Source organism: Vigna angularis, chromosome 8, assembly GCF_016808095.1.
Source record: "Vigna angularis cultivar LongXiaoDou No.4 chromosome 8, ASM1680809v1, whole genome shotgun sequence".
Classification (NCBI taxonomy): domain Eukaryota; kingdom Viridiplantae; phylum Streptophyta; class Magnoliopsida; order Fabales; family Fabaceae; genus Vigna; species Vigna angularis.
Genome location: NC_068977.1, coordinates 29,078,076 through 29,150,164, shown reverse-complemented (window position 1 = coordinate 29,150,164; position 72,089 = coordinate 29,078,076). Strand labels below are relative to the sequence as shown.

Genomic DNA, 72,089 nt, shown 5'->3' with positions numbered 1-72,089 from the left:
TTAGTTTTGTCACGTTCTCTGGTATAATTTTTTCCTTTTCAAATTTGGTCGTCTTGCCAACTAATTTTATAAAATATTATGCATTCTGAATAATATTAGTGCTTTCACAAAAAGTAACTAAAAAATTTTACTCTTTTGTTATGGAATGTGTAGTTGGATGATGTGTCACTAGCTAAAACTTTGGTTCTTTGAAAGTTGTTGTATGATTGTTTGACTATAGATTTGGAAGTTCAAAAAAGAGTAGTTTTATGCTTTATATGTTTTTTTTGGGAAAATAATTTGGAATTTTTCTCATTTATTATTTCATTGATTGATTGTTATGCTATTGTGGAAATTAATGGTTGACACTAGTGCAGAAAGGGCTATAGACGTCCGTTCTGTGGGCCTTTTGACGTCCGACGTTCCCCCGACGTCTATGCGGGTGACGTCTATGTAGACGTCCGTTGTGTCAGCCCGGACGTTTATATAGACGTCCGTTGTGTCTGAGCAGACGTCTATATAGACGTCCGTTGTGTCAGGCTGGACATTTATATAGACGTCCGCTATATCAGACCGGACGTCTATATAGACGTCCACTGTGAACCCTCGGACGTTCATATAGACGTCGGGCGCCTCTCTCCCCAGACGTCTACTTGGCTGAATTGTTAGTGGTAGGGGCTGGGGGGTTGGACGTCCGTTTGTGCACTGCCGGATGTCTATAGATGTCCGACTGTGCACTAACAGACGTCTATTGGGCATTTTTTTTTTAAAATTGATTTATTTTTTCAATAAAACCACACCTGAAAAGCAGAAAAATGTCCCAGAACAATTTTGCAAAAATATAAATGTGTTTCATATAAACAAAGTTCTACTTAATGTGGAGTTCAATCCACTACCAAAACTATCAACATAAAACTTAAACTAAAACTAAACAATGTTCAACAAGAAATAAAACTATTCCTAACTCCATCTTTGCAGAAGATAAGCGGTCCACTCCTGCCTTATCTGTTTAATTGTGTCCTCTGAAATAGGCGATGTACTCTTTAAGCGCTGCAAAATTCAAGAAAGATTCATTATGGTTTCATATATGTTGAAGATGAATTTGATTTGTAACGTATTGAAGGTATACATCATTACCTCATTCTAGTCATCTGTAATGATAGCTCGAATGATGGTCTTAATCCAACACATCATTACGAGGAAGAAATTTTCGATGTCTTGTATATACTGTCTTCTGACCATGCTTCAATTGAAGGTAACTAGTGTTTTCTTCACATATGGGACATGCAAACTGACCTTTAACACTATAACCGCTCAAGTTTCCATACACTGGGAAATCATTTATAGTGCAAAACAACATTGCACGCAAACGGAACTGTTCCTGAACATGTGAATCAAACACGTCGATGCCTTCTTCCCACAACAATTTCAAATCATCAATTAAAGGTGCTAAGTAAACATCAATGTCATTTCTAGGTTGTCTAGGACCCAATATCATCATGGACAACATCACATATTTTCTCTTCATGCACAACGAAGGAGAAAGATTGTAAATCATCAACATAACTGGCCACGAACTGTGTTTGCTACTTAAGTTTCCATAAGGATTCATACCATCAGTTGCAAGTGCAAGCCTTAAGTTTCTTGGATCTGCACCAAATTCAGGGAATTTGTCATCAATCTTTTTCCATTGTGGAGAATCAGCAGGGTGTCGAAGAAGATTATTGCACTTTCTTTCGTCAGAGTGTCATTTAAGGTTCTTTGCATCTTCTTTAACAGAGAACATACGTTTGAACCTAGGTATTATAGGCAAATACCACATCACCTTAACAGGTGCACCATCATTACCTTCATTACCAGTGACTCTGTCAGATTTCTTTTTAAAACGGGATAAACCACATGTTGGACAATACTTTAACGAAGCAAACTCCTTTGTGTACAAAACACAATCATTAGGACAAGCATGTATCTTTTGATATTCAAGACCCATTGGACATAAAAAAAATTTGGCCTCGTAATTACGAATAGGTAGAGTATTATTTTCTGGAAGCATCTCCTTCAACAACTCCAACAACTCGGTGAAACTTTTATCCGTCCATCCATTCCTTGCTTTTAAACTAAACAACTTTAAAGTTGAAGACAAACGTGTAAAGTTCGAGCATCCTGGGAACAACGGTTGCTCTGAATCATTAATAAGAGAATCATACAAATTAGCCCTTCCAAAATTATCTTCCCCGACATCACGTATCATGTCCTCTAAATGGTCACTCATCCATTCTTCCACATAATATGTTCCTCGTGACGTGGTAAGCTGCTCTAGTACTTCTCCATGCCAAGTCCAAACGGTATAAGTCCTCATTATGCCGTACATGAATAGATGGTCACGCACATTGCCTAAGTCTTGCCGTATTTGATTAAGACAACGCACACAAGGACAAAAATATGTCCCGTTGATAGACTTAGCATTTTGTTCAACGTATTGCAAGAACTTCGAAACACCCTTCTCATATTCTTCACTGATGCGACGTTCGTTCATCCAGCTTCGATCCATGCTATGTTCGTAAAATCATCAGTTCAAGTGTTTTAACTCTCACAAGGTTAGGCCCTACCCATTCAAAAATAATAATTTTCATAATTTTCTCAGCCACGTGCATTGAAGTCTACATCATAAAATTGATAAGATTTCGGTAGCATTTCGCATTGGTCTCCGAAATACACGAAATGAGAGTAGTCAACGATGACCACAATCAAATATGCATCCGGAGAACAACACAAGTACTGAACCGAAATTTTATCAATCTTATCCATAAACTCCAATTGACATGTTATTGCAAATTATGAAAATTAATTTTCTCAAACTGTCCAATCGGACAATTCAAAATTTAACACAAACGATTAAATAATTAATTGTCTTAAATTTCAAACGGGAACTAAGTGTCACTCAATGATTTGATACTTATAATAACACAACTAATACACATATATTCAAAAGCCAATAACACAGTCACATTTTAGAGTAAAAAACGTGCATACACAAAACCCAATTACATGCATACAAAAAATTTTCAACCAACAAGCTAACCTGAAAAGTAGATTCGAAATGAAAGGGAGGGAAATCGAGGAGGTAACGGCCTAAAACGCAGCCCAAAAACAGTCAAAGAAGCCGCCCAAGAACACGCAAGAGACTGCAAAAAAACGGACCGAAAACGATTTTTAATCAGTTCAAATCAAAGGTATTTCATCACAGAGCAATGTAATCGGATTGAAAGTCAATTTAAACGGTCCAAAAGAGAGAAAACGCACCTGGAAAATCAATGGCGCAGCAGCGTTCGCGGGGGAAGACGATGAATAGTGTTTCGCGTTTCCAATTTTAACTGGTCACGGGTTCGCGTAAGCAATATTAATACAGTTAGACGTCCGGTACTCTGGGGCACGGGCGTCTATAATATTATAGACGTCCGGTTCGTCACTAATATGACGTCTTTGGGGATTTAAAAATGATATTCGCGGGTGGTTTTAGACGTCCGTCCTGGGTCGAGCCGGACGTTTATAATATTATAAACGTCCATTTGAGGGGGGCGGACGTCTACTACACTGAACAATTGAACGTTTCAACTCCCCATGTCAGCCCTTAAACGTCCGTCCTGGGGGCCCGGACGTCTATAATATTATAAACGTCCGTGTGAGGGGGACGGATGTCTACTAGGCTGAAAAACTGAACGTTTTAATTCCCCATGTCATTCTTAAAAGTCCGTCCTCGGAGGGCCCAGACGTTTATAATATTATAAACGTCCGGCCCCCCATATCGAACGTTTAAGGGGCTGAAGACAATTAAATCTCCAACCACCCTGTCAGCACCTTAAATGTCCGATATGGGGGGCCGGGCCTTTAAGGGCTGACATGGGGACTGAAACGTTCAGTTGTTCAGCCTAGTAAACGTCTGTCCCCCTCACACGGACGTTCATAATATTATAGACGTCCGTCTTGACCCTGGACGGACGTTTAAGGGCTGACATGGGGACTGAAACGTTCAGTTGTTCAGCCTAGTATACGTCCGTCTCGACCAAGGACGGACGTTTAAGGGCTGACATGGGTACTTGAAAACGTTCACTTGTTCAGCCTATTAAACGTCTGTCTCCCTCACACGGACGTTCATAACATTATATACGTTCGTCTCGACCAAGGACGGACGTTTAAGGGCTGACATGGGTACTTGAAAACGTTCACTTGTTCAGCCTATTAAACGTCCGTCCCCCTCACACGGACGTTCATAACATTATATACGTCCGTCTCGACCAAGGACGGACGTTTAAGGGCTGACATGGTACTTGAAAACGTTCACTTGTTCAACCTATTAAACGTTCGTCCCCCTCACACGGACGTTCATAACATTATAGACGTCCGTCTCAACCAAGGACAGACATTTAAGGGCTGACATGGGTACTTGAAAACGTTCACTTGTTCAGCCTATTAAACATCCGTCCCCCTCACACGGACGTTCATAACATTATAGACGTCCGTCTCGACCAAGGACGGACGTCTCGAGTTTCACTTATTTACGAATATGCCACCGGTCAATTATATACGTTGGGGCTTTTGTGGACGGACGTCTATTGGGGGACGTTAAAAGCCAATTCTGCACTAGTGTTAAAGAAGCTTTTTAGGATTTGGAGTTTTCTTACTTGAATTTGGTTGTTTAGTTTTTAAAGTTTCTAGTCATTTGTTTAAAGTGGTTAAAGTGGTTTTCATTATTGCTATTATCTAGAGGCTTTGGAGATGAGAAACAATAGTATATTTTAGGATCTAATTGTTTATCTTTATGCTACTTTTTAAATTAAGAAGTCAGTGCACTGGGATTAAATATAAGAAACATTGAGGAATAATATCTCTGATTTTTTTTGTGTTGGAATTTTTCAATATTCAAAGTAGGGAAGGTAAGGTGGCTTCATTTTTAGACATAATATATCAATTTCTATCTACTAATTGGTTCAAGGTAAATATTGAAGGCACATTTAAGGGTTGTCCTGATTTGACTTTACGTGGTATTTTTGGAGAAGTTGGTGTGAATATATGTGGATATTTGTTCAATTTTTATAAGGTTGCAAATTTTTATTTATGTTGACTCTATACGAATCATTTATGTTTTGGAAACATCCTTCGAGGGAGAGCTTTCAGAGGCTTTGGTTGGAGAATGAAAATTCTTTAGTCTAACATGATTTTTTAGATTATTGAGTAGTTTCTTGGAGTCTTAAAGGGAGATGACGTGAGTGCTTGCATTTTTTGTAAGCATATCCAATTCAAAGTTTTTTATGTTTTTTTTTTGTGAGGAAAATCATTGTAATGATAAGTTAGTTAATTTATATTTGATTCATAGAAAACAATATAAATTGTTTAATATTTTACCTTCATGTATTTATTTAGATTTTTTCATAGTAAGTATTTGTATAAAAGTGTAATTTTTTATATAGAATTATGGTTAGTCTCTATGTTTTGTATTCTTTTATTTTATTTTATTCTTAATAATTTTTTATATAATGACAAATGATTAATGAAGTTTGAAATATATGTTTTGTATTCTTTTATTTTATTTTATTTTTAACAATTTTTTATATAATCACAAATAATTAATGAATTTTGAAGTGTAAACATAGTTGAAATATCAAGATTCATATAGTTTGACTTGGTTTAGAGTTCTGATTCATCTTCCCTTCCTTTGAAAACAAATACAAATAAACAAATAAATAATTAGAAGCCACCAAACCAACTAAAAATACTAGATCAAGTAAAAACCTTAGAGAATAATCACATACCAGATAGCTATCATTTTTAAAACCTTTCAAATGGATAAGTTCAGTTCAATTAATCAGATTGGGAAGATTATCCGATACACCACAACTACACAATAATTATATGAAAAAACTTTCATCCATCTACATCTCTATAAAAGCATAAATATAGTTTTTATCTAAAAATATTTGATTGTTTTTAAAATGGTTCCTGTTTATATTTGGTTTCTTAAAAAAAATAATTTGAATTTAGTCTTTGATCAGGAGTTAAAAAGGCATAATTTTTTTTATTAAACCTGTTAAAAAATATAACTAAAATTTAAATAGAGACTTAAGTAACAATGTTTCATTTTTAAGTTTAAAAGTCATTTATTGGGAAGAAGAAAAAAAGGCCTTGTTGAAATTTATAATATGAAATCAGATTATTATCATAAGATGATCCTACGCTGGACGGCAGTGAAAGTTCATGCATAGCATATCCAAAGTTCAAACAATACAAAATGATAAAGTGAAGAAGTTTGCAAGAAGTAACACATATATTTCATTTACACATGGTTGATGGCTCGTACTATTGTTTTCTACTCTTAAGATAAAATTTAGTATCATCTGATTTTGGTACATCAATTCTAGAAAAGTCTAGGTTCCAACTTTTGGGGGTTTTTGAACCAAATGAGACAAAAATAGAGTTCTAATTGAAGAGCATTTTAATATCTAGAACCTTGATGAATTTTCTAATCCTAATCTCTAAATATTATGGAACACAAGTACTGCATGCGTGCTGTCATTGGAAACAAAATCTAGAGACGTAATCTTCGTACATATACTTTCATAATCACCACATATTCAGATACAAATTAATAATGAAAACACGTGTTAAAATATAAGTGTACAAAATTAGGATAGCATGTCATTCTTCTTTACGTTACTTTCTTTCTGTCTTTCTTTTTTTTTGGCAAATTGATAAGCACTGTTACTCAACAAAATTTAAAAAGTTTTCAATAATATTATAATAAATGAGAGAATGAAAAATTGATGAGTAAGAATCTTTCCCATGTATTTAAAAACGTTGATTAATGTTAAACACCATCATATATTTAATCTTGAAGCATATAATTTTACTTATACAATATTCTTGAGAATCCAGTATGAGAAATATCCCACATGAACTTCAATTTTAATTTATTTCATGTCCTAAGAGAAAATTAGGTCGTTTAGGTAGCATATTAATCATCCCTGGATTCAACAATAAGAAATTGCATGCATGTTGAGCTAGCGTGTCTAAATAATGAAACGTATACATATTTTTCTCAAATACACGTATTTTATTAATTTTTGATGACTTGCGACGCTTATAAATACCTCTTTCTCTGCATTGCTTATTAGACATCAAATTAAAGAAAGCACAGTACACAATGTCAACTTCTCTGCATGAAAACTCTTCAATCTGGTTTTTCCTTCCAATCGCTACCTTAATCATCTTCTTTTTACGGACTGTCATCAAATGCAGTCATAATTTCAATTCTGCAATGGCCAGAAAAACCTTACCACCATCTCCTCCAAAGCTTCCAATAATAGGAAATCTCCACCAACTTGGCACTCTCACTCACCGCACTCTCCATTCCTTTGCCCAAACCTATGGCCCTTTAATGTTACTTCACTTTGGAAAGGTGCCAGTTCTTGTTGTCTCAACGGCCGAGGCAGCTCGTGAGGTTATGAAAACCCATGACCTTGTTTTCTCCAATAGACCACATCGTAAGATGTTTGATATCTTCCTTTACGATTCCAAAGATGTGGCATCTGCTCCATATGGCAACTACTGGAGGCAGATAAGGAGTATCTCTGTCTTGCATCTTCTCAGTGCAAAAAAGGTTCAATCCTTCGGTGCAGTGAGAGAAGAGGAAATCTCCATAATGATGGATAAGATTAAGCAGTGTTGTTGTTCTGTGACGCCTGTGAATTTAACTGATTTATTTTCTACCGTCTCAAATGACATAGTGTGCAGAGCTGCTCTCGGAAGGAGATACAGCAGAGGAGAAGGGAGTAAGTTTTGGGAGCCAATGAATGAGATGATGAAACTGTTGGGTGCTCCAGTTATAGGGGATTGTATACCTTGGCTTGATTGGGTGGGAAGAGTTAATGGAATGTATGGTAGGGCAAAGAGATTGGCTAAACAGCTTGATGAATTTTTTGATGAAGTTGTTGATGAGCATGAAAGTAGAAGAGGGCATGATGTGCATGGTGATGATGATGACGACGAACATAATGATTTGGTGGACATTTTGCTGAGGATCCAAAAGACAAACGCCTTGGGATTCCAGATTGATAAAACAATCATAAAGGCTATAATCCTGGTACGTAAGATTAATACAATGTGATATCTATCTGCATACAACCACTCTATACTTCTAACTTCATAAAATCTTTACTTTTCTTAAACATCATTTAGTTCAATCCTTAATATCAAAGATGATCTGAGAAAAGACTAAAAGTAAGAGAGATTTCACAAATCAAATAAGGACTAAAGCAAAGGATTGGTGAAAGTCTTAAGATAAGCTGTGGGAAGTTTACCTATCTTAAAAATCAATCCAGAGGTTTATTCATTAATTTTGTATTTCCAACATTCATACAATATTAGAAATAACCTCTTTAATTGATATACTGATTAATTCATTTTGCTGGATATCTCCTGCATGAAATTTGAAGGTAGACAATGAAATTGACAGTTGATGGTATTTGTTTCAGGATATGTTTGTCGCAGGCACTGAAACTAGCTCCACAATCCTAGGATGGATAATGACAGAACTCTTGAGGCACCCAAATGTGATGCAGAAGCTAAAAGATGAGATAAGGAATGTGGTTAATGGTAGAACTCGCATAACTGAGGAAGATTTAAACAGCATGCCTTATTTGAAAGCAGTGATTAAAGAAAGTTTTCGATTACATCCCCCAGTTCCCCTGTTGCTTCCAAGGGAATCCATGGAAGATGCCAAAGTGATGGACTATGACATTGCAGCAGGCACAGAAATAATAGTTAATGCTTGGGCAATAGCAAGAGATCCTTGTTATTGGGAGAAAGCTGAAGAGTTTGAAGCAGAAAGATTCTTAAAGAGTTCAATAGATGTGAAAGGACATGATTTTGAAGTGATACCATTTGGAGCAGGAAGAAGGGGTTGTCCAGGAATAATGTTTGCCATGAATGTGATTGAGTTGGTCATAGCAAACCTTGTTCATCAGTTTAATTGGGAAGTGCCAAGTGGAGTAGTGGGAGATCAGACACTCGACGTGACTGAAACTGCAGGGTTGACCAGTCATAGAAAATTTCCTATCATAGCATTTGCGTCCTACCATGCATAAGTTGATGTTAAAGATAAACATAGTAACTTGAAAGAAAAATAAGGGACTATATTCTCAACATTCATAGCAAAATCTAGGGTTATAATAGGTCGGTTTATCTAGTTATTGTTATTTTGTTATTGCAACTATTTGTTGTCGTCAATTTTTACGTGTAAATCATATGTACGTAATGTTTGATTAAGTGATCTTTCTAATTCTATTTTCCAAAATTGGGTGAAATCTCTCTCAAGGGAAGTTTTCTTTTCTGCACAAAGGATGACTTAGCTTCCTTCACTTCAATAATTTTACAACCCTCCTGATTCTACAAGTCGATAAAGACAAATTTTCCACCAGGAAAAATACCAAGCATGACATTTCTGAAACTTTAGGTTTAGATATTACATTGTATATCAAAGGTCTGTTTCTTCATGCACCCATCAAATTTGTGCACTGCACCCCATCATTCTATATTTATTTTCTGTAACACACTAAATCATCAATTTTGAAAATATTTTTCTGGAAGGCACTGGTCCACTTTTCAGGAAAACATTCACCCACTCTTATTCTGAAAAACATTTTCTGGAAGCTCTGATGAGCTGCAGAAAAAAAAATTGATAAAATTGATAAGGTGTGGGAAGCAAATGAGAAGTGACACCAGCATTACAAACCAAAGACAAAATTTGTTTCCATAGTGTAATAGGAATTTTGGTGTTGTATTCTGCTATAGAATTTTTCTAGAAAGTACATATAGTGTAAAGGGTAAGTTAATCATGTTTTATATCTAGAAGAGATAAATTAGTGTAGAGAAAGGGTTAATAAGTAAATACAGAGATTGGTTTCATTCTCAAAGTCGTCTGATAGAAAAAAAAAATGTTGTGGTTGCAAGAAATTTTATTATTGTATGAAAAATGAGCAGACATATTATAATGATGGTTCATATAATTCAATCATTAGAGTTGATTGAATACTAGCATGGGAAAAAGATTCACCATGTTGATAAGAATGGTTGTATGATAGGGGTTGCCCATGCTCTAATATAAAAAATAAAAAATAAAAAATCATTAAGTAACAATAAATATATGCATTAGTCATGTATAATATGTTAAATATGTTATGGCATATAGTAGTGTCATCCAAATAGTTAGTTTGCTCGAACCCAATTTCTTGAATTGGAGAATTATGTTAAACATTTCACATCAACATTTCCTATTTATGGTATTGTTGAAACCTAAATTATCGCAAAAGTTTTGGTTAGTTTGATTGTAGCAAAACAAATGAGAGAGAACCATCTGACTTATAAGAGAAATGTAAACATTAATCAAGCGTCTAACGTAATATAAACAATAAAGAGTTCAGAAAAACTAACACAAACGAAAGTGTTGTTAGTAAGTGATCAAACATGTTACACATTAGATTAACTACACTAATAAGTGTGTTTGTCCTTTGGGTTGTTCGAGACCTAGCATAAACAATAGTTATATACAATACAAAAGTGAAAATGGAATTGAAACTTAAAGTTTGTACTTGATTGTATAGATAATATAGAAGACAATCTTTTGGCTAGTGAAAAATCTAGACATGCAACAATGTCTTCCGTAGTTAATTAATAGTGAGAGAAATGCATGTAATATGATCTAAGTCCATGATTGCAAAACTAATATGCAACATCCGATGTAGTCTTGATTGAAGTCTATACTTTGTGATTTAGAGTACAATAAATAGATGCTAGTACAACTAAGTCTCAACTAAATTGATATGTAAATCAAGTCAATTAATAATAATATATACATAACATAAATTTTTACAAGCTGATTCATCTTGTGTATTTGGTATCAATAAACTTCTAGTCAATATTAAAATACATGCTCATGCAAAGAGAGTGGCTAAACAACTTGATGAATTTAGTGTAAAATGAGAAGTGGCGCTAGTATTAGAGACCAAAGACATGAAATTTGTCTCCGGTGTAATAGGAACTTTGGTGTTGTATTTTTGCTATAGAAATTTTATAGAAAGTATATATAATGTAAAGGGTAAGTTAATGATGTCTTATATGTAGTAGAAGAGATAGATCAGGTAGGGAAAGGGTTAATAAGTAAATGTAGAGATTGATTTAATTGTGAAATGAAAAAATGTTATAGGCGCAAGAAATTTGTTAGTATGAAAATTGAGCATACATATTATAACGATGGTTCATATTTTGGGTTGATACTAGCAAAAACATTTCTAAAATAATAATAAGTTCTAACCCATGTCAAATGTGTACGAAAATAATAGCAAAGCACATGAAGTATATCTAAAAGTAAACCAACTCCTTAAACTATTACGAAAAACACCATCTAATTTTAAAGTAGTATGGTCTAATTCAGAGTAGCAGAATTACTATAACTTTATTAAGCTCACCACCATATAATTCAATAGTTACACCTGCATGTGTTAGGATATCAAGAAAAAGATTCAATTAGTTGTTTTTTTTATGATGTGCAAGTGCTATGAGAAGTGTTTGTTTAAATAGATCAACACTAGTCTTAGTATGTGTTTTAACATATGTTTGCAAAGCCAAGAAAAACCCTCTTAATAAATCTTAATAAGATAATAATTGATTAATCTAAATCTAGGCATGCTCTTAATCAAATTCAAAAGATAAATGTAAAACCTGACAATTTAAATCGATTAAGTCACTTATATAATCGATTAATCTGGTAAGTTTTAAAAATGTGATTAATGCATACTAATCGATTAAGTCATTAATATAATCGATTAATCTTGACAGTTATTTAATTTTTCTTTAAATATTTCATCTTCTCTCTTTTTATTTTAACACTTTGAAATCCTATAAGATCAACCGGAAGTGTATGAGAGAGTTTTAAGCATTTCATCTTTGTAAACAACGTTTTTATTCAAGCAGATTCAAAGATTGAAGTAGTTTTCTCTTAGCTATAGGTTTTGATTATAATATTTTCATACAAGTGATATATTTCTTGTATCTTTATTCTATAATTTCATTCCTTATATTGTTATTCACTTTTGTGTAGAAGGTTGTGGTGATTATGTGAAGCATCACCTATTCTTTGTAAGGTTATAGTGATTGTGTAAAGCATCACTAATCTTTTGTTTTTTTGAAAGGTTTCTTCAAGGTTTTGCTTAGATATTGATTTTAGGATTTTGTAGGTATGTTTGTAATTTGAAACTTTTGATCTTTAGTGGAATTTTTATCTAAGATTACTAAACAAACTAGATATAATTAAGTTCATTAGAATAGAATCTATATAAAAATTCTTATGTCTTCTCTTTTTCTTTTTATAAATCTCCAAATATCTAATAACCCAAAGTACACGTCGTTAAAGACATATATATTAATTATTCATTGCATTACCATATAAGCTTAGCCACATGTTTATATTGGAGATTCAATGATATCACACGTAAGTTGTTGATTAAGTATCACTTTAAAAAAATCTACAACATATGTAAAAAATTACAAACATCTTACGAGTCAAAAATAAAATTTTAGAGAGATACAAACTCATTATAACTTACAACACACCTAATGGGAACTTGTTGAGAAGGAACTAGACACAAACTTGGGAGACAATAGTCAAGCATAGATAATTGAAAGAAAAAGTTTCGATTGATATTAAGATAAACTAGTAAAGGTCTCTTAGACACAAAAGCTAAGTGTATAATTAAAAATGTGCTCAAAGCTTTAAATTCATCCACTTATATATTCTACCATTTATACTTTCTAAAACTTTGAACTCGAATTTAGTAATAATCAATGTAAGGAAATCACCTATTGAATAAAATAAAAAATACTCAAAAACACGTGAATGGTTTTAGCTTGCAGTGAAGTTGCACCATGTTGAAAATTTTATTTCAATATAAGTTGTGCATCACATCTATGACTTTTATTATATAGAAGTCATATAAGACATGAATGACCCTATATAGAAGTCATCAACCACAGTCGTGACTCTAACTTTTTCATTACACTCATTATTTGCACGGAAGTCATGGACTTAGGCCATGATTTTTCCTTTTTAATTTATTTTTGGTTTAATAGGTTCGGAGATTCCTATATTTGTGGGTTGGTTTCAATTGAATCCTCCAATTTTGGAAATGATCAATTGGATCTCTAATTTGGTTAATTTGATTCAATAATAGCATTTTCATTAAATACAGTTAACGACGTTAACTTTTTTAAGCTGAGACATCCAGGTGGCACCGTATAGGTACATTTTTAACATTTTTAATTGTTAAATATATTAATTGTTAAATATTAATTGTTTAACATAATTTAATATGTTTAATAATTTCTCTACCCAGATTCCTCTTGAATATGGCACCTGACAGCACTTACAGTATCTCGCCGTCTCCAGCAACGAGCTCACGGGAAACATCCCTCCGGAGCTTGGAAACCTCCCCACACTTCACAAGTTCTACTGTGGAAACCTCACTCTTCTTCTTCCAAATCCCCTTCTGACTTCAAACCTTCCTCACCTTCTTCTTCTTTTCCATTCTAATCATATTATTTTTATTTTTCTCAAACCACGGTCAGACATTCCAACAAAACAACACCAACAGTAGTCGTCACCTAGTCCGCGGCGGGCGTCGCTTTCTCTTGGGAGGAGGTTGTCCAGCGGTCTCAAGGTATCGCTGGTGGTGGTGGACTCCGCCGCAAAGAAAAAGATGGCCACCATTGTCGCCGGGATCTCGAAGGTCTCCGATGCGCTGGTTGGGTCCAAAAGTGCGAGAAAGAATTGGGATGAGCAACCCCCGGCCACGCCGATTGAAACTGAACATAAAGAAAAGGGTGGTTCTAATTTTGCAGAGAAATCCAATTTTGCAGCTATGGGTATCACCATTCATGAAAATGGTGGTTCTAATTTTGCAGAGAAATCCACCCTCACACATCTCAGTCGCTTCCTATGCCCTCACTGCAAGAAAAACTCTGGAACCTTGAGCCCTTGCACCCTTTCTGGTTCCTCTCTTCGGCCTCCATACCTACACCACACAGAACAACAAAACCGCTCATCAAGCTTTAGTTTTTCACCATACAGAAAAAGGGGGTTTGTGTTCTCGGACTCCATGCAATGTTGACCACTCAAACCCTTCTCTACACAAGAGAACACGATTTTGACAATCTTGGAGCACAAAGAGAAACCAAAAACGTCAGTCAGTTCCAACAACGAGATTGGAGTTGGGTGTGGGAGGATGAAAAGAAATTTTCCCAAAGAGAGAAGGTGAGGAAGAGGAAGGGGAAGTGGAGAAGGTGGTTTCCACACAACGAGATATTTCTAATTATATATTATTAATTGTTTAACATAATTTAATAGATTTAATAATTTCTAATTATATTTTCATTTATTAATATATTTAATAATTAAAAAATCGGTGCCACCTGAATGCCTCAGCTTAAAAAAGTTAACGTCGTTAACTGTATTTAACGAAAATGTTATTATTGAATTAAATTGACCAAATTAGGGACTCAATTGATCACTTCCAAAATTAGAAGACCCAATTAAAACGAACCCGCAAATACAGAGACATTCGAACCTATTAAACCTTTATTATTTTACTAAAAACAGTATACTAATTGATGAGTACTTGGGATATTCTCATCCGTATATACAAACATAAAAAAACTATATACTAGAAAGGTAAAATATCATGTGATGAAAAGGACAACAAAGTCATCCCAAGTTATCAAACATATTTGGTGATATTTCACATGAAATGACCAATGCAAACATTAACATATATAGTTATATTTTCCAACCTACTTTTCCTACTTTTTTTTGCACAAATTTACGCAATAATATGGATTTATGCTAATTTATGCACACATACACCTACAAGTTATAAGCCAAAGATGGACGTATCTAAATTTCCTCCCTAATTAATTTTTTTAACATTTACCAATGACACGTGTCGGGTGGAACAAGAAATCCTAATATTAAAGGGTATTTTGACATTAAATATTTAGGATTAATTACATTAAAAGTGTTACATAAATGTCATAAATGAATTTATATTGGACATATGATAAAGTTCCATATAAAATTCCATTTTTCTGGTTTTTTTCTCTTCATTTATATATTTTTTTTGTTCTCAATGACTCAATTAGATGATCAAAAAAGTATGATTGTTGTAGTATATTTTCAAATGGTGAAGTAGTAACTTCTTATGTTGTCTGACATATAACCTCTATCTAATATTTTATTATATTTTATCAATATTTATTAATGAAATATCTAATTTATAAAACAATAATATTTTTATGATGAAAATAATTTATAATTTATTATGTTTACAATTTTAATATATATTATTTTAATTTGGATTTATACAATAATAATTATATATTTATTGTCAGACCTCATTAAAAACGCACCCAAAATCCTTCTGAACAGACGCTAGGTGTCAAGCTACAGAATCCGAAAATCAGATAGTGGAATGCAGGTGTCAACAGATGAGCGAATGTTCGTTTTAAGCAAAACTGAGTTTTGAAAGTTTGCGTCACACTCTATCTGCTCGCACCTTCTTCTCCAAAACTCTGATCTTTCATTTCTCCTTCTTCTCTCTAAAAAGCTCTCCCTTCTCTCTCTACCGAAACTCACCATTTCTCTACTCTGATCTCCGTTCAGGCACCGTAGAAGCACTCCCGACATCCCAAGCTTCAGTTTGAACCGATCAGTTTCGAGTTCTGATTTGGTAAGTCTTCTTTTCCTTTAGTCGTTCGTTCCCTGGCACATGCAAACCAACTTCTGGTTGCATGGGTTCATAGTCTTCTTCTGAACCAGTTGGTTTGTTGTTTGTTTTGGTTTGAAGAGTTGATTGAACGTTGAGGGTAGAAGAATTGTAGTCAGACAAACCGCATTTTATCTCTAGGACGATCGTTCACGCTAGAGGTAAGGGAAGCTTATTTAATTTAATTTGTATGATTATGTGATGTATGAGCGTTTGTTGGATTAACTGAATGAATATGTTGAATAATGGTTGATATGTTTGGATTATATGAAATATGAAAAATTGATTATGCTATGAATGTGTAAAGTTATGAAGTTATATGTTAAGAAATGGATTTGATTATATATGAATTCTGAATATGAAATTCCCCTAAGATAGTGTATGTTCGTTACTGAACAGTCTTCGACGTTCGATTTTCTGAGTGAACTTGGATAGAATTGGATTCTTTCATTTGGGAAGAATCCTAGTTGAGGACGAGCGTCTACATTTCGAAATACCATGCTTGAGCGTTCGCCCAAGTATAGTTCTGTCTTGTATTCCTTTATAAATTTAAGTATATATATATATATATATATATATATATATATATATATATATATATATATATATATATATATATATGTATATTGTAGTTGTTCTTAAACCTTATCCCAATAGTATCTAAGTATAATTATCAAGTCTATTCTCTTTAAGGTTTAGTAGCACTAGGTATTACACCAAGTGTTCGTTCTAAGCAAGTTTTGGTCTTACACTAGGTACTCGTTCTAGCTCCTTAAGCTAAATTTCATAATAAGAGCGTTCGTTCAAACCCACTAGGGTTCGCTCACTATAGTGTTCAGTCTTTGACTAGCATTTGGATTTCTTGATATTAAACTCAATTAAACTAAGTATTCACCAGTGTTCGGTTTCTTCATGTGAATCATTCTAAGTATTTGTTTCGAATGCCTTGAAATATCCTTATTCATTGGTCTCATTCTGGAGTCTTCGTTCTTGGTCGGGTCTTTTTGATGTTCAATTGGAGTTATCAAGAGTCAGTTCATCTAATTGGCTCAATGTTGTAATTGACGTTCGTTCCATTAGTTCTAGTGATTTATGATTGTAATCGTTATCTTTCTCAACCCGATATCAACCCTCTAGCCTTAATCTATTCTTAAAGTTGAGATCTCTCGGTCTCGCTCTACGTTTTCAGTCTAGTTCTGCGTTCGGGTTGAACGTTCGTTATTTGGAATTCTCAAGAATCTTTGTACGAGGTGGTTAAATGAGATGTTTATTAATGAAAGATGAAGAAAATGCGATATGGAAATGTTGTGGATTATGGACGAGCGTTCCGGGGAGGAACGACTCATGTGTGAATATTGGAATTTGTAAAGTATGACTGTGGGCATGCTAAGCTGGTTGTTCATCCTGATGTTCTGTGAATACTCGTCTTCACGTAGAGGAGGGTAGGTCATGTGTGGGAATGGCAGGAGGTCCTAGTCCTTAGGGTTACTTTGGAAAGATAGGGCTAACCTCGGGTGGCAATTGTTGAGGGCATCCCAGTTACTACATCACCCGGGTGCACGAACGCCTATAGCTACGCAGATTTCATACAGTCCGGACAATCAGTCTAGTAATAGGCTTTGTGTGAACGAACTATGAATTATCTTGTTTGAATGATTTTGTGAAATGTATGTTTATGCATGAATTAAATTATATAAGTCTACCTTGTGTTTTTCTTGTGTTGTCTTGTTTTGTATGTTCGTCTTGTCGTTGCAATGATCATCCGTGTGGATGTGAGCAGAAGGGGACGCGCTGTTGGAAGAGACGCTGGAAGAAGAAAATTTGGTAGAAGTTGAAGTTAAGACCGAACAGTAGGACGTTCGGTCAGTAGTCGAGTTATAGTAAGGTGGTCGTTTGATCACCTTCTCTTTTGATTTTATTTGACCGTTCGGTATAAACTTTTGTAAACCGTTCGGTCAGTTTTGCTTATCCTATATAGTTTTAGTGGTAACTTTTCTGTAAGGTCGTTCGGCCGAGACCGTACGTTCTTGTATAGTGGAAGACTGATCTTAATTATTGGTAAATGTAATTATTCTATTATATAGTTTATTGCTGTATTTTTGGAATGTTACATTTATCATGTTTTTAAGAATTATTATATATTTTTTAATATGTATTACATTATCATATCTAATTAATTTCAACATAAACGTAATTGTGCGTCATGATATGTTAGTGACCTTGTTGATGACTCTCTTTAGTGAAGAGAGGTGAAAACGGTGTCATCTTGTGTTTGTAAGCCTCCAACCTAACTCATAAAACTCATACATGATGTCAGTTTCAATTATACAACAGAAATATAGAAAAGTTACATCAATGACATGCTTGGATTTATAAATACTTTAATAGAATTAGGGATGATAAGGTCGGGTCGGACACGGATAGTGTCTATATACAATCTAACCCATGAAAAAAAAATTGACCTGCAATCCGTCTGTTACTTATACGAGTATCTGCTTAGAATATGCTCACAGATATTTTAAAACCCGTTGTTACTCGTAGAAATATGCTCACAGATATTTTAAAACTCGTTGTTACTCGTAGATATTCACAAAAAATTAAAAAATATATTTTATATATTTTTTAAATAAAATTTAAATAAAATTATAAAAAATATATAATATAATATAAATTAAATTAAATATAAATTAAATTTTAATTTTAATTAAATTTAATTAACCTAATAAAATATTAAATTTAATTAACCTAATAAAATATAAATTAATTTTATTTTTAATTAAATTTAATTTAAAAAATAAAAATTAATATTCTTTTATTATTTTTTACAGATAATAAATATCTGCAGATAATAACTGTTTGTCGTAGATTTTATCCGCAAATATCCATATCCGCAGATTTTTTTTCCCTAAATATAATATAAAAAAATATTCATCTTCACAAAACACCCATTGATTCAGATTGAAAAAATTACCTTTTAAACTTACTCAAACACAAAAATCTTTGTCGATCAAGAAAATGAAAAGGAAGTGAATCACGCCTTAAAAGTGTGAGGAAGAAGAAACACACTGTCCTAATACAAAAATATTTATATAGGACACTTAAGTCCAACATAAAACTTGATATTTACATAAGAGTGTATATGATTTTAACCTAAATATTGAATCTTATACAAGACTTTAATGTCTCCAATGCAAAATAATTATACTTATTTACAAAAGTATTACAACGCATTTTTTTTTATTGTTCTTCTTTTTGTGATTTGATGTAAAATGTATGAAGTGGAAAGTGAATTTTGGACTAATGAATATAATTTCATAGGTCAAGTTTAAATAAATTTAATGAGAAAAAAATCTATAAATTAATTTTAAATTATAAAAAAATGTATTCTTTTCTTATAAGTCCAAAATGCTATATATCTTATTTTGATATATGCATAATAATGAGTATCTCATACAACTTGGGAGGGTTTCATCTAAATTTGGAGAGTAACTTCGATCCACCCAATGTTTCATGACTAACTAAATTTATAAATGTTTCCTATTACTTCCTACATATCAAAATTTTCACAACTATATCTCAAGTAATTAAAAATACTTGTATAATTTTATATATTTATCAATGCAGTTTAATATTAACTGCCCACAACACAATTAATCAGTGTTAAACATTTCAATAATCTCATAATTCTACTAATCATATTATACATAATTGTATTTATATACAATTATAAATTGGGGGCATAATTAACCATATTTTCATATGTAATTTAACCACATGCAAGTTACAAAAATTCAATATGATCAATACTCGTTTTCCAAATCTGATATAGATTTATAAATTGGAGCATAAATCTCCCACACAAGCTGCAACAAAAACACAGAAATAAGAAATGCAATATTGTTAACTTTGAGATATATCCTCCCTTTCACAATCCAACTTCAATTACTCATAAAAACCAGGACCAAATTCATCGAAAATGCTAAAGCACAAACCAAGTACAAAAAGTGTAAACGGAGCATAATAAACAAGGTCAACAAAGAAACTATTTACATACAATGATACAAGAATACAGTGGAATCATCTAGCTTTATCTCCACCCACAAAATAAACTAACGAAAAGACAGGGTTTTATTTGTGGATAACTGTCTAAGAACCATTGGCTGGAGGCGTTGAAGACTTCTTTCCCTTAATCTCCATCTCTTTAACACTATCACTCAGTGAAGAAGATTCACATTTCTCCGCCTTACAACGTTCAGAATTATTATCTTCATCACTTTCATCCTCAAGAGAACCCTTCTGTCGCAGCTCTCTCACTTTAAGAAATTCATCATAGTGGGCCTTTCTGTGTTCTTTAAAACTCATGCTTCTATCTGTTTCAGAATCTAACAGTATAGCCAACCCAGGAAAAGTCAAGTTAGGTTACTAGAAGAATAATACACTACAGCAAATCAACTCACTAAATTACTCGGAGAAAAAAGGGAAAAAAACTTTCATGTTCATCAAAATGGAATAAACTCCCTTCATGATAGAAACAAATGACAAGATTCCAATACCTTTTGCAGTTTTTACTATAAATAGATCCTAACTCATGACCACACAATTTACTGAAATTTAAAAGAGTATAATGATTGGATACTATAGCAACCATCACTAAGTCCAACATTTTGGCCAGGCCAACGTATCAGAAGTAGTTATCAAGTTTGGGCAGAACATGTTAGCTAGTTAGTCATCATCAATGAAGATAAAAAACCTTCAAGATCCGACAGTGAGAATGGTATGCATAAGAAATAATTAATCCTGCCATGTTCAACCCAGAAATGACTCATTCATATAAAAGCATTTGTAAAAGTTGGCTTCCATAAAATGTAGAATTAACCAATTGAAGTTATTATTATATATATGGTCCATGAAAGTAACAACTTGTAATCTTGTATTGGTTTGGTTCCTGAAAGACGTGTTATATGAATTAGTGTCATTGTAAGATGAAACTGTTTGCTCACAGTGAATATAAAACTTAATAGAAAGTTAAAACTTTTGGAGAACAAGTTAAGAAAACATACACTTCTACAGACCCAAGTTACAACACAATTTGCCACTTTTCCAGGACAAAATGACATTATGTCACCCATTTTCTAATAATATTAAGTTTACATACGTATAGTTTCTGATTTAGAAATATTAGAAAAAAGTATAGCAGTAATAAGCGACTTTATATACATATTTATGATATTAAAACAAAACAGCACAAAATAGAAACACAAGCAGCATCAACCAAATTCATTTATAGCTCTATTCCACAATGTCTGTCAGAACCCTTGGTTCCAATATTATCTAGACAGGAATAAAATAATAAACGTCAGATCTAAAGGAAACCTGAAATCTCAACTTCATAATCCTTACATGTTAAAATACGCAAATCAAGATAACACTACATAATTATTCAAAGATTTCAATTGTTTGAATTAGAAATCAATCATTGAAACTAAATTTCTCATAAAGGAGAAGCACAAGCACCCATCAAGAGTAACAATCAATATAATAAAAAAATTAAAAAAGAAAAAAACATGATACCATAAAACAACAAATGAAAGTCAAATAATGGTACCATACCATCATCATCTTGCTCCATTGCCTCAGACTCGTCCTCAGATGACGTCCAACCACCAGATTGACCAGTGCCTCTTCTACTACTGGAGGCTACATCATTCAGAGCAGTCCATATTGCTTCAGCATGCATTGTGCGATTTTTATCATCGATACATGCATCAAAGCTTCCTTGTACAGGTGATAAAGAACCTAAAAAAAGTAGGTTCTTTCAGAAGAAAAGTTGCTGCACATGTATTGGCTTTTAAACTAAGGCACAAGGGCAAGCCTGAGAATAAAATTTCAAAATGACCATAACCACGTACTCTATCAACAAAATTGGATTACTGTATGTTTTATATTTACAACCCAGACCTTGTTGAGGTCCAGATAGATGTTTGAATTTAGCTATGAAATGAAACCGTTTTAAAATACTGAATATCCAATACAAGAAGAGTAAAAGCAAGATCATAGTTAGAAATCATATATACATCTTAAAATAAAATCAATAAATTATTTGTATAAAAGGCCTAACATGCAGCCATAAAAATAGAAACATGAAGTTTAAGTGATCTTTACATACTGTCATCATCAATCATAGGATGATATGGAGTCTTGGGCTCAGTAATTTTTTGCCTCACGGGTTTGTTTGCCTCAATTTCTCCAATATTAGCCTCATCCCACCTTACACGTCCTCTACAACAAGATATCAAAAGCAAGATTCATAGCAATAAGAATGGGTAAGATCATGAGATTGAAAGCGGGACTGTGTACAGACAAGAAGATCTTTGGAATAGTTATTAGAAAATATTGTGAGTAGATAAAGGGTGGATGTACAAATACTCCATCAAATATTTTCATCTTTCAATCAATAAAGCACACATTCACTCAACAGGCATGCAATATCTATTTAAACTTCAAGTCTGATCGAGAAGATTTCTTAGACAATAAAAAAGAAATGTCAGTCCCTTTTTTTTCTTTAATTTGATGTTAGTTCGATGCAAACAATGTTTATCTACCATCCCATTAATTTTGCCTTTGAATAGGCTTTATCGGTAAAGTATAAAAATAAATAAATAAATAAATAAAACAGACTCGAGAGTCATTGGAAAATTATTTCCATTTGTTAGAGATCTAATCATAAGCCTCTGTTGGAAGTCTCACATCGACTAGAGATAAGGCCAAATTATAATACATAAGTAAGGTGCAAACCTCACACTACAAGCCAGTTTTGTGGGGTTGAGTTAGGCTTAAAACCTACTTCTTAATATGGTATCAGAGCCAAGTTAGAGCCTATCCTAGCGAATTCTAAGTGGGCATTCTATTCTTCTATTCCACCCGCAATCGGGTAGTTATCGAACCACCCAATTTCTACTATCACACACGAGATGTCTATACTTCGGCGTGAAGGAGGTGTGTTGGAAGTCCCACATCGACTAGAGATAAGGCCAAATTATAATACATAAGTGAGGTGCAAACCTCACCCTACAAGCCGGTTTTGTGGGATTGAGTTAGGCTTAAAACCCACTTCTTAATAGCCTCCACCTAATATTGTTGCTTAAACAATAACATTCCCAAGAATATGAAATTAAACATAAAGAATCTGTAGCTGGTACAGAATGTCATTTAGCATAATCTCTCCTTTGCAAGGGTTATAATACCATTACTTTTCTATAGTTGGTGATTCTGTTACTGCGTGTAAATAACACTGGACCAGGGGTAAAGTTCAATCTCAATCTACTGATTTAATTCCGAAACACATAAAGAAGAACCTGAAGGTAAAAGGAGGTTTGCAATGTTTAGAATAGTATGGTAACAAATTCAAGATCACTTAAGATAGGTTGTTTTTATTTTTCATCTACATTCCTACTAATGCATTTTCCATTCAAACTGTCTACATGACACTGAAAAATATTGAAAAATGGTAGGAAAGATTGTCTTGTTGTCTCCTATTCACATTTCCATCCTTCTCTATGAATGTCAACAATGGCTAACTTCTCCTGGCCTTTCACGGTATTTCCTTCACCATCAAATTATCCTAAATAGAACGTTTTCCAATTGAGCAGTTGCATCTACCACAACAGTATAATTCAACACTGATTATTATGATCCGCCTGAAGCCATCTTGGTTGCCACATTATACCAACAATCTGGTGAAATACTTAAATAGAAATAGATTTCTTTTATAAGTCTCAAGATAGTACACTCCAGGAACCCAAAGCTCTCCCATGTAATGAATTCCTAAAATACAAGGTTCCATTTTCTCTTGGTTTCCCTTGGTTTCTCTTCTTTTCAATAACAACTTACCCTCTAACTTACCTAAATACAGTTAATATTCTGTAAAACATTGAATAAGGCCCATTCATTCCCTGTGGTCCAATCTTCTCCTCCTCCTATAACATTATTTATTGGAGGTACTATCACCATCATACCAAACATAAAAAATGACACGATTAATTAATCATCTGAACTGAAGCACTGATAGAAAAAAGCACTTTTTACCTTGAAAATAATTTGCATAAAAATAGGCTTAGGGCACCACAGGAACAACTATTAACTACCCAATCACAAACTTATAATACCCAAAGTGACTTCTAAACAACTCTAAAACCAGGGGAGCAACCCTATCAGTCCAGTCCAGGCTTCACAATCAACACAACATGTTAGGGAACTAATTGTATCTAGTAGAAAGAGAAACATTACCCAGTCTAACTGCCAAGGCAGTTAGGTAAGTCAGTATAAAAGGGGTGGGTTGGTTGGTGAGAGGGTAGTTTTGGAGTGTTATTGTTTGGCGGGAACTCTTGTAGTTCTTTGGAGAGAGGTTAAGCTCTCGGGTTACTTTGTATCACCATTCTTGTTGATTCTTTTCATTCTTTTCAATAAAAGGAGGCTGTATAATTCAGATAAATTTCCTTTGTGTGTATTCGAGTGTTTTTCCATAGGTTCTTGATCCCAAGAACCTATCATTTGGTCCGACCTGCCGGATCCGATAGGAGGAGAACCAGTGATGGGTAGCGAGACGGAGGGAAGACTGGATAACTTGGAGATCACAGTGGAGGGAATTAAAGAGGAGACCGCGGCAATCAGACGCGATTTGCAACAAATGATGAGGTTGATGAGTGGGGGTGCAAACCATCAAGGGGGTGGTTCTGAGGGAAGCAGCAGTTCAGTGAATGATAATCAGGGGAGAGGCGATACTGGGGGAATATCGCACAACTGGAGGAAGAAAGTGGAATTGCCATCCTTTGAAGGCGGAGACCCATACATCTGGATTAATCGAGCCGAAAGATTTTTCGAAATCCAGAAAGTGGCTGAGGAGGACAAAGTGGAACTCGCTTACATTAGCATGGAGGGGAGCGCGAGTTATTGGTTCAAGTATTGGCGGGAGAAAGCCAAAAACCGGACATGGATGGGTTTGAAGACGGGGTTGATTAATCGCTTCGGTGGTGGGTCCAGGGGGACGGTCTACGAACAAATGGCCACTATGAGACAGGAGGGAACGCTTGAAGAGTTTGTAAGGAGTTTCGAGATGTTACTGGGTTAGACCCAGGGCCTGTCGAAGGAGTTGATTCTGGGTTTCTTCTTGGCGGGGTTGCGGGAAGACATTAAGGGCCAAGTCAGAATCCAGGGTCCCCCAGACTTGATGGTTGCGATTAGGGTGGCGAGAGACGTGGAGGACGCCATAAACCGTGGAGGCGGAGGAGCGTGGAATGGGATCAAGGTGACTCACGCGGGTACTCGAACCTCGGCGTCGATCGTAAGGGCTGAGGGAGATCGCAGTTTTGCGACAAGGATCGGCAGGACAGACGGAGTGGGCCCGGCCAGAAGAGACGGTTCATCAATGGCGAGTAACGCCCATGCGATAGGTAATACCACATCGGGAGGCGATAACAGGGAAAGAATGATCAGAAACTTACCTTATCCAGAGTTTCTGAAGAGGCGGGAAGAAGGAAGGTGTTTCCGATGCGGCGGACCATTCGCTACGGGTCATCGATGTGCGGAGAAAAGCTTAAGGGTCCTGTTACTAGCGGAGGACGAGGAGGAGGAATGGGAGGAAAACTTTAACCTGGAAGCAAAAACCCTGGAGCTGTCGGCATGTTCGGCGGAGGGGCTGACGCCTTCCAAGACCCTGAAGTTGACCGGGTTGATAGAGGAGAGAAGAGTGGTAGTCCTGATCGACAGTGGGGCCAGTCACAATTTCATTAGCCGGAGCGTGGTGGAGGAACTAGGTCTACGGGGCGGGGAAACACCTACCTACGTCGTGAGTTTAGGTGACGGTCGGAAGAAGTGGACAAGTGGACGCTGCGATAAGGTGGGATTGAAGCTGGGAGACGTTGAGGTGGAGGAAGACATGTATGTGTTTGAACTGGGGGAAGTCGATCTGATATTGGGCGTGGCTTGGTTGGCGAAATTGGGGGAAGTGGTTATTAATTGGAAAGATATGTCCATGCAATACGTCGTGGCGGGTGAGAAGATGGTGATCAAAGGCGATCCAGCGCTGTCAAGACAGCTGGTTGACACAGACGCACTTACAAAAATAATGGACGCTGAGTCAGGGTTTCGGGTTTGGGAAATGTGCGTAGTGGAGCAGGGGACAGGAGGTGACGTGTTGGGTGAATTGACTGAAGCTCCTTGCACGGCTACAGCAGGTGGGGAAAGTAGATTTTCATTTACAATTAACCGAGGCAGCAAGAATACATTCAATATTTCACGTTCCCCAACTAAAGAAGGCTGTGGGTGAGAAGAGGGTGCCTCCTTTGGAAGATGGGGTGAAAAAAAAAAAAAAAAAAGAGAGAGAGAGAGCAGTTTTTCAACCTTGGGGACAAGGTTGTTGGGGAAAGGGGAGTATTGTTAGGGAACTAATTGTATCTAGTAGAAAGAGAAACATTACCCAGTCTAACTGCCAAGGCAGTTAGGTAAGTTAGTATAAAAGGGGTGGGTTGGTTGGTGAGAGGGTAGTTTTGGAGTGTTATTGTTTGGCGGGAACTCTTGTAGTTCTTTGGAGGGAGGTTAAGCTCTCGGGTTACGTTGTATCACCATTCTTGTTGATTCTTTTCATTCTTTTCAATAAAAGGAGGCTGTATAATTCAGATAAATTGCCTTTGTGTGTATTCGAGTGTTTTTCCATAGGTTCTTGATCCCAAGAACCTATCACAACATTATTTCCATGGACCTTGAACTTTCTGTTTATCAAAAATTCAAGACCAAAAAACTAATGATTTTGAAACGTTATACAACCTCATTCTAAGTTAACATAGGCTGTGTCTGGTTACCCATTGGGTAGTCACTGCATGTATTACGAAAAAGAAAAGATGAAAGGAAAATATTTGCTTTGGGATAAATATCCATTAGGCTGTATTCTAATAAAAATGAAACATACACAGTCTATAAATAATATTGAACCAAAAAGTGTCTCTTTTCCTCCAACTTCATAAATAAATGTCCCAGGGAAATTAAGCCACCTCCCTAGTACTTTAGGCCTAAGAAAAGGACAGGTGCCCACAACTTGTGCTACAGCTTAACATAGTCTACCTTCTTATTTTTTTATTTATGATGTGTTCCCTTTAATATATCTAGGCTTCTTTTCTAATCAACCAAAAAATAAAGTAGGAAGCACAAAAATACACGAACTGAGTATTTGACTCTGTTTTAACAATATCACATTTTGAAACATGGGTTTAACTGCTTCCAAAAGTTCATATTGATAGGAAAGAAATAAAACTATCTGAATACTGTGTTTTATTATTAGTATCTGTAAAGAAAAGAAACATGAGAAAGGAATAATTTGCCCCAAGCCAGAGAGACTCTCTCAATCCACAACTGTTAAGGAATTATTAGCCCTGAATAACTGTCACACATTCATCAATTGAGTCTAAAAATTTTACCACATCAGAAAGTATTATTATCCTCGTAAAACATCCATGTTCAGGTTACATTATCCCAGGAGAAGAGATTCTTCATTTTATCTTTCCATGATATATAATATGCAATAAGCAGGACAATTCAATTTCAGTGAGATTAAGAATTTTCTTGTCACAAACTATATAAGCAAATTAACATATATATTTTTGCTTGCATTACTTCATGGTGGTAGACGGATGAGCTCTTCAAACACCAGATGTATGCAAGGAATCCTCAAGTCGCGTGATCAACTGGGAAAAACATACGAGGTTATTACAGTAGGTTATTGAACTTCAAAGACCACAAACAATAAATACCAAAGCATGGAAAATCACATAGAAACACCCTCCTAAACAAGTCAAAGAATATGCCAAAACAACTAGAAAATAGACAAAACAGTGCGAGTTCGCCGAAGGACGGCAATTTCATTTACAATCAAAATGTTCAAAACCCTGACTCTGGCCAATTTCACAACCAAATTGAAAATCCACAAATTAATGCGAAAAGACTTTGTCATCAAATGTAAACAGTTCACCGTTCACAGCTGATTAACAGTTTTAATTGTGAGGAATAATTTGAATAAAGGGAAACAAAAAGGAATCCCTACCAAACATAACCTTGGAAAACTCTTTTTGGAAAACTCTTTTTGAAAACTGTGCATTGAAATGAATGAAGTTGCGAGTTACTAAAGGAGTTCAACCCATCCAACAAAAGAAAAACGAAAAGAAAACTAACAAAGAAAATTCATTTTATAGGGAAACAGATAGCAGGTGAAAGTGTGGTACCTTGGAGAAGAGAAGAGAGGAGAACAACGAGAGCTTTAAGCTGTGAGAAGTTACAAAAAAAAGTGCTTTTTAACAAAACCGTGTCTTCTATCAAGGAATCTAATTTTTTTCGCTTTTTCCATGTTGAAATTATCTCAACTCCGAGATTGTCCCTTTTTTCTGTTTTTTTTTTTTATTTTTTCTAGTTTTCAAATTTTATAAAATTACAAATTCACATACATTATTTAATTTATAATAACCTTTAATAAAAAATATATTCACAAAAAATAATTATTATTTTATTATAAATAATTTTTATTCTTAAAAAGTATTTATAAAAGTATAAAATATAAAATAACAAAGTAAATTATATTAGTAAAAGTAAAATTAATAGTATACTTTTTTTGTTAGGAATTAATGGTTGTCCAATTATTTGTTACATTTATTAGTAAAAGTTACTGATTTATTACAATTATTTATATAATTTAATTACTTTTATTAGTAAAATTGACTGATTTGTTACAACTATTTATATAATTTAATTACTTTTATGATCATATATATATAATTAAAACTAATATATATATAATATAATTAAATTTTAATAAACTTAATAACTTCAACTTATTATTGGTATTACTAAACTTAATCAAGCAAGTTATATATTATCATATAATATCAAATAAAGTTAAGTATAAAACATCGTCTTCGAAAATCTTTTAACCTTTACATACGTATAATATAACAAAATTTAAAATCACAAATTCATATCAAAATCATATTTCACATTCATACACATGATATGTATATTTTAATATATCATTAACTTAAATATTCATTTGTAACATATATATTATGTATAATATTGGTATTTAAATATCTCCATTTATACTTTATAACAATTACTATATAAGATCTATATAATAATAAATGTTCGTTGTACCCTCAGTTTACATATACATCTTGTAATACAAAATAAAAAAGTTGATTCTTATACCTATACTTAATACCAATGTTAGATATACATATTTTAAACCAATATATAGTAAAAGTACCATTAAAAAATTCACCTTAAATTAAATTATAATGAAAATAAATTAAAATATTCATCACTAAAAGGTTTCTCTATCATTATATATATATATATATATATATATATATATATATATATATATATATATATTAACACCAATATCAAGATGAGAAATAGTTGAGGTTAATAAGTCCATTAAAATTTAATTATATGTATGGTATATAATAACTTTGTATAGACTATTAGATTGTGTTTTGTTGATAATGCAACAACTCGTATTATTTTCAATAGTAAGCATTATTATTATGATATTACAAATATATTTGAAGACTCTAAAAGAGCTATTATACTTCTAAAAAAAAGTATAATAGGAACTTGTTAACTTTCAAGGATATTCGTCTAAATAGATATCATATTGAGGCAAACAATGAATGAGATATGAAATATCTTTATATCAATACAATTGAGTTAAATAAAAAATGTGTATTGGAGAAATTATCAGTCTTCTCTTATGGTTTGTACTAGACATATAATAGTACAATTGAAATGCATGGCATTGTAAGCCAAAAGCTTACGAATTAAAATGAATTTCTTGTTTAGCATGATTGTTTGGGTCATCCTACATCTACAATGATGCAAAAAAATAGTCGGAAACTCATATTGACACCCACTTAAAAGTCAAAATTTTCTTCAATCCAATGATTTCTCATGTATTGCAAGTTCATAAGGAAAGTTGTTAACAAGACCATCGCTAGAAAAAAACTAGAAATGAGTCAATCTCATTTTTAGAACAAATACAGGGTGATATTTGCGGTCCAATACACCCATCATGTGGATTGTTAGATATATTATTTTTATCTTATCTTTATCTTTTATCTTTAGTTAGTTTGTTATTTTTTTCTTATTTGTATTTTGGATTTAGCATATATTTCTTCTATTATAAATAGAGTACCTTATGTGTATATTCAACATAAGAGAAATTAATTTCATACATAGTTTTTACTATATTCAACATGGATCATTTAGATATTTCATTATTTTAATTGATGCATCAACTAGATGGTCACATTTGTTTATTATCAATTTACAGTCAAGCAATTACAAAGTTATTATCACAATTAATTAAGTTAAGAGCCCATTCCCAAATGATCCGATTAAGAAAATCCATCTTGATAACGCTAGTGAATTTTCATCTCATGATTTTCATGAATATTGTATGTCAATTGAAATTGAAGTTGAACATCCAGTAGCACATATTTATACTTAAAATAGACTTGCAGAATAATTAATAAAACATTTAAAATTGGTTGCAAGACCATTACTTAGGAGAGCTAATCTTCTAATGACTTACTGGGATTGGGATATGTAATTTTACATGCTACAATAGTAATTCGCATCAAGTCAACACATTATCACAAATACTTTATTATGCAAATGGTTTTTTATTAATAACATAATATTTCTCATTTAATAATTTTTAGGTGTGTTACATAGGTTCCAATTCCCCCACCAAAAGAGAATATGATGAGTCCTTAGAGAAGATTGAGAATATACGTTGGATTTGATTCTCCATCAATAATAAAATATCTTCAACCCTTAATAGGAGGCTTATTTACAGTTTTATTTGTTGACTGTCATTTTGATGAGTAAGGTTTTTCAACATTAGGGGGAAAAAATAATTGGAAAAAGATATTGATTGGAATGGATTATCATTATCTCGTCTTATCATTACGACTTACCTAGCGTAGGACACCATCATGTTTTCTTATTATGAGTCATCTTGGAAAAATTAAGATTCTCGAAAGTAGAGTCAAATGACAGTGTTGTATGAGCCATTTTGGATATGATTCATGGACATTTGATTGATAATTGATTTGAAGAGAAATGAATTTGACTATATCATACTTTAATTTGAATAATATGAATTGTTATAATTATACTAGCTTACCCTAGTTTACGTTGTGTTGTGATTTGTTCACTTGCAATGTAGTATGTTATACGTGAACAAATAATAGTGTATGTAAGAAAGATATAAAACGATTAGATTACAAATGATCTTTCTAAAGGATAATTGTTATTTAAGTATATGTTTTTTTATTATACAAATCCTTATAATTAATAAAGTATTATTTATCTTTCAACAATTTTGTTTTGTTTTCATGAAGAATTTATAAATATATTTTATATATTTATATCTTGATTTATGTTATTTTATAAACTATGTAATATCTTAAATTAGTAAAGTGAATCCTCTTAAATTTAGGTGTTTCAACTTAGATAAAAAAATTTCATCGATATTTTAAATATGTTCTTATTATTATGCATGTTACTATATATAGATTAATACGTTAATATTTATATATAAAATATTACTACTGTCAAAAATAGGTTGTAACTCGCGAGTCAATCCGGCTCATCATGGGTTTGAGTCGGGTTGGGTTTGAAAAAGATGTAATTTTTTTATGCGGGTTAATTTTCAACTCGGCTCACCGGGTTGAACCCGTAGTGAGCCAGGTTGGATCACCAACCCACCTAATTTAATTTAATTATTTATTATTTGTTGTTTCAATATTGTTAGTTAGCATTTTTTTTATTATATTGTAGATAGTAATAAAGAAGAAGATGTTTCAATTGAGAAAAATATTATAAATTTATTTATTCAAGACTCTAATATTATAAATGGACAAGTGATACAAAAATTATCAATTTGTTTGTCTTTTGTACATGTTTTTGATTAAGATACTTTTTTTATTTTGAATTGTTTTTGGAGTTTAAGATCAAAAAAACTTATAATTAAATGAGCTAGTGAGCCAACCCGTTTAGAGTGTTACTCCCTTCACCACCCCATCTTCTCCCTCCACCTCCCTAATTTTTTCTAAATTCCAATCTTATTCTTTTTACTTTTACCTTTATCTATTTTACTTTTTATTTTTTAAAACCGTAATCCCCTTTCAATTTGGCTCTTTCTCTCAAATGCAAGCCTCCACCCCCCACCCCTTCTTTCACTTTCTCTCTTTCATTTCAATTTCTACATTCGATAACACCTAATCTAATTAATCCCCACAATCTTCTTCGCTAACAGTGTCACGAGTCCTCTTTACCTTCTCTACGTCACCATTATATATACCCTGTGACTTTGAATATCAGAATTAGTTTATTGAATCTACACCACATTGAGAAATCCTTACATCCACATATGTTGATGAACTACCACATGAAATTTATTATTCAAACTGTCAACTTCTTTCCATTACTTTTTAAAAAATATGACAAAAGTGATCAAACCATATATAATATAATGTAACTAAGCTTTCGAGAATAAAGAATAAAGAAAAGGCAGAAATGGAGAATGATGTTAACCCGTTTAACTCACCAAATCGTGATGAGTCGGACCGGGTTCGAATTTTTTCAGCTTGCTAATAAGTGAGTCGGGTTAGGTTAGCTCAGTAAGTGACCAACCCGTGGTGAGCTGGACTGAATTGAACCAGGTTACCTATTTTAACAACTCCTCAAAACTATTTAATATATATATATATATATATATATATATATATATATATGAAATTGATATTATATATATATATATTTATAATAAGAATTTATTTAAAATTTTTATTCAAAATTAAAAATAAGAATATATTTATAATTTTTATTTATTTATTGTTATGTTCATTCAAATCAAATGAAAAAGAAAGTACATTTCTAGTTATTCCAAAAAAAAGCTTTTATTCTATATTAGATTTAGTCCCATATAATTTGTTAACAGAATAATACAAGTACTAATAATAATTTTTTAATATAATTTTTACATTCATTCTCTTTCATACTTTTTTTTTTGTTCTCTAAAAATAACTTATACTTTTCATTTATCTCATTTCTTTTTTCCTTTTTTTCTTCTCTTTTACTACCCTTTTTTTTTCTTTTTACGATAATAATAAATATTTTACTTTTAATTTTGTACTTATTTATTTATTCAAACCTTTTTTTTATTAATGTTTTTGTCTCATGTGTTTTTCCCTCTCTTAATAAAATACAAAGAACAAAAAATCCTGTCTAAACAAAAATATCTACATCGTACACGCGCACCCTCTCATGGCAAAGATATCGCGCCACACATTCTTCTATCGATTCAGAACCCAAAGAAAAACGCTTTTAGGATTTAAGGCGAAACTTGAAGTGCCAGGGAAAGTTGCAGTTTGAATGATCGAATCCCCAATCACTGCCTAAGGTATTTATATTCCCTGCTTCCTCAATAATTTGGGATAGTATTTATTCAATCATTCTTAAAGGGTCAAACCCAAACCTTCATATCTTATTGGAAATTGAAAGTGGAAAAAATTTTGTACTTGACTTCAAAAAGGTTTTCTTTCATTAGATCCAATCCTAGTATTGGCATTTGACAGTTATTTTTTTTTTGTTGACAATTTTTTGGTGTAATTGTGAGAAGTGAATTTATGATATGTTTGAATTTCTTAGATCAGGTGTGGTTGAAGGAAAAGGGACAACAGTGGAAATTGAAGTTGAAGACGGAAAAATGCAGAGTGATGGAGATAAAAAAGAGGACATGGACAGGCTCAGTGACATGCCTAACTTTGTCTTACTTCATATAATGAAATTTATGAGCATGAAACAGGCTGTTCAGACTTGTGTCCTGTCTTCAAGATGGAAGGAACATTGGAAACACCTAACTGATTTGGCTTTGAATTCCTCAGATTTTACCAATCTTACACATTTCAGCAAATTTGTTTCTTGGGTTATTTCGAATCGAGACAACTCTATTTCACTGCATAGTCTAGATTTGAGGCGTAAAGGCTGCATTGATCATGAACTTCTGGATAGGATTATGGGGTATGCTGTGTCACACGATGTCCAGCAGTTGACAATTGAAGTTAATTTAAGTGTTATACTTGGTTTTAGGTTGCACCCTTGTGTCTTTTCTTGTAAAACATTGACATATCTCAAGCTTTCGATTTGGGCTGTACCTTGGATGACCCAACTTCCGAGTTCCTTGCATTTGCCAGCATTGAAAAGCTTGCATCTTGAGCACGTCACTTTTACTGCAAGTGAAAGTGATTATGCTGAGCCCTTTTCAACTTGTCACATGTTAGATACTTTGGTTCTTGATCGTTTTAACTTGCACCAAGGTGTGAAATTCCTCTGTATATGTAATTCCAACCTTTCTAGTTTGACCATTGGTAGTACCATTCAAGAAGCGCCTTACAAATTTGTGCTTTCTACTCCAAACCTTAGATATCTTACTGTGATGCGTGATCCTCTTTACCAACTCTCTGCATGCAAACTTTGTTTTCTTGAACAAGTAAGCATTGACTGTGAAGCCTATTTTCATACTCATTTTGAACGGACTTATTCAGCCCTTATAAGTCTGCTGCAAGTGCTTGCTGATTATGTAAAGATAATGATACTCTCTTCAAGTACCCTTAAGATTCTACATGTAAGTTTTATTTTGTTTTTCCTTTGTATTTTACTTTTGATACTGCCCATAATATGTTCCATGTGCCAAATTTCTATCCATTAGTCAATCTTGCTTTTCAAATTATCTTTCAAAGTGTGTCTTCAATCAACTCTCGTTGTGCAGGGTCTCTCAACTTCTGGTTCAATGATAACTCAAATTCCTTGTTTTGTTCAATTGAAGTCATTGAAATTGAAAGTGAAATCTTCGACAAACATATCCGATGATGGAGTTGGCAGGATAGTAGAATACTTACTTCAAAAATCCCCTTTTGCCAAAGTGGATATTATAAATTGCTGAGTGATATCCATGCACACTTAAATCTTCAGGTAGCGTGTTTTACATATTGTTGAGTTCATGCTTCGTTTATGTTTCCTTCTAATCCTGATACTCACGTTGTCTCTTCTCAATTCTTAGAGCCACAACAACTAAAGATTTCTATATTATGAGGTCCTTTTTGCCCCATTGTAGCCTTGCTTTCTTTCCCTATATTTGGCTTTACAGATGACAATTTTTAAGTATTACTGCGGGGAGCTATGTGTTTGATACATGCTATTTCTCACTCTTACCTCAAATATTAAATAACACAGACACACGTCACCTAGAGGGGAGCTGAATTAATTCTGTTTTGCTTTATGGGACAGCTGTGCTTTCCCCTGCTGTATTAGTGGTGCAGTGCACCGATTTCTGTTTTCTCTTTTCTGTTAGCATAAGTGTCTATTTTCTTTTTTCGGTTAGTGTTTGGCTGTATCTATTTATTGTCTCCTGCAGCTATGCTTTTAATACAATGAAAATATGATACACTATTTTAGAACTAATTTCCTTTTTAACTTTTCTGATATGGTATCAGAGCTCTGATTATCAGAGCTCTGGTTTGCTACATTCAATCATGGATATTGATCCATCTCAAGACCCTTCATCACCATATTATCTTAACCCATTTGAAAACCCATCTTTGGTTCTTGTTTCTTTCATTCTCGAAGGCCGCAATTACCACCAATGGTCACGAACGATTAATGCAGATGAGCTTGGTTTCTAAAAATAAGCTTGGTTTTGTTGATGGAACCATCTCACCTCCAGTCCGTGCTAGTCATATATACCCAGGGAGAGAGCAAACATGATGGTTGTGTCATGGCTTCTGCGATGTCTTTCTCCTTGCACTGCCCAGAGTGTCATATGGAGAGACACTGCTTCAAGTATTTGGTCTGATCTTGAAGAGAGGTTTTCTCGGGGAGATTTGTTTTGCATTGCAGATCTTCAAGACACTATCATATCTCTCAAGCAAGGGGACCTAAGTGTCACCAATTATTTTATCGAACTGAAAACTCTCTGGGATAAACTTGAGGTTTTTGGTCCAATCCCTATTTGTAGTTGTGCCATTAAAAGCTCTTGCAAGGCCTCTGTCAACACTGGGAAATACAGAACTCAGGACCAAGTGATTAAGTTTCTTCAAGGGTTGAATGACGGTTATTCCATTGTGAAGTCCCAAATCATGTTAATGAACCCCTTACCTCCCCTGAATCGTGTCTTTTCTCTGGTTGTTCAGCAAGAAAGGCAAATGTTTGGTGAAATTATAGAACACTCCAAGGTTATGGCTATTGGTGGTAGAGGAAACAGCGGAGGAAGAGGAAATAGTTTTTCTGGTGGTCATGGCGGAGAGGAAATGCAAACCTCAGTCGTGGTAATGACAATAAGATGTGCAATCATTGTGGTAAGATGGGCCACTCTGTGGACTCCTGCTACAAGAAACATGTCTTTTGCCCACATTTTAAGTTCACAAAACAGAACACCAACCATTCTTTTGCCAATGTAGCCTTCCACAGTGATGAATCTGAACCCTTAAAGGAAAATCAGGGGCAACAATTTGGTTTCATCAAAGTACAGTATCAAGGCCTAATAACTCTTTTACAGCAGTCGCAGGTGTCTAATAACGGCCAATAACTTCCAGTTCTTCCAGTTCACCTGCGTGTACTGGTAAAATCTTTCCTTTCAGCACATGGATATTAGATAGCGGAGCAACAGACCATATTTGTTTTTGTCTTTCTCATTTTGCATCATATCACCAAATCAAACCCATACATGTTACGTTACCAAATGGAAATAAGGTTATTGCATATTACTCTGGAAGTGTCTTTTTAACCAAAACTCATGTTTTACATAATGTGCTTTACATACCTTGCTTTAATTTTAACCTCTTATCTGTTACAAAATTGATTAAAGACCTCTCATGTGTTCTCACTTTTGGTTCCATTCACTGTAAAATTCAGGACAAGAACTCCTTGAAGATGATTGGTATATTCTGGATGATCTTTACACACTGAGAGTGCCTTCTTACCATACTTTCCCACATACTCAGACCCCTTACTGTATCACAACTGTTAGTTTAGCCTCTATTGGTATTGATGCTCTTTGGCATTTTCGTCTTGGTCATGTTTTCAACAAATGTCTTGATGTGATAAATAGCAAGTTTCCTTTATTCAAGAATAATGAGTCTTATGTTTGTGATGTTTTCCATTTGTCTAAGTAGAAAAAGTTACCCTTTCCTATTAGTAATTCTGTTTCTGTTAAATGTTTTGATCTAATACATACTGATTTGTGGGGACCATATTCCATTCCATTTGTTCATGGACATAAATATTTTCTCACTATTGTTGATGGTCATTCACGCTACACTTGGGTTTTTCCTTTAAAACAAAAATCTGAAACTGCTAAAATTTTGCAGGATTTTGGTACTTTTATACAAACCCAATTTGACAACATGATAAAAACCATAAAAAGTGACAATGGAGCAAAATTTTCCATAACTGATTTTTATGCTAACAAAGGAATAATACACCAAACTTCTTATGTTAACACACCTGAACAAAATAGCATTGTAGAAAGAAAACATGGCATTTATTGAATGTAGTAAGAGCTCTAATGATACAGTCCAATTTACTGAAAGTATATTGGTCTTATGCTGTATCACATGCTGCCTTCATCATCAATATGTTGCCTACACCAGTTTTAAAATTTTGTTCCCCACATAAGATTTTGCATAAGACTGAACTGGAATTTGCTCCATTAAAGGTTTTTTGTTCTCTTTGTTTTGCTAGCACTTCTCCTGTTAATAGAACCAAGTTTGATCCTAGAGCTTGCAAATGTGTTTTTTTGGGTACAAGTCTGGCACAAAAGGGTATATTTTAGGTTTAATTATACAAATGGTCCCTATCTGTTGACTTTTCTCAAATAGATCTCTTACTTATTTTTTGTTTTAATTGAGTTTTTATTTTAGAAAAATTAAAACAATTAGGTCTTTGCCGTTAGTTTGGTGTTAGTACGGAACTAACGACAATGACTTAATTGCTTCAATTTTTCTAAAATAGAGATCCAATTGAAACAAAAAATAAGTGAGAGACTTATTTGAGAAAAGTCACTAGAAATATGGACTATCTATATGATTAAACCTATATTTTACTGAACATACAAACTAGAGAGTTATTTGTTTCTAGAAATGTTATTTTCTACGAAAGTGTGTTCCCATACTGCAAATTAGAAGCCAAAGGCAGTGAAACTAACAAAGGTCCCTCCCCCAATGATGAAAACCATAACAATTATTCTCCTCTGTTTGACCCTCCAATTCAGACTCCCATTGATATTAGCCAGCGTCCTATTTGTGAAATTGATTCAGCACCACAACCATCCTTTGTCACAACCCATCCTACCTCCGTAGCACCAAACTCAAGAGAAAGGGGTTTGATTCTCCTTGTACATCAGAAATAGATTATTCAACTGAGATGAATGCTATCACTACACCTGCTTGCTCCAGCACCAGAATGAGAAGGTCTCCTGGCTATTTTATGGACTATCACTGTAATATTAGCACGATCTCCAATCCGTCTTCCAAGGTTCTTTATCCTCTTTCTTCTGTCTTGTCATATGAACGTTTATCTCCTTGCTATAAATCTTATGTTATGTCTTTGTCTTCACATGCTGAACCAAGAAACTATACCGAAGCTATCACCTATGACTGCTGGACAGATGCTATTCAGGCTGAATTATGTGGTTGATGATAATCAAACATGGATTGTCACTGATTTTCCTAAAGGGAAGGTTCCTATTGGCTGTAAATGGGTTTATAAGGTCAAATGCAGAGCTGATGGGACCGTAGAGAGACATAAGACTAGTTTAGTAGCGAAGGGCTACACTCAAACTGAAGGACTGAAATATTCTACACCTGTGGCTAAAATAACCACTGTGAGATTGATTTTATCTCTTGCTTCAGTGCTGAAATGAAAACTAAGGCAGCTTGACAATAATGATGCCTTCTTGCATGGTGAGTTAATGGAAGAAGTTTAATGGTGGCCCTTCCTGGACGGAATGCGGTTTTACCAGGACAAGTGTGCAAGCTACAAAAGGCATTTTATGGCTTAAAACAAGCTAGCTGGGAATGGTTTGCTAAATTATCCTCTTTCCTTCTTTCTGCTGGCTATACACAGTCAATGCATGATTATTCTTTGTTTATTAAGTCATCTAATGATTCTTTCATAGCAATTTTGGTGTGTGTAGATGATATAACTTTGACAGGGAATAATGACCAAGAAATAGCATTGATTAAACAAGCTCTTGATGTTTCCGTCCGCATTAAAGATTTGGGAGAATTGCGGTGTTTTCATGGTTTTGAAGTGGCATGGTGGACAAGGAAAGGGATGCATATTTGGGAGAATTGCGGTTTTATCTTGGTTTTAAAGTGGCATGGACAAGGAAAGGAATCTTAATGAACCTGGCCTTTTGGGATGCAAAATAGCATCTACACCGATTGATGATGCAAAAAGAGTTTCAGCAGACTCAGGAGAATTACTTGATGATTCTCTAGCCTATAAACGTCTTATAGGAAGACTCATGTACCTTACAGACTGTTAGGCAATTAAAGGTTTACGTGAGAAGGGGTAAAAAAGGGATGAAATAAGTAGTGGGAGACGGTGGTTAGTTGGTTAGAAGAGAGAGGGAATATAAATAACAAACAGATTAAGGAGAGAGGGTATCGAATATTATTTTGGAATTGAGACTGGACCTAGTGGCCAGTGGAGGAAGGGAGGCTTCCTTGGGGGAGAGATAGATACCTGTATTCATCTTTTCTATACATTACAGAGGAAATAGAAATATAGATACATGCATATTTCTTTATACTGTTGAGTGTGTGTATTTTTTGCTACTGTTCGGCTCCTTGTATAAAGGAACCTAACAGATTTGGTCCGACCTGCCGGATCAGTTTTGGAGAGGAGAAGAAGGAGAGGTAGCGAAGAAGCATGGAGGGACGAATGGGGGCGATGGAGGCGACAATGGAGGAACTGAAGGCAGAGGTGAGGGCGATGACTCTCGCTTTTCAACGAACCTCAGGAAGACGTTCCAGGAACCATGATCGGAGCTCCGCAGGGAGCTGCGACTCCGTCAATGCTGACCGTGAACGACGATCACCAGAGAGTTCGGAGGAGGAGTCGGAAGAGGAGGGAGGAGATGTGCAACGAAGTTGGATGAAACGTGTGGAACTTCCAACGTTCGAAGGAACGGACCCCATGGGCTGGATAGCGAAGGCCGAAAAATTCTGATATCCAGAACGTGACAGAGAGGGAGAAAATGAAGCCAGTATATATCTGTATGGAGGGAGGAGCTAGTTATTGGTTCCGTTTTTGGCGGAAGAAGACTAGACATCCAACTTGGAGCATGTTCACTGCCGCTCTAACACGGAGGTTTGGAGGCTTAAACAGGGGCTCTGTTTATGAAAAATTGGCTGCCGTCCGACAAAGGGGAAATGTCGACGAATATATACAGGAGTTTGAAGTACTGGTGGCGCAAGCAGCCGGAGTGAATGAGGAACAACTGTTGGGATACTTTTTCGCTGGGCTACAAGAAGGATTAAGAAATCTGGTGAGGCCGCATGACCCACGCGATCTGTTGACGGCAATGGAGCGAGCACGCGACGTCGAGCAAGCGGGTTCTGTATCGCGAGGTAACAGCGGAACGGGAGGAAAAGGAGGGGTGACCTGGGGAAAGTATTCCTCGAGCTCAGGTACTGTCGCGAGGACGAAGACCTATCGCGGCGCGTCGGAGGGATCGGTAAACGTCGGTGGGGTCGGCGGTGGATCGGGAACGAAGAAGGAAGGCGTTTCTAGCAATGTAACCGCCCGAGATGGTAGTAGCGGAGGAGGGAATACTCAAGGAAGAGGAGTAAGAATGTTGCCTTATCCCGAATATATAAAAAGGCGTGAAGAAGGGCGTTGTTTCCAGTGCGGTGGCCCATACAGCCCGGGCCATCGGTGTGCTGAAAGAAGTATGAGAGTGATGATTTTGGCGGAAGAAGGGGAAGAAGAGAAGATCGAAATGGTCGAAATGGAGGAACCGGTGATGGAACACACGGCGATGGAACTGTCAGGGTTGTCAGCCGGAGGACTCACCCAATCGAATACCATGAAGATGCAAGGATGGATGAAGGGGAGGAGAATTCTGGTGTTAGTAGACAGCGAAGCTAGTCATAGCTTTATATCCACCAGATTGGTGAAAGAATTGGGTCTGGAAAGCATTGACACCCATCCCTATAAAGTGTGCTTAGGTGATGGACAAAAGAAAATAACTAGTGGATATTGCACAGGGGTTACCGTGAAATTGGATGGGCTGGAAGTTAGAGATAAACTATATCTATTTGAGTTAGGCGGTGTGGATGTGATATTAGGAATCACTTGGTTAGCTTCCCTAGGAGAAATTAAAGTGGATTGGGGACACCTAATTATGAAGGTGGAGGTTGAAGGGAAAGTAGTGGAGATAAAAGGAGATCCCACTTTAACACGTCGAATGGTGACTCCCGAAGTCCTCTTAAAAGAAAAGGAGATAGAAGCCATGACTCTCGTGTGGAGTTTAAGTCAAGCAGAAGCGGTGGAGGGAGATGGAAAAACCGGGAGATGGACACCGACTCAAGAGGCAGGGCTGAAGCAGATTTTGTCAGACTTTGAAGGAGTATTTCGAGAACCTCAGGGGCTGCCACCTGAGAGGAAAGTTGATCATCGAATACCCTTGAAGGAAGGAACAGAGCCCATAAGTGTCAGGCCATACCGCTACCCACACCTCATGAAAACAGAGATAGAGAGACAAGTTGAGGAAATGTTGAAGCTCGGTGTGATTCGTCCCAACAATAGTCCATATTCAAGCCCAGTAATATTAGTGAAAAAAAAAGATGGGAGCTGGAGATTTTGTGTAGATTACAGGGCACTGAATAGAGTCACAGTGGCGGATAAATACCCAATACCAGTTATAGAAGAACTGCTGGATGAGCTTCAAGGGGCAAGGTATTTTTCTAAAGTTGATTTAAGGGCTGGATATCATCAGATCAGGATGAAAAATGAAGATATTCCTAAGACAGCCTTTAGAACGCATCAAGGGCACTACGAGTTTCTCGTTATGCCTTTTGGGTTGACAAACGCCCCTGCCACGTTCCAAGATATGATGAATTCTGTCCTCAGGCCATTTTTGAGGAGGTGTGTGTTAGTTTTTTTTGATGATATACTAATATACAGTAAATCTTGGGATGAACATATGCAACATTTACAGCAAGTTCTGGAGGTGTTAGCACAGCAGAAGTTATTTGCTAATAGAAACAAATGCGAATTTGGGAGAGAACAAATTCGTTATTTGGGGCATAAAATTTCAAAGGCGGGAGTTGAGATGGATGAGGAGAAGGTTTCTGCGGTGACAGCATGGCCCGAACCAAAGAGTATCAGAGAGTTGAGAGGGTTCTTAGGTCTGACTGGATACTATAGGAGATTCATCAGAGGTTATGGGAAGATCGCTCAACCTCTCACCAACCTGCTTAAGAAGGGAAAGTTTGACTGGTCTCTTGCAGGGGCAGAGGCAATGCAGAGACTCAAAACAGCAGTCACCACGGCTCCAGTGTTAGCTTTACCGGATTTCTCTCAAACCTTTCAGGTGGAGTGCGATGCGTCGGGCACAGGTTTAGGAGCAGTTTTGTCTCAAAACAGAAAACCAATAGCTTATTTTAGCAAAGCTCTTTCCGAAGTGTCACTCACCAAATCTGTTTATGAGAAAGAATTGATGGCTTTGGTGTTAGCCATCCAACACTGGCGACCCTACCTTTTGGGCCAAAGGTTCGTTGTTTATACTGACCAGAGGAGCTTGAGATATTTGTTGGAGCAACGTATTACTACTCAAAATCAGCAGAATTGGCTGGCTAAATTACTGGGGTATGAATTTGATATTGTTTATAGGACTGGGGCATCCAATAAGGTGGCGGATGGGCTCTCAAGAAAAGGGGAGGAATTGGAGGAGGGAGAAAAAGTACTGCACATGATATCTAGGCCCTATTGGTCCAATTTCCAGGAAATTATGGAAGAGGTTGAGAAGGATGCAACTCTAAAGAAAGTGATGGAAGATATAAGTGCAGATCCGAATTCACATCCGGCGTATACCCTGGAACATGGGAGATTACATTACAAGGGGCGGTTGGTTTTGTCAGCACAATCTTCCTGGATACCAAAATTATTAACAGAATTCCATAACACGGTCACAGGAGGGCATTCAGGAGTCTATAGAACATATAGAAGGGTGGCACAATCCCTGTATTGGACAGGAATGAAGAAGACAATCACCGACTATGTGGCTGGCTGCCTAGTATGCCAACAGCATAAGTACTTGGCATCCTCACCCAAAGGTCTCTTACAACCTTTACCCATTCCTAAAGCAGTATGGGAGGACATCAGTATGGATTTTGTGGTAAAATTACCTAAATTGCAAGGATTTGACACTATACTTGTGGTGGTGGACAGACTCAGCAAATATGGGCATTTTATTCCCATTAAGCATCCATATACAGCAAGGTCTATAGCTGCAGTATTTGTGAAAGAGGTGATTAGATTACATGGTATACCTATGACCATTGTTAGTGACAGGGACTCAACATTTTTGAGCATCTTTTGGCAAGAGATATTTAAATTGCAAGGCACACAGCTTAAGATGAGTACTGCCTACCATCCAGAGACAGATGGACAAACGGAAGTATTAAACAGGGTACTCGAAACATACTTACGCTGTTTTAGCTCAGAACAACCTAAAAGTTGGAGTTTGGTGTTACCTTGGGCAGAATATTGGTATAATACCAGTTATCAAGGGGCATCTAAGTGCACACCCTTTGAAACTGTTTATGGCAGACTTCCTCCCACAATCACACGATTCATCCCTGGGGAAACAATGGTAGAAGCAGTAGCCCACGACTTGCAGACACGTGATGAGGCTTTACAGCAACTGAAATATCATCTGGCCAGGGCCCAAGCCCAGATGACACACTTTGCCAATAAGAAGAGGGTGGAGGCCAAAATCAAGGTAGGGGATTGGGTATTTTTAAAAATCAGACCTCATAGGCAAACATCTATGCCAACAAGACTTCATCCGAAGCTGTCTGCACGATATTATGGTCCTTTCCGCGTGGAGCAGCAAATAGGCCCAGTCGCCTTTCAGCTACAACTACCAGAAACAGCAAAAGTACATCCTATTTTCCATGTGTCCCAGTTGAAGTTAGCTATTGGAACACATTCAGTTGAAGGCACCCTCCCAACTGAATTGCAGGATGACAACCCACGATATACCCCAGTGAAGGTGTTACAGCGAAGGAACCAGCAAAATCAGGGAAAGGAGATACCCCAAGTTCTCATACAGTGGCAGGAGAATGATATTGAAGGTGCTACTTGGGAGGAGGAGCACTATATCAAACAGCAGTTTCCTAACTTCAACCTTGAGGACAAGGTTGATAATGAAGGGGAGGGTAATGTTAGGCAATTAAAGGTTTACGTGAGAAGGGGTAAAAAAGGGATGAAATAAGTAGTGGGAGACGGTGGTTAGTTGGTTAGAAGAGAGAGGGAATATAAATAACAAACAGATTAAGGAGAGAGGGTATCGAATATTATTTTGGAATTGAGACTGGACCTAGTGGCCAGTGGAGGAAGGGAGGCTTCCTTGGGGGAGAGATAGATACCTGTATTCATCTTTTCTATACATTACAGAGGAAATAGAAATATAGATACATGCATATTTCTTTATACTGTTGAGTGTGTGTATTTTTTGCTACTGTTCGGCTCCTTGTATAAAGGAACCTAACACAGACACACGGCCAGATATAACTTATGCTGTGCATCATCTTGCACAATTCCTTTCCAAGACAACAACAGCACACTACATTGCTGCTCTCAGGATTCTTTGTTACATCAAAAAGGCACCAGGCCTAGGATTATTTTTCCCATCTGATTCTGCCCTTCAACTGAAAGCTTTCATGAAAGTGACTGGGCTGCTTGTCCTGATACAAGGAAATCTATTACAGGATATGGTGTGTATCTAGGCTTCTCACTCATCTCATGGAAGTCAAAGAAGCAAACCACAGTCTCCCAAAGTTCTTGCGACGCAGAATATAGGGCCATGGCAGCTGCAACTTGTGAAATTCAATGGCTTACCTTTCTCTTGCAAGATCTTCAAGTCCCTTTCAAGACTCCAACTTTGCTTTATTGTGACAATCAATCTGCTTTGCATATAGCTGCCAACCCAGTTTTCCATGAAGGGACAAAGCATATAGAGTTGGAATGTCACATTGTAGAGAAAAGACTCGACATGGGCTAATGAGATTATTGCCTATTTCTTCTTCTTAACAACTTGCTGACATCCACACCAAAGCTTTGAGCCCCAAACATTTTCATTCTCTAGTTCCCAAGCTGGGTCTCCAGCTTGTGGGGGGCTATTAAATAACACAGACACACGTCACCTAGAGGGGAGCTGAATTAATTCTGTTTTGATTTATGGGACAGCTGTGCTTTCCCCTGCTGCATTAGTGGTGCAGTGCACCGATTACTGTTTTCTCTTTTCTATTAGCATAGGTGTCTATTTTTTTTGTCGGTTAGTGTTTGGCTGTATCTATTTATTGTCTCTGCAGCTATGCCTTCATACAATGAAAATATGATACACTATTTTAGACCTAATTTCCTTTTTAACTTTTCTGATATTGGTACATGCTATTTCTCACTCTTACCTCAAATATCTTCCCTATTTGCCTTATGCTAAGGCTAGGGGAAAATATTTTCTTATGTTGCTTTATCCATTAAGAATTTATGGGGGGATAATAAATTGAGAATGCACGAGGAAAAAAGGTTTTTCAAGGAAGATCTAGATACGATTATTTGGAAAGCATTTCAGTAAGATCTAGATGGAGTTCTTCAAAATAGAAAAGAAATCAAGGAAACTTTTGTAATCTAGATTTAATGACATAATAAAACCCCTGTAGTTTCAGTTGGATAGGCATGGTTGTTTCCTCTTTTTTTTTGTGCTTTTTGGTTATACAGTAAGATTCACCTATGACTAGTAGCAAGTGGGTGAATTTGGATTTCAGCTTTTAGGTGGAGTTTTGTTATGTGTTGTCTATTGTGATGTTTGGCTGATTTATTTTCACTAATAATTTCCAAAGTACCTCCTTATTTCTTGTGTTATAGATCAGGATTTTGGAAAGGGAACGGTGTTAATAACAAAATTTTTGTTTTCACCATTTCCCTTACAAAATTTACAGAGAACTTTTGTGCGAAATAGTTTTATTTTGCATATTTGGGGATGTTGAATATACCGGTTTGAACAGAGGATTATGATGCTAAATAACTGAAGTTTGATGTTTCAAACTATGAAAGTGAATTGTCTTGTTTCTCATGCTTGGTTTATTTTAAATTCCGAACTTCATTTTATTGTTTTTTGCATTTAGTCTGTGATTATAATATTTATTATTTGTATACGTTTTTTATTGAAAAGTTAATTTGGACATCCCATCACTGGCGCCAAAAGAAGCATGATTATTTCAGAGTCTAAACCTGATAGGTTCCTAAACTGGGAACCTAATCAAGAACTCCCTCACAGTCTCTCACACCTAGAAAACAGAGAGAAATATATGGTGAATTGTGTATTATTAACAGAAAGAATAGTGTGTATACAAGATCCAGAGGCATAACCCTCTTCACAGGTCAATGGCCTGTTAACAAACAATGTACTCAAAAACTGCCTTCTAACTATCCAAACAATCTATTTGTACAATTCCTCTACCTTCTATCCTAATCCCATTTCCCATTATACCCTTATATCCCAAATACCCTATATCCTAACATTACACCCCCCTCAGAACAACCTTGTCCTCAAGGTTGGAACCGAAAAGCTCGATCTCATGGCTCCTCTTCATCAACCTGGTACCATATGAAGGGATATGAAGGGAACCCACTGGATGCTGCCCTCCAATTCAGGTCTGGAGGCTTGGGTGGTGGCGATTTCTCCTCCAATGACTTCCATTCTTCCTCTTTCCTTCTTATCACCCCCAAATTCCACACCAAGGTCCACGATTCTACTTCCTTTATTTTTAACAAAGCTTCTGGCTCCCCCCACCTTCTAGCTAGTGTTGGATCCCCCTTTTTGAATACCTTCTTCCCTCTTTGATTGAACACCCTAGTCAATACCGTTCGATTTTGTCCAATAATGGTCAACACCGTTCGGTTTCGTCCTATATTGGTCATCACTGTTCGGTTTCGTTCTATAATGGCCGATACCGTTCGATTTCTTCCTATAATGTGGACCACCGTTCAGTTTCGTTCTTTAATGGTCAATACCGTTCGGTCCCCTATCGAACATTGCAGCTTCATTGCTTTTGGCTGAATAGGGCCTCCAGTCGAGAGAGTGGACAACTTTGTCTGCTTCAGGTCTAATTCTGTCTCGGACCGTTCGACAACCTCACCTGGAATATTGCGCTCGACCTCGGATCGCTCGGCAACACTCGATCTAACATTCGGTTCCTTCCTGCTAACTTCAACCGTTCGGTCCGTGTTGGTTTTCTTCCTCTGCTCATCCCCCAAGCTCACCTGGTACGGTTGGGTATCCTCCATGGGTAAACCCCGATACTCTATTAGTACCTTGCCTATGAAACTGTGGCTGGCTCCTCACATTCGTCCCCCAAATGACTCGTCTTCTGACCCGCGACCCGCCAAAATCTTGAGGTCTTGTACAGACTCGTCCACCGTCCCTTTCTGTTTGGATGCTGCCAAACGCTCAACGATGGTTCCAAACCGTATCACCAGGGCTTCCTTCAAACCATTCCAAGAACGATTCTTGGCTTTCTCCTTCCAGGCTCTGAACCAGTAACCCGCGCTTCCCTCCATGCTAATGGCTGCCCGTCGCACCTTTTCTTCCTCCTTCACCCCCTGGGTCTCAAAAATTGTCTCCGCCCTAGCAATCCACCCCATCGCATCAAACCCTTCGAAAACAAGTAAATCTACTCTCCTCTTCCCACTGGGTTGCACTTCATGGCGTTCATCCCGTCTCTCCCCTTCCTCTTCCTTTCGCCGGTCCCAATGTTGGTCGTCCTGGTTGTGGCCTCAACCACCCAACATCCTTACGATTTCTTGCAAACCTTGGCGTATTGCAGCATAATCTTGGCATATTGCTGCATAATCTGATCGTAGCTCCCCTGTCTGCACCGTCATTCTATCAACCGCAATTTCTTTTACCCTCACCCGATTCTGGCGCTGGTTCGAATTCGGCAGGTCGGACCAATTGATAGGTTCCTAAACTGGGAACCTAATCAAGAACTCCCTCACAGTCTCTCACACCCAGAAAACATAGAGAAATATATGGTGAATTGTGTATTATTAACAAAAAGAATAGTGTGTGTATACAAGATCCAGAGGCATAATTCTCTTCACAGGTCAATGGCTTGTTAACAAACAATGTACTCAAAAGCTATCTTCTAACTATCCAAACAATCTATTTATACAATTCCTCTACCGTCTATCCTAATCCCATTTCCCATTATACCCTTATATCCCAAATACCCTATATCCTAACATTTTGATAGGTTCGTAAACTGGGAACCTAATCAAGAACTCCCTCACAGTCTCTCACACCCAGAAAACAGAGAAAAATATATGGTGAATTGTGTATTATTAACAGAAAGAATAGTGTGTGTATACAAGATCCAGAGGCATAACCCTCTTCACAGGTCGATGGCCTGTTAACAAACAATGTACTCAAAAATTGCCTTCTAACTATCCAAACAATCTATTTATACAATTCCTCTACCTTCTATCCTAATCCCATTTCCCATTATACCCTTATATCCCAAATACCCTATATCCTAACAAAACATGACTTGATACTATTTTCTTTTCCATACATAATAAATTTAGACTCCAACATGATATGGTGGATGATATTAAACTGATATGCTGAGCAGAAAAATTCACTGTGATTTTTTGAAAAGAATCATCTGCTACTGCTATTGTTTCTAGCCATCTAGGTTGCTATTCTGTACAAATATTTGCTATCTGGTGGTGCCTAGTCAGAATGTTATGCCAAAAAACCATGTAAATCTTGGAAGATACATGGAATTGTGATTCATGCCATGACTAAAATGCTTGAGCAAGAATTTTGGTTTAATTTTCACCAATTTTTACCCGAAAATCTTCTTTTCATAAGCCATACATTTTGTATTTATATTTACTTACATAGTAGAAATCATTTTTTTTTCCATTGACAGAAGGTACTCTTATTGAGCACATAGACTAATTTTTTTTGTTCTTTTGTTTTCCAGTGATATCCAAATATCTTAGTAAGGACAACACAGACTTTGACCATCATAATTGAAGTGGCTGTATCCAGGCATCTATGATATCTTCTATAGCTCAAGCTATTAGAGTGCTATTGTTAAGGTTTATTAGCTATTGGATCTTTGGATGAAAGGATATGTTAATGATAATATTAATACACATTAATAGTCCAATTGCAATTCCTGCTCCTCTTTTTCCTTTTGAATGTAAATAGATGAGCCAAGGTTCTGTGTATCATGCCTCTACCAATGTTTGGATGTAACTGAATTACTAGACTTTGGTGTTGTTTGAACTCTTGTCAATTTTATAATGATGAGTATGTTTACCATGTCTTATCAATTCCTGAGGAACTTTGTAAAAGTAGGTGAGGACTTTGTTTATAATGTTATATCAATTGCTGAGACATGGATGTGGGTCTGTTTGCTTACTCACAGTAAGTAATACTGTTGAGAAATATTTTCCTAGCATGAACATGTTGTGAATTGAGTACCTCTGTTTACCTCTGTCATAATCAGATGCATTAATCTAGTGAAAGCATATATAATGGTTTGGACTCACTTAGCCACACTTTTTATGTCAATGTTCACAACATCACACATTTATAAAAGCATCGAAATGCATCACTTGGAACACCATAAACTATACAATATATATTTATTGTATAGTTTTGTTCGAACTATATTGCATTTCGGTAAAAATAAACGTCTAGTTTATTACATGAATTCATTTTTAGATACACATTTGATATTTATGTTCCTATTTAATATATTTATTTGTTTTTTTTTTCATATAGAAATGTATGAGTACGAATTATAAGTGTTTATCATGTAAACTTTTAGTTTATTAAGTAATTGAAAAATTCATCTTCTATTTACTTTTCAGTTATTAGTTTTATTTTATTTGAAGAATTATTTTCTTGTTATGTAATTTTTTATTCTCTCTTAACTCGTTCTATAACTACTAAGTTCACTCAAATTAATGTATTTTCTCTTTTAATATTTTGCAAAAATAATATATATGTTGTAATTGTTATGAAATTTTAATACATTGTAACAACTCAATTAGCAGCATCATATAACTAATTAGGCCATTCATATGACATAACAAGTATATGTTATTCTAATATATTTATTTCTTTGTTATTTATGTTTTCTAAAATTTAAATTCGCAATTAATGAAATGCAATTTTATAAATTTTATAAACATTTACAAGTTATCTATAATTGATTTAAAGATTAGTTGTACAGTGATAAGTTACAAAATTATTTCAAATTTTCACTTGTTACAATCATTTTTATACATATTTTATATATTGTTTCTAATTATTAAATTTATTTAAAAAATTGTATTATTTATTACTATGAGAAATAAAGAAGATTGGGAGAAAATATCCCTTATGTGTTTAGACTACACATATGGTAGTTTATTTATATTGTAAGATATGGGCCAATGCCCTTAATACAGAATAGACTAAGCCCAAATAACAGAAACACACATCTTAACATCTAACACTCCCCCTCAAGCTGGAGCATATAAATCATATGTTCCAAGCTTGTTACAAAGATAATCAATTCTAGGTCCTCGTAAGGACTTAGTGAATATGTCTGCCAACTGGTTGCTTGAGTTAACAAACTCAGTCTTGATATCTCCGGATATGATTTTTTCTCGAATGAAATGACAATCAACTTCAATGTGTTTGGTTCTCTCATGGAAGACAGGATTAGAGCTAATATGGAGAGCAGCTTGATTATCACATATAAGTATCATGTGAGTGACATCTCCAAATTTCAATTCACTAAGCAATTGTTTAAGCCACACAAGCTCGCAAGTAGCTGATGCCATAACTCTATATTCTGCTTCTGCACTCGACCTTGCCACAACACTTTGCTTCTTACTTTTCTAAGATATCAAGTTGCTACCAATAGAGACACAATATCCAGAAGTAGACCTCCTATCAGAAGGGGAACCAGCCCAATCAGCATCTGAATAGCAAACGATCTTTGTATCGTTGTTAGGGCCATATAGCAAACCTTTTCCAGGTGATCTTTTAATATACTTCAGTATACGAACAACTGCATCCCAATGGTCTTCACATGGGGAGTTTAGAAATTGACTCACCACACTAACTGCGAAGGAAATGTCAGGACGCGTAACAGTAAGATAGTTTAATTTACCAACTAGTCTTCTGTACCGTTCAGGATTTGAGAAAGGTTCCCCCTTATTTGGTAGGAGTTTGATGTTAGGGTCCATAGGTGTCTCAACAGATTTACAGTTCATTAACCCTGTTTCCTCCAAGATGTCTAACGCATACTTCCTCTGAGATATGACAATACCATCATTGGATTGTGCTACTTCAATACCCAAAAAGTACCGGAGTTTGCCAAGATCTTTGGTTTGAAAATGATGACAAAGGTGTTGTTTCATCTGAGAGATGCCAAGATAGGCGCTTCCTGTGAGAACAATATCATCGACATACACTATTAAATAGATACATCCAGCACTCGAGTGGCGATAGAACACTGAATGATCCGCTTCACTGCGAGACATACCAAATTGTTGAACAACACAACTGAATTTACCAAACCAGGCCCGAGGAGACTGTTTTAGGCCATACAAGGATTTGCGAAGACGACATACCAATCCAGATGACTCCCCCTGAGCAACAAAGCCAGGCGGTTGCTCCATATAAATTTCTTCCTGCAAATCACCATTGAGAAAAGCATTTTTGACATCAAGTTGGTAAAGAGGCCATTGTCGAAGAGCGGCCATGGCAATGAAAAGGCGAACAGAGGTCATTTTTGCCACTGGAGAAAAAGTATCACCATAATCCAAACCAAAAATCTGTGTGTAGCCTTTGGCAACCAGTCGAGCTTTCAAACGATCAATTGTGCCATCAGGACCAACCTTGATAGCATACACCCACCTACAACCAACAACAGACTTTCCAGATGGTAATTGGACAAGCTCCCAAGTTCCACTTTCCTGTAAAGCACTTAATTCATCCATCATAGCTTGACGCCAACCAGGATGAGTTAAGGCATCACCCAATGATTTGGGAATTGACACAGAAGAAATGGATGAGAGACAAGTATAAAAAGATGGAGATAATCTGTGGTAATTAAGAACAATATAATGGGGGGAAGGGTTACGGGTAGAGCGTATACCTTTACGGAGGGCAATAGGCAAGTCAGACTCAGTTGCTGGAGCCGGAGGAGACACATGAGGCGACACCGGAAGTGAGTCATGAGGGAGACAATTACGGCGACTATAAACCTGAAGGGGTGGAGGTGAAGGATGATCCTGTGGTGAATGAGAGTCTAAAGAAGGAGAAGACAAAATGGGTGGAGCATCACCAGGAGGATCACAGATAAGAGGAATATCAACAGTAACAGGGAGAGGTACAGAACTAGAAGATAGATGTGAAAAGTAAAAAGAAGACTCATCAAAAGTGACATCAGCAGAGATAAAATGACGATTGAGGGAAGGGGAAAAACACTTATAGCCCTTTTGTGACCGTGAAAATCCTAAGAAGACACATTTGTGAGACCTAGGAGATAACTTATCAAGACCAGGACTAAAATCATGAACAAAACATGTAGACCCAAAAACTCGAAGAGGTAATGGATGCAAAGGGTCTTGAGGAAATAAGATAGAATGAGGGATTTTGTTATCTAGGACGGAAGATGGCATGCGGTTGATAAGATAACATGCTGTGAGAACTGCATCACCCCAAAAACGTGAGGGTACTTGACCATGAATAAGAAGTGTACGAGTTGTTTCAATAAGGTGTCTATTCTTACGCTCAGCCACCCCATTTTGTTGAGGGGTATAAGCACATGAGGTTTTGTGAAGAATGCCATGAGAAGCCATAAACTGTTTAAACTGTTGAGAAAGGTATTCACGGCCATTATCACTACGTAAATTTCGAATAGACACCCCAAAATGTGTTTTTATTTCATTGAAAAAAGATTGAAAAATAGAAAACAACTCAGAACGATTCTTCATTAAAAACAACCAAGTACATCTGGAATAGTCATCAATAAAGGTAACAAAATACTGAAAACCTAAAATGGACTTAACACGACTAGGTCCCCAAATGTCAGAATGAACCAATGAAAAGGGGGACGACGCTCGTTGTGAGACACTACGAGAAAATCAACTACGAGTATGCTTCCCTAACTGACAAGACTCACACGACAAACTTGATAATGTGGACAACCTCGGGACAAGTTGTTGTAGTTTGGCAAGACTAGGATGACCGAACTGAGCATGAAGAAGGGATGGTGACTCCATGACTACGCCAACATGTGGAGAAGGGCGGAGATGATAAAGGCCATGAGACTCACATCCTGTGCCAATCATGTGTTTCGAACTCCGGTCCTGCAACCAAACAGAATCTTTAGTAAAGGAAATAACACAATTAAGAGTACGAGTTAAACGACTAATGGACAATAAGTTGAAGGGAGACCCAGGGACATAAAGTACATGATCAATGGATATGGATGGAAAAATATTAACAGTACCAATACCATGAGATGAGACTCTAGACCCATCAGCCATTGTTACCGAGGGTAAATTAGCCGGACATGACAAGGAAGAAAACAAGGACTTGTTACCAGTGATATGATCGGTGGCGCCTGAGTCAAGGACCCAAGGTCCAAGGGAGTGAGTTAGACCAACAAAAGGTGTACCTGTACGTGCAACAGATGCAGATGTAGTGGAACCAGAGTGCTGATGATCCTCATACCATCTGAGAAATTCGTTAAAGATTGCAGGTTTGTCTACGATATTAGATGAAGTAGGATGGTCTGCAGACGGTGATCGGGGAGGTGGATCAGAATTTGCCACTGCTACAGGTCGAGGAGGACGTCCATGGAGAACATAACATCTATCAATCTTGTGGCCTAACTTGCCACAATGGTCACATTTTGGACGTCCTTTACTTGGCTTGCGAGACCGACTTCGATCATCACGTTGAGCAGCCATAACAGAGGAATCATCAGTACGAGGAGATGTCTCAGTGACGGGTTTGCTCGGTATACGCAAAATAGCAGAACAAGTAGAAGTAAAGTTGGGTATGACAGGAGAACCCAAAATCTGATCACGGACATGAGAAACATCATCAAAGAGTCTGTATAATGCCAACAACATGAAGAACTTTGATCGTTGTTCCAATTCTTCAGCAGGAGTGGAAGCAGGAGGTAATATATCATTCAAGTCATGAAGAAGGGCATGAATTTTACCCAAATATTCTGCCATGGGACCAGGATTGCGCGGACCAATAACAGTTAATAGGTCCTGACAAATACCATAAAGACGCTGAGTGTCATTTGTGTATAACAACTTCGCTTGTGCCCATACTTCTGAACATGTCTCATAGGATCGAAACATTTGTTTCAGTGAGGAGTGAATGGTGGACTTTATAACAATGCATAACTGAGCATCAATTTTCATCCAGCGGGAAGTGTCATCTATGAGAGCAGTAGTCACATTTTGAGTAAGATGATCTAAGTACCCCTGACTCTTCAACCAAAGTTTGATGTCGGACGCCCAGGTTGCATAATTTGTGCCATCTAACTTGTCAATGGACAAGTGTACATTCACATAATTAGTATATATTGAGGGATCAGAAGATGAGCCACCAATAGAGGTGTTTGTAGATGAGGAAGACGCCATGGAGAGGGAGAAACCCTAAAAATTCAAAGTGCTCCGATTGACGCAACGACCACAGATCCAGAAAGAGGGCGAGGAGGCGATCACGGCGGTGCTGATCGGCGGCGGAAAGCTCCAGCGACGCGCCGGCACGCGCGGCGACAGCGGCGACTCTTGCAGCGGCTCGTGGAGGCGCGTGAGAGCTCTGATCGCGGTGATCTTCGTGCGACGGTGGTCGCCCGGCCGAGACGCTTCCGATGGTGTGGTCGCCGGTCGATTCTGGAGCTCCGGCGACGGCGGCGGCGGCGGCGGTGGCGACGGCAGCGGCGACGATGGCAGCAGCGGCGACGCGACAACAGCAGTAGTGATGGGTGCCGGAGACCGAGTTGACTGGAACTATTCCTGTGCTCTAGATACCATATGAGAAATAAAGAAGATTGGGAGAAAATATCCCTTATGTGTTTAGACTACACATAGGGTAGTTTATTTATATTGTAAGATATGGGCCAATGCCCTTAATACAGAATAGACTAAGCCCAAATAACAGAAACACACATCTTAACATCTAACAATTACAAATAAGCATCGAATTATTTATTATAAATAATATATAATAATCTTTTTAACAAAAAATCCACTCAGGATTGAATCTGGGATACCATATTAGAAAGTGATTTTTAAATTTAACTCAACTTTATAAAACTGATTTGTATGGTAAGATTTGCATATCTATTTATATATTATAATGTGGCCTTATTTCTAGTCGATGTGAGACTTCCAATAATTTGTTTAATTTATTTTAAACTTAACCCATTACATTATTTAGTTAACCATTATAAAAATATTCAATAATTATTCAAATTTATACATATATATAATATTTTGATAATTTTTTATTCATTTAATTCAAAATATAATATATAAAGTTAATCAATTTTACACAATATTTTTTATTATTAAATATTAAATATAGTTAGAAAAATAACGTACATTGTACAGGTTTACCAATTGCATACATATGATTTACATGTAGAAATTGACGTCAACAAATAGTTGCAATAACAAAATAACAATAAGTAGACAAACCAACCTATTATAACCCTAGATTTTACTATGAATGTTGAGAATATAGTCTCTTATTTTTCTTTTAAGTTACTATGTTTATCTTTAACATCAACTTATGCCTGGTAAGAGGCAAATGCTATGAGAGGAAATTTTCTACCACATGTCAACCCTGCATATTCAGCCATGTCCAGTGTCTGATCACCCATTACTCCACCTGGCACTTCCCAATTAAACTGATGAACAAGGTTTGCTATGACCAGCTCAATCATATTCATGGCAAACATCATTGCTGGACAACCTCTTCTTCCTGCTCCAAATGGTATCACTTCAAAATCATGTCCTTTCACATCTATTGAACTCTTTAAGAATCTCTCTGCTTCAAACTCTTCAGGTTTTTCCCAATAACAAGGATCTCTTGCTATTGCCCAAGCATTAACTATTACTTGTGTGCCTGCTGCAATGTCATAGTCCATCACTTTGGCATCATCCATGGATTCCCTTGGAAGCAACAAGGGAGCTGGGGGATGTAATCGAAAACTTTCTTTAATCACTGCTTTCAAATAAGGCATGCTGTTTAAATCTTCATCAGTTATGCGAGTTCTACCATTAACCACATTCCTTATCTCATCTTTTAGCTTCTGCATCACATTTGGGTGCCTCAAGAGTTCTGTCATTATCCATCCTAGGCTTGTGGAGCCAGTTTCAGTGCCTCCGGCAAACATATCCTGAAACAAATTCCCATCAACTGTCAATTTCCCTGTCTACCTTCAAATTCCATGAAGGACATATTCAACAAAATGAATTCACCAATTAAAGATGTTATTTCTAATATTGTATGAATGTTGCAAATACAAAATTAATGAATAAACCTCTGGATTAATGTTTAAGATATGTAAACTTCCGGCGGCTTATCTTAAGACTTTTCTCACATCATCTTTGATATTAAGGATTGAACTAAATGATGTTTAAGAAAAGTAAAGATTTTATGAAGTTAGAAATATAGAGTGGTTGTATATTAAGAACTTATGCAGATAGATACCACATTGTATTAATCTTGCGTACCTGGATTATAGCCTTCATGATTGTTTTATCAATCTGGAACCCCAAGGCGTTTTTCTTTTGGATCCTCAGCAAAATGTCCACCAAATCATTCTGTTCATCGTCATCATCATCATCACCATGCACATCATACCCTCTTCTACTTACATGCTCATCAACAACTTCATCAAAAAATTCATCAAGCTGTTTAGCCAATCTCTTTGCCCTACCATACATTCCATTAACTCTTCCCACCCAATCAAGCCAAGGTATACAATCCCCTATAACTGGAGCACCCAACAGCTTCATCATCTCATTCATTGGCTCCCAAAACTTACTCCCTTCTCTTCTGCTGTATCTCCTTCCGAGAGCAGCTCTGCACACTATGTCATTTGTGACCGTAGAAAATAAATCAGTTAAATTCACAGGCGTTACAGAACAACAACACTGCTTAATCTTATCCATCATTATGGAGATTTCCTCTTCTCTCACTGCACCGAAGGATTGAACCTTTTTTGCACTGAGAAGATGCAAGACAGCGATACTCCTTATCTGCCTCCAGTAGTTGCCATATGGAGCAGATGCCACATTTTTGGAATCGTACAAGAAGATATCAAACATCTTACGATGTGGTCTATTGGAGAAAACAAGGTCATGGGTTTTCATAACCTCACGAGCTGCCTCGGCCGTTGAGACAACAAGAACTGGCACCTTTCCAAAGTGAAGTAACATTAAAGGGCCATAGGTTTGGGCAAAGGAATGGAGAGTGCGGTGAGTGAGAGTGCCAAGTTGGTGGAGATTTCCTATTATTGGAAGCTTTGGAGGAGATGGTGGTAAGGTTTTTCTGGCCATTGCAGAATTGAAATTATGACTGCATTTGATGACAGTCCGTAAAACGAAGATGATTAAGGTAGCGATTGGAAGGAAAAACCAGATTGAAGAGTTTTCATGCAGAGAAGTTGACATTGTGTAATGTGCTTTCTTTAATTTGCTGTCTAATTAGTAAACAATGCTGAGAATGAGGTATTTATAAGCGTCGGAAGTCATCAACATTAATAAAATACGTGTATTTGTGAAAAATACGTATGCGTTTCATTATTTAGACACGCTAGCTCAACATGTGCATGCAATTTCTTATTGTTGAATCCAGGGATGATTAATATGCTACCTAAACGACCTAATTTTCTCTTAGGACATGAAATAAATTAAAATTGAAGTTCATGTTTGGCAAGTATTTTGAGGGATTGTCGGATGAGATACAATATTAATATACAGAAGTCAAAATTTTATAGAAATAATTACGCTTTATAGTAATCAATGTGGGATTACTCATACTGGATTCTCAAGAATATATTGTATAAATAAAATTATATGCTTCAAGATTAAAGATATGATGGTGTTTAACATTAATCAACCTTTTTAAATACATGGGAGAGATTCTTACTCATCAATTATTCATTCTCTCATTTATTATAATATTATTGAAATCTTTTTAAATTTTGTTAAGTAACAGTGCTTATCAATTTGCCAAAAAAAAGAAAGACAGAAAGAAAGTAACGTAAAGAAGAATGCTATGCTATCCTAATTTTGTACACTTATATTTTAACACGTGTTTTCATTATTAATTTGTATCTGAATATGTGGTGATTATGAAAGTATATGTACGAAGGTTACGTTTCTAGATTTTGTTTCCAATGACAGCAGGCATGCAGTACTTGTGTTCCATAATATTTAGAGATTAGGTTTAGAAAATTCATCAAGGTTCTAGATATTAAAATGCTCTTCAATTAGAACTCTATTTTTGTTTCATTTGGTTCAAAAACCCCCAAAAGTTGGAACCTAGACTTTTTTAGAACTGATGTACCAAAATCAGATGATACTAAATTTTATCTTAAGAGTAGAAAACAAGTACGAGGCATAACCATGTGTAAATGAAATATGTGTTACTTCTTGCAAATTTCTTCACTTTATCATTTTGTATTGTTTGAACTTTGGATATGCTATGCATTGACTTTCACTGCCGTCCAGCGTAAGATCATCTTATGATAATAATCTGATTTCATATTATAAATTTCAACAAGGCATTTCTTTTTTCTTCCCAATAAATGATTTTTAAACTTAAAAATGAAACATTGTTGTTTAAGTCTCTATTTAAATTTTAGTTATATATTTTTTAACATGTTTAATAAAAAAATTTATGCCTTTTTAACTTCCGATCTAAGACTAAATTCAAGTTTTTTTTTTAAGAAATCAAATATAATTAGGAACCAGTTTAAAAAAATCATTTTTTTAGATTAAAATTTAAGCTTTTATAGAGATGTATATGGATGAAAGTTTTTTCATATAATTAATGTGTAGCTTCCCAATCTGATTAGTTGAACAGAACTTATTGTCTGGTTTTGAAAATGATAGCTATCTGGTATGTGATTATTCTCTAATATTTTTATTTGATCTAGTATGAAGGTTTTATTTAGCTTTTTAGTTGGTTTGGCGGCTTCTAATTATTTATTTCCTTATTCGTATTCTTTTCATATATTCATCATCGTATAATGTGTTGTTGTATAGTTGGGTAAACATACCCGAATGTTTCTTGTATTTATAAGTTTGGTCCTTGTCGTTTTGTTGATGGAAACAACTTTTATCTGATCTAGTCTAGAAAATACTACCAAAGTTTAGGAAAACAAAAACAAATAAAAAAAATCAAAGCCCAAAATTATAAGTCTTATATACATAATCACTAGTAAATAATTGATCTATTACCGCACACATTATACATTGGTTAACCAGAACCCGAAGCATAATATTGCGCGGTGGCATTTTTGAAATTATATCGACAGTATAGGCCTCGATTGCAACAGAACCGCAGCCGTATACACCCTTACGCCGCGGCTCTCCAAGGAATCGCGACCTATAGTTCCTGCCAAATTCTGACATCCCACCCAAGTCAGTTTGAAATCAGACACACAGGGAATAGGCCTCGGTTTTGGGGCGACCCGTGGTCTATTGTCCCTGCAAAATTATGACATTCCCACCTAAGTCAGTCTGAAATAAATTTAAAATCAGACAGTCAGGGAATAGACCGCGGTTCCCCCCAGAACCGCGGTTTATTGTCCCTGTAAAATTCTGACATTCCCACCTATGTCAGTCTGAAATAAATTTGAAATCAGACAGTCAGGGAATAGGTCGCGGTTCTGGGGGGAACCGCGGTCTATTCCCTGCAAAAATTCTGAAATTCCCGCCAAAGCAGTCCTGAAATAAATTTTGAAGTCAGACCGACAGGGAATAGACCGCGGTTCCCCCCAGAACCGCGGCCTATTCCCTGATCTGAACATATTTTAAATATTTAAGATAATAGGCCTCAGTTGGGCAGGGAACCGCGGCATAAAGGTTGAAAAAAATTTCAAAATTTCCATTTCAGAACAATTTTAAATTTTTATTTTAAGAGAATAGGCCTCGATTATGTTGGTAACCGAGGCTGTATCCCCTCTATTACCGTAGTTTTCCAATGAACCGCGGTAGTAACATTTGATTAGGTTAAAAAAAATATTACAGAGTGAACAATTTCGTCTTCCTCGAACAGTTTCGTCCCCTCTAGCCATTTTCTCTGCAACGACGTTCTTGCCGCCGCGATCTTCCTCCATTCGTTCTTCCGCCACTGTTGCGCCGCCACCGTTAATGTAGAAGGACTTCCTTCCTCATTTTTCATCATCTACGTTTGTATCCGATCAAATTTGGCTTTGGTCGCCGTAGTTTTTTCGTTCTTTTTAGTTTTTGGGTTGGTTTGATACATTTGTTTATTGATTCGGATTATCAAACTTACGTTTTATTGTATTGTTTTGTAGGTATTGTGTTTTTTCTTTATTGTGTGGTTTTTCACGCTCCCAGGTTCGTATTATTCTGTTTAATAATTTTCATTTTGTGCATTTTTAATTTTTTGTAGGTTGAATATGAACAATATTGTATGATTGAGTGTTTGAATTGATAATTTGAATGCTTATTAATTGTTTGATTGTATGATTGTATTATTCTGTTTATTAATTTTCATTTTGTTAATTTTTTAATTTTTTGTGTGTTGAATATGAATAATTATGTATGATTGAATGTTTGAATTGATAATTTGAATGTTTATTAATTGTTTGATTGTATAATTGAATTGATTGTATGATTGAATTTATTGTATGTTGAATATATTGTATAATTGTATGATTGTAATTTTGTAGAATATTTACGTATGGATCGAAATTGGATTAATTTACCACGCCTTAGTGCTGAGTATGGGAGAGGGGTAGAGGAATTTATACAATTTGCACAATGTAATGAGGGTAGAAGTGATGATGAAGTGAAGTTGAGATGTCCTTATGTGAACTGTTTGAATGCGAGAAAGTTGAACGCAACCCAAATTAGAGAACATCTTATCTATGATGGTTTTCTAAGATGCTATACAACATAGATATGGCACGGCGAAGAAATGCAATTTCTGACTGACTCTCAAACTGAAAATGTTATTGATTCCACCATGGAAGAAGATCGACCGGATGAAGACAAATTAGAGGACATGATCCGCGATGTTGGCGTAGAAAATTTTGCCAAAGCTCATGTGTATGAGACGATGTCGACTGATACGGAAATACCTTTGTATGTCGGTTCAACTAAGTTCACACGTTTGTCAGCGATGTTAAGGCTCATGAATTTGAAGGCGACTAATGGATGGACTGATAAGAGTTTCACAGAATTGTTAAAGAGTGTAGAAATCTTAGGCTTGGTTTACCCACTGATGGAACGAACCCATTTAGTAATCTAAGTACCAATCACAGTTGTTGGCCAATTATATTGATAATTTAAAACTTATCTCCTGCATTGTGCATGAAAAGGAAGTATATGATGTTGTCTATGATGATATCTGGTCCAAAGCAGCCTGAAAATGACATAGATGTTTATCTAAGACCACTAGTTGAAGACTTGAAGTTGTTGTGGGTGGATGGGGTGAAATATTTGATGCATTCGCTTATGAAACTTTTGTGATGCGTGCAATGTTATTTTGCACCATTAATGACTTTCTAGCTTATGGTAATTTGTCAAGATACAGTGTCAAGGGTCATAAAGCATGTCCTATATGTGAAGAAAACACTGCAGCTCATCAATTGAAACACGGAAGAAAGACGGTGTATCTGCATCATCGGAGATTTCTAAAATGTAATCATCCATATCGAAGGTTAAAAAAAGCATTCAATGGATATCAAGAGAGGGACGAAGCACCAAATCCACTTACTGGCCTTCAAATTCTTGAAAAAGTTAATAAAATACATCATGTATTTGGGAAAACATCCAAGAAGTCATCTGTAACGACCCCTTGGAAGAAGAAATCAATATTTTTTGATCTTCCATACTGGTCAAAATTAGATGTTAGACATTGCATAGATGTGATGCATGTAGAGAAGAATGTGTGTGATAGCTTGATTGGTACACTACTCAACATTTAGGGAAAGACAAAAGATGGAGTGAATGCTCGTTTGGATTTGGTTGACATGAATATCCAAGAAGAGTTGGCACCTAGGGAGATTGGTAAACGTACTTATTTGCCTCCTGCTTGTTACACAATGTCTAGACAAGAAAAGATAAATTTTTGCCTTTGTTTAAAGAGTATCAAAGTACCACAAGGATACTCTTCAAATATGAAGAGTTTAGTGTCGATGCAGGATTTAAAGCTTGTTGGCATGAAGTCTCACGATTGTCACGTCTTAATGCAACAATTGTTACCGGTGGCTATTTGTGGAATTTTGCCCAAAAATATTAGGCAGACCATAAACAATTTGTGTTCATTTTCCTCATCAATTTGTAATAAAGCCATCGATCCTAAAAAATTAGATGAACTTCAAGGCGGGATTGTTATCATCTTGTGTCAACTAGAGATGTTTTTCCCTCCATCTTTTTTTGACATCATGGTACATTTACTTGTTCATTTGGTTAGAGAAATCAAGTTGTGCGGATCGGTATACTTAAGATGGATGTATCCTATTAAGCGTTATATGAAGATTTTGAAAGGGTACGTTAAAAGTCCATATCGTCTCGAAGGTTCAATGATTGAAAGGTATATTGCTGAAGAAAGTATCGAGTTTTGTTCAGACTACATGACATCAGCAAATCCAATAGGAGTTCCTCGCACATTATGGATGAATAAAAGTTCTACAAGTAAAAGCATTCGAGGTGTGAATGCGGTGACAAAGGATCACGAAGAATTGTTGCAAGCACATCTTTATATATTGAACAACACAGATGAGGTGATCCCTTTTTTGCAAGCACACAAAGCCATTGTGAAGAATATAAATCCAAGACAATAAGAGAAATGGCAGTTGATGGAGCATAACAAAACATTTATGCCTTGGTTCAAATATGAAATTGACAAAGAGCCACATTCTTCTCAGACTTTGTTGTGGCTTGCAAATGGTTTAAAGTTTGATGTCGTATGTTGTATAGGTTATGAAGTCAATAATTGCACATTCTATACGAAGACTTTGGATGATAAAAGCACAATACAAAATAGTGGAGTCAGTTTAGAAGCTGAGTCGCTTCAATTTTCCACATCAAAAGATCAATCTCTTGTACTTGAATCAATGAGATATTATGGTATAATAGAAGAGATATGGGAGGTTGATTACACCAAGTTTTTTGTTCCATTGTTCAAATGTAAGTAGTTTGACAATAAGAGTGGTGTGAAAATAGATGAATCGGGTATGACACTAGTTGATTTTCCAAAGGTGGGTTATCGAGACAAACCGTTTATCATGGTACATCAAGCATCTCAGGTTTTTTATGTCAAAGATTCTGCATCTAACCATTGGTATGTTGCTCTTCAAGGCAAAAAAAAAATTGAAGTTAACGAAGACAATCTGATTAATACTTATATTGTTGACAACCATTCATTTCAAACTACGACAAATTTGGATGACCAACCTCTAGTTGACGATGTACATGCAATTCAGTCAGATCATAATGAGGGAATATATATATATATATGATGAATCCATATCTTTATGTACGAATTTCAAATTAGTGTATATAAGTTTTTTTTATTAATATTACATAAGTATTTTATTAATATTTCCTATGACTACTATTACATGTTTTGTTAAATTATATTTTATTAATATTACATGTTGTTATTTATTATGGCAGATATATGGCTGACCATCCACATTCATCAGGGGATAAGGCTCCCCCATCCAGACCTACTAGAGGACCCACCAAAATGAAACAACTTTTGGTCAAAAAAAATAGTGGGGAAAGAATACCCGTGAATGTTAATGTGATCACGGGTGTGGCATCTAGTCCAAATGCAGATGACTTCCGATCATACCTTGTAGTAGTGGCGCGTGATAAGATTAATATTCTTATTCCATCTTTTGACCATGTGTCCGAGGTTGATCGGAACATTATATGGAACGATATGTTGGTAAGTTAATTAATATCATTTGAATTATAGTTTGTTTATATTGATAATTTTGTACTGATACAACTTTATTATGTTTATTTCAGATGACATTTGACATTCCAAATGTCACTACACTTAAAAATAATTGTTTATCAATTGTTGCTGAAAACTTCCGGGGTTTTAAGAGTAAGTTGACCCCGAGATATGTATTTGGAAGCCAAAAAAATAAGTCTCCATGTAAAACATATAAGGCCATTGATGAGGAGACTTGACGCCTCTTTGTACAAAGTCAGACATCAGAGGAATGGAAGGTTAGTATAATTGATATTATTTAATTCCTCATTAACAAATATATATCAAATGAACTAATTAATTAAACATATGTGACAGGTAAAAAGAAGCAAAGCACAAGGAATAAGTGCTCAAAATAAAAACCCTCACCTATTATCTCGTGGTGGGTATAGGAAGCTTGAGGAGAAAATCTTCAAGCAAAAGGCAGAAGCTAGACCATCATCTGAGGGTGGTACCCCCAGCCTCCTTCTCCACCTTCTCGGCATGAGAAATGGAAGTTGGCTCGTTTAAGATCATCGGGTGCCTACTCTTCTGACACTACACGGGAAATATCTGAAAGAATTGTAAGTTATCACTGTTCCTAAAATAATAAGAATTTCATTATACATACTACCTTGAACTTTTTTAAGAATAATGGTGTTTTGTTATGTTACAAGACTCCTTGGTTGAGTAGAGCTCCCAAGGTCAATTCACTCCAAAGGGTCGCCAACATATTCTTACCACTACAATTGGACAACCTGAGCACCCTGGATGTGTGCGTGCTGTTGGAAGTGGAGTAGGCATTTGAGATTATTTTGGGAGTTCTTCTTGTCAGACTTCATATGCATACAGCGAAGCACAAGAACAAAGGCTGACACAAGAAATCACAAAAAAGCTTCGAGGAGACCTTAGGGAGGAGCTTAGGACGGAGCTTAGGACAGAGCTTAGGGAGGAATTGTATAATGAGGTCACTACAGAAGTGACTGACAAAGTTATGCACCAGTTCCAACAGTAGTTTGAGAGTTATGGCATGCGCCCGATGCCATCTCCTGTATAGGAACAGGAACATGTTGTGCCTCCCACAGGTAACATTAATAAACATTTATGTTCAATAATTTCTATGTTTTGTACAATCTAACATTTACTCTGACAGGGAGAAGCGGGAAAGGAAGTTGTTCAGCACCAGCCGTCCTAGGGGATGACATGGACGATGGTAGTCCATGTCTGCTATACATTTTAGATGGTACCGGGACGATGCTGGTAGCTTGTGGAACAGTGTTTCAGGCAGCGACTGTTGTTCATGGTATCAAGCTATCAGAGGATGAGCTGAAGGTCTTAGTAGACGACATTATCATACTAGATGCCTCAATTCCTCTGCTCACAAATGAGATTTTCACTATGGCACAAACATTCTAATCTTTTATCGCTTGGCCTAAACACTTGGTTGGTTCGGTTTCTGACCCCCCGGTATGGAATTCTACTTTACACTTCTCAATTTTAAAGTTTACATGTTATTAATGTCAAAACTTATCTTATTTTTCCATGTAACGACAGACGCATGCATAGGAGAAGATTCGTTTATCTGAGGACGATCCTCTTGGTGCATTGCAGCAACTTGCTGACATCATTGGAGATAAGCCTTTGGAGGTTGAATATGATGCTAATGTATTTGGGAGAGGCTCTGAGGTCCCAATATACCAGCATAGCCAAGATATCAAAGAGCTTGCGTCGGGAACAGAAGAGTTGAATATTACATTAGTTCAGCTATGGATGATGTAAGTCTATGAGCAATTATTTATATAAAATTAATTTATATATCAAGTATACTTAAATCAAAGGTAATTTTTGATTTCAGGTATATGTTTGGTGTCAGTAACAACTTGGGGTACAATGATGTCTATGGGTTCATTGATCCCCATGTCATTCACGAAACAAATGATTTTGATGAGATTGCAACATATCTCACAAGAAGATTTGCAAGTGAGAAGAACATACTTTTTATTCCTTATATATCTGGGTAAGTGAACTTTGTTAACATAATAAAGTTCCATATGTGATTTTAATATATAATAATTAAGTTATTATGAATTTCAGGCGCCACTGGCAGCTACTTGTTATTTTTGTATAGGAGAGCTATGCTTTGTGGTTCTGCTCATTGCACAAGTCTCCTCCCAAACATCTCAGACAAGCAGTTGATTGGTAAAAACCTCAATGTTTGGACTTTCTTTGTTATATAAATGAATGCTAAAACCTTTTTTTTTATATATAGTTCTATTTCAACAAGTATGATGTTGGTTGAGAGATCAATTGCTAGCAATAGAAAGCTTGCATGGATTGCTCTCAAGGTTTGACATATGCTAAAGCAATACTTTCTTATAATTGTTTTGTTTTAATGATTTTCACTAACTATTTACAATTGTGATGGTATATTGTAGTGTAACAGACAAAATGGTTCATATGAGTGTGGATACTATGTAATGTATTGGATGACCCACATTATTGGTGCCCATATCACAAGAGGCTGGAAACAGTAATATTTAAATTTAATGAATTTTGATTTTCTCCAACATTTGGAATTCATACACTAATTAATAACATTTGCCTTGTGCAGAGATTCAAGACTTCTACTCCAATTCCTGAGAAGCCACTTACATTCCTGAGGAATGCAATTGCAAAACATTTAGTTAGATTATATAATAATTCATAGTTATTAGATTTAAAATACATTAGAACATATTGATTTATAGTTATTAGACTTTGTACATTATGTGATGTAAATATTGACTATTGTGTTGAATCTGTGTTGTTATGATATTGTTTGATATGCAGGCCTGTTTTTGTGATAGTTGATATCACAAAAATAAACCTGCTATTTAAAAAAATTGCAGGAGAATAGGCCGCGGTTGGGGCCAAAACCGAGGTAGAAAGGTTAGACGATAAAAAAAAGGGTTTTGGCTGCGATTCCAGCATGAACCGTTGTCATATCTCCACGTTATTACCGCGGTTGGAATCGTGGCCAAAGGTTACACGAATTTTTTTTTTAGAAAAAAGGGGTTTTGGTCGCGGTTCAAGAAAGAACCGCTGTCATATCCCTAGGTTATTACCGCGGTTGTAACCGCGACCTAAAGTCCCAGACTTTTTACCTTGCCCGTATATGCTGCGGTTCTAAAACCACGACGTATAATAAAAAACAACCGCGGTCGTTGCTCTTCGCTGCACTAGTGAATTTTTGTTGTGTTTGGAATAAACTTAAATGAATTAATAGTTAGAGTCTTATGGATAGTTAATGTATTAGTTGTTAGAATCTTATAGGTAGTTATTGATTAGTTGTTGGAGTCTTATGAATATTCAATGTGTTAGTCGTTTTTATTTGTTAAGTACCATGGTAAGAAATATGTGACACTAGCACAAAAAAGATGTATTACATACAACACTTTACGTTCAAACAAAGAGGTTCGTATGTTAAAAATGTGTAATGACATTTTTGTAATCATGTGTTAAAAATTATGTTTGACCTATAGGGAAACAAATGTAAATTTCAATTTTACATTTCGTCGTAAGGGGTCAGATGTAAAACTCTTCATATGTAGTCCTGACGTTACTTTCATTTTCACTTTCATCTTCACACAACAGCACCAACAAACAATGTGAACACCCTACAAACATTGTGCTGCATTCATTGGTGAGTATTTTTTTTCTTCCTCTAATATGAAACCCTCCCTCACTCCGCTCATGTTTCTCTTTCTTTTTCTCCGTTTTTGAACCCCCTTCGAAGCCGCCATGAGCACTTCTGAATGTGCACGACGGGTTTTATATTCGAGACGCGAAAATAAGGCTCGCAACTGAAGCTTGCCGCGTAAATCTACATGTGCTTCTGCGCACACATTACCAAAGAGGTTCAAATTGGAGAGGAAGATGGAAATCTCGGTTTGGAGGTCATTCAAGGGAATGAAGACAATTTTGTGTCTTAGGAAATGTATGTCGAGGGGTATTAAAGAAGTCTAAAATGAGGAACTGCAACCCGATTTCTATCCCAATGGAGCCCAACACAAAGCTCTCCAAATATGGAGATGGAGACTGGATTGATACAAGCAAGTATCACAATCTAATTGGAAGCCAATATTTGACAAACACAAGACCAGATTTGATGCTGAGAGTTGGGATCACAAGCCGATAAATGGAGGAGCCAAGGTACTCTCACTAGAAGGTCGACGTTGAAACGAATTTGGCGATATATGTGAGAGGAACAATATCATTTAGGATCTTTCTCAGTAAGACAAATTATTACTGACTTAATGGGTACTCGGACAATGATTGATACAGAGCATTGATCATTGAAGTTTTCTTCATAAGGAGCACGACACTCACTTGACTTTCGAAGAAACTGCCTATTGTGACATTGTCAACCTGTAAGACCAAGTATGTTGTAGCATCTTAGAGTGTGTGTCATGATATTTGGTTTAAAAATCTTTTAAGCACACTGGAGATGAAGTAAGAAAAGAAGATTGTGATTCGAGTGAACAACAAGTTGACTATGGAGCTAACAAAAACTCGGACAATCATGAAAGAAGCAAATACATTGATGTTTGGTTTCATTTTATCAGATAAAAAAAAATAAAAGAAAGAAGCATGAAGTTAAAACATGTGGGAAGTAGAAAATAAATTGCTGACGTGTTCACGAAATCATTCTCTACCATATTGTTTCATGAATACCTATTAATGGAGAGGAAGGAAAAACAACTTAAATTTATTGAAGAATTTTTTTAGAATAAACTTAAATTTATGGAAGAATTTTGTTAGAATAAACTTAAATTTAAAAATTATTAGACGGGTGGTGGTGTTAAATGTATAAGGAAAACAAAAGTTAAAAATTTAATAAGTTATGTTTTTTATAATTATGATTTTTTTAACAATTGGAGACATTATGACTCTTTTAAATTGTAATGCTCACCTGAAATGAAAACACAAAAAGAAACAAATTCAGATAATTCTGAGTGCAATATTCCTAACTGGATCCCATCAAAACTGTCCACGTAATGCTGGTCTTTTAGGATTTGTACATTACGTTGGCCCCATTGTTTTATCAAGTTGTTCTTTAATAATTGGCTTCTTGATTCTGTCAAAAGATAAACGATGTTTGTAATTTGGAACTTCTTGCAACTAAGTTAAACTCAAGTCTTGTGCAGACAACTATTTTTATTTCTTGGTAATTACTATATAAAAGACAAGTGAACTAAATTATGTTTCTCTCTAACATCTGATATTATCAGTTACATCTAAAAAGTGGTTGTTGTCTTGATCTATAGGTTGAATGTTAGGGGATATAATTAACGAAAAATAACTTTCAAACCGTATCATCTTTAAATTTCCACAATCTCTAGAATTACCTGCGCTCAAAACCTTGAGTCTCACTAATGTCTCCTTCACCACAAGGAACAGAGATGAGTGCGCCGAACCCTTTTCATCCTGTTTCTTGTTGAACAGTTTGGTCCTTATGGGGTGTTCTTTGAGCAACCCTGCCAAAGTCCTCAGCATATCAAATCCCAACCTTTCTCGTTTCACCCTGAAAATGTTATACTATGCAAAGATATTGATAATCTCTCAGTGCGTCCTTGCAGCATTTATACGCGAGTTAATTTTGTTCTCCCCTTGTTTGCATTCTTACGTCAATTTTTTTAACATAATCACAGTATCCATTATATGTTTGCTCTGATTGTGTAGGGTGTGCCAGAAGATGATATGTTTCAAAATGCAAGTATTCTACCCCGCCCTTTGTTAGACTACAGACATTGAAGGTTGAAAACAGACAGAAGTTTTAATGAAGTACTTACTTCAGAACTCTCAACTGACCAAGTTGAGATCATAAATTTTTTAAATTTATACCTCTTTACAACCTCTATAGATCTATATTCTTAGGTAGATAAATACTTTTACAAATTTTAATTTTAATTCATTTTATATTTCCTTCTTAGTATTCAATGGAGGTTATTTATCATACTAATATCTTAGTTGTCGGTTTTGTTTTCGATTTTTTTTTTCTTTTTCCGTGAGTAAAACCCTTGAAAGACTATGAGGATTACACGCTTGCCTGTGCTGAAACATTACATTAGATGACTTAATTAAATAATATGGTTTTTTTATATGGGTTGTGTTTTTGTGAAGCTATATGAAGTTCGTCCACATAAATGAACACCGGAGAATTTGACATTTTTGTATTTGGTATTAGTTTATCTTAGGCTTAATTACTTATTTGATTCCTACATTCAGAGGGTTTTTTTCTGTTTAGTACCCGCTTTTAAAATTGTCTCTATTTTATTCCATAGTAGTATAGATTGTATCAATCAAGTCTCTTTAGTTAAATTGGCATAAACCGAGTTAACTCCGTGGTGACGTGGCTATGAAATCTAATCTTTTTTTTCTCTCTCCTCTACTCTTCCTGCAACGCCCAAATTTTTCTCTCTCTTCTATTTCTAACACAGGTAACTTATCATCTTCCACAACACTTGAAACTTCACTAACCGATTCATACTCAATTTTCTTATTCCCTTTATCCGTTTTTTTCCTGGGTGCACGAAACTTCTTAGGCAAGAGCTTCTTCACCTTCCTCGACCCAAACCTTTTGGAAGCATGATTCCGCCACGAAACACGAAATCACACGTTGCCCCACGTATTGTAGAAGCAGAATTGCGAACGTCGACACAGTGATTCCAATGGTGAGCCTCTTCACGCTCGTGACCACAATCAGCACCATCAGAATCTTCACAACTAAACCGCGACATGATCCGAAACTAAAGCGACGACATTCTGTTCAGTCTGAGGGTTTGGGAGACGAGGATCAGGTTGCGACGGCGACATCGTTGAAGAGTTGGCCGGAGAGGGAGGTGGGGAAGCCGGTCTCGACGACAATGGAGCCGCCTCATTTTGGCGATTGGAGATCCGCGACGATATAGGAGATTCGACCAAATAAGAAATTAAGTCTTTATCTTAAAATATCCCATGTTTTCCTTTCTTATTAATTCAACGATTAACTTGCCATGTTACCCCCACTGAGAGCATTGCACCGAAGAAAGCACTAGTGCAGAAATCACTTTAAACGTATGTTAGTTTGGGATTTTAACGTCCGACCCCTACCCGACATCTATATGGGTGACGTTGATGGGACGCCTAACTGTACAGGTCAGACATCTATATAGACGTCTGACTTGTACAAGTCGGACATCTATATAGACGTCTGACTGTACAGGTCAAACATCTAAGACCCTAGAACGTGTTTGGGCTATGTAATTCATTGGACGTCTTTGTATACACTGGCAGACGTTTGTAGAAGTCTGATGTGACATTAACAGACGTTTAGTGGGTATTTTTTTTAAAAAAAAATTGATTTATTTTTGCAATAAAACTACATATGAAAAGTAGAAAATTGTCCCAGAACATTATAATATAATATATAAACTCGTTTCAAGTTAACAAAGTACTAAAAAACAATCCAAAACCTAAACTATCAAAAGTTAAAGTTAAACTAAATGTAAATATGTTCAACAACAATAATAAATCTTCCTATCTAAGTCCATCTTTGCAGAAGATAAGTTGTCCACTCCTGTTTT

At 35.8% G+C, this 72,089-nt stretch overlaps 4 protein-coding genes and 1 long non-coding RNA gene across 8 annotated transcripts; 2 read left to right on the top strand and 3 right to left on the bottom strand.

Moving 5' to 3' along the window:
* Positions 1-7,164: 7,164 nt before the first annotated feature.
* Positions 7,165-9,313, top strand: LOC108345281 (cytochrome P450 736A117). The gene is made up of 2 exons (XM_017583870.2): positions 7,165-8,116; positions 8,508-9,313. The coding sequence occupies exons 1-2, from the start codon at positions 7,178-7,180 to the stop codon at positions 9,117-9,119; spliced, it is 1,551 nt and encodes a 516-aa protein (XP_017439359.1). The 5' UTR covers positions 7,165-7,177; the 3' UTR covers positions 9,120-9,313.
* Positions 9,314-19,768: 10,455 nt separating this feature from the next.
* LOC108345930 (protein phosphatase inhibitor 2) lies at positions 19,769-28,219 on the bottom strand. The gene is made up of 5 exons (XM_017584787.2): positions 28,115-28,219; positions 27,510-27,580; positions 22,012-22,124; positions 21,456-21,641; positions 19,769-20,227 (listed from the first exon to the last, which is right to left on the bottom strand). Exons 2-5 carry the CDS (start codon positions 27,512-27,514, stop codon positions 19,992-19,994), a joined length of 540 nt encoding a protein of 179 aa, XP_017440276.1. The 5' UTR covers positions 27,515-27,580; positions 28,115-28,219; the 3' UTR covers positions 19,769-19,991.
* A 4,971-nt stretch (positions 28,220-33,190) lies between these two features.
* On the top strand, positions 33,191-49,651 carry LOC108345569 (putative FBD-associated F-box protein At5g22720). Of its 4 annotated transcripts, none has more exons than XR_008244745.1 (5): positions 33,191-33,354; positions 33,603-34,578; positions 34,723-34,925; positions 36,864-36,973; positions 49,235-49,651. XR_008244745.1 is itself a non-coding variant. In XM_052866981.1 (4 exons), the coding sequence occupies exons 2-3, from the start codon at positions 33,661-33,663 to the stop codon at positions 34,894-34,896; spliced, it is 1,092 nt and encodes a 363-aa protein (XP_052722941.1). In that variant the 5' UTR covers positions 33,191-33,354; positions 33,608-33,660; the 3' UTR covers positions 34,897-34,925; positions 49,235-49,651. The 4 variants fall into 4 exon arrangements, 2 of the variants coding, with proteins under 2 accessions (XP_052722941.1, XP_017439661.1); XR_008244744.1 differs by having other exon boundaries at positions 36,864-36,992; XM_052866981.1 differs by lacking the exon at positions 36,864-36,973 and having other exon boundaries at positions 33,608-34,578.
* On the bottom strand, positions 44,517-46,287 carry LOC128193486 (uncharacterized). The gene is made up of 2 exons (XR_008244746.1): positions 45,084-46,287; positions 44,517-44,929 (listed from the first exon to the last, which is right to left on the bottom strand). It is a non-coding gene; the product is annotated as an uncharacterized LOC128193486 (long non-coding RNA).
* A 6,251-nt stretch (positions 49,652-55,902) lies between the features above and the next one.
* On the bottom strand, positions 55,903-58,014 carry LOC108344144 (cytochrome P450 736A117). Its single transcript, XM_052867349.1, has 2 exons — positions 57,030-58,014; positions 55,903-56,692 (listed from the first exon to the last, which is right to left on the bottom strand). The coding sequence occupies exons 1-2, from the start codon at positions 57,969-57,971 to the stop codon at positions 56,081-56,083; spliced, it is 1,554 nt and encodes a 517-aa protein (XP_052723309.1). The 5' UTR covers positions 57,972-58,014; the 3' UTR covers positions 55,903-56,080.
* Between the last annotated feature and the right edge of the window lie 14,075 nt (positions 58,015-72,089).

Bases quoted from the DNA above. Each gene is read 5' to 3' on its own strand.
- LOC108345569 (XM_052866981.1), top strand. From the start codon at position 33,661: ATGCAGAGTGATGGAGATAAAAAAGAGGACATGGACAGGCTCAGTGAC. The intron at 34,579-34,722 runs GTAAGTTTTATT...CTCGTTGTGCAG, and splicing joins GTACCCTTAAGATTCTACAT to GGTCTCTCAACTTCTGGTTC.
- LOC108345281 (XM_017583870.2), top strand. From the start codon at position 7,178: ATGTCAACTTCTCTGCATGAAAACTCTTCAATCTGGTTTTTCCTTCCA. The intron at 8,117-8,507 runs GTACGTAAGATT...TATTTGTTTCAG, and splicing joins TCATAAAGGCTATAATCCTG to GATATGTTTGTCGCAGGCAC.
- LOC108345930 (XM_017584787.2), bottom strand. The intron at 21,642-22,011 runs GTATGTAAAGAT...TACTTTTTTTAG, and splicing joins TCCTATGATTGATGATGACA to GTTCTTTATCACCTGTACAA. The intron at 20,228-21,455 runs GTATGGTACCAT...CTATACTGTTAG, and splicing joins AATGGAGCAAGATGATGATG to ATTCTGAAACAGATAGAAGC.
- LOC108344144 (XM_052867349.1), bottom strand. From the start codon at position 57,971: ATGTCAACTTCTCTGCATGAAAACTCTTCAATCTGGTTTTTCCTTCCA. The intron at 56,693-57,029 runs GTACGCAAGATT...AATTTGTTTCAG, and splicing joins TCATGAAGGCTATAATCCAG to GATATGTTTGCCGGAGGCAC.